The sequence below is a fragment of the Balaenoptera musculus genome, chromosome 12 (assembly GCF_009873245.2).
Source record: "Balaenoptera musculus isolate JJ_BM4_2016_0621 chromosome 12, mBalMus1.pri.v3, whole genome shotgun sequence".
Lineage (NCBI taxonomy): Eukaryota > Metazoa > Chordata > Mammalia > Artiodactyla > Balaenopteridae > Balaenoptera > Balaenoptera musculus.
The window spans coordinates 49,148,484-49,220,572 of record NC_045796.1 but is presented as its reverse complement, the minus strand read 5'-3'; the positions used below and the strand labels follow the sequence as shown (position 1 = coordinate 49,220,572).

General features: G+C 44.0%; 1 protein-coding gene across 1 annotated transcript; it reads right to left on the bottom strand.

The window, feature by feature from the left end:
- Window positions 1-24,793: 24,793 nt before the first annotated feature.
- TRAF3IP2 (TRAF3 interacting protein 2) lies at window positions 24,794-65,732 on the bottom strand. Its single transcript, XM_036871325.1, is given in 12 exon segments — window positions 24,794-24,940; window positions 27,377-27,451; window positions 31,217-31,333; window positions 32,417-32,485; window positions 36,188-36,276; window positions 38,328-38,506; window positions 42,157-42,349; window positions 52,279-52,347; window positions 52,350-52,482; window positions 52,484-52,581; window positions 52,584-53,114; window positions 65,323-65,732. Coding segments are annotated over 11 exon segments (1,692 nt in total). The 5' UTR covers window positions 53,107-53,114; window positions 65,323-65,732.
- Between the last annotated feature and the right edge of the window lie 6,357 nt (window positions 65,733-72,089).

The following is a 72,089-nucleotide window of genomic DNA, read 5'->3' as shown; positions in this document are numbered from 1 at the left end:
AAAAAACAATAAGAGTATCTTTGCTTAGAAATGTAAAAATAGTGTGCTTGCAAATGCTAATTAATTAGAACTGAGAGTAAATACTTTGTGAAGAGTAGATAAGAAACTAGAACAGTTAGACCTCAGTTGGCCTGGGCCAAGTGTGAAAATATAGAATCACAGAAGCTTGGAGCCAGAAGGATTTGATTAGGCTTCTATAAATCCCATCTTAGAGGCATGAATCCCCTTGGAAACATCCCAGTCAGGTGGTCATTCTGCCCTGGTTTTAAATACTTCTGTTGTAAAGATACTCATTACTTCCAATGCAACCAGCCTCAAGTTCTTATTTAGGGAAGATAAACTTATCTGTACCTATGTACATCCATTTGGTTCTTCTTCCCCTTCAACCCACAGAGACTAGATCTAATCCCTCCTTCAACCCTTCAAATATTTGAAGACAACCATGATGCCTTATAACTGCCCTGTAACTGAGCTGTCACTAACCTGGATTGTCTCCTAAACCGGTCAGCCAGGCACTTTATCCATCCACAAAGCTCTGCAGCTGAAAGATCTTCATTCCTGGAGCAGACTGGTGGTGGTGCTTCTCAGGTGACGGGCCTGTGATGTGACTGTACTGTGTTGATGAGTTACTGCTGAAGACACTGGAGCCAGAGAGGGGAGATCCTAAACCAAGAGAACCCAGGGAAGAGCTTGAGTCTTAATTAAGGTGATGGCAACAAAGGCAGGCACTGTGATGTTTCACCTGTGCCGAAAAAACAAAAACAAAAACTATTACTTCATGTCACTGACATTCAACCAAGCCTGTAACTTTGGAGTTAGCACCTTGAGCTCTAGTTGTACCATCAGTTCTGCCACTGGCCAGTTGCATGCCCTGGGGAAATATTCCCCACCTTTCCAGAGTTGCCTCTGTGATGTTCAAAGGTATATGCTGCTTTTCTGCCTAGAAATGGGGCTCCTCTCCCGGTCTCAGTTTAGATGTCATTTCTCCAGGAACCCTTCCCTGACTCCCACCCTTACCTCACCCTGAGACTGGCCTCTGTCTTCCATTGCACCCTATGTTCACCTCTATTGTAGCCTCACTCCATTGTGTTTTAATCACCTGTTCACTTGTCTGTGTCCACTGTACTGGAAGTTCTTTAAGGCTAAGAACTCAGTTTTGGTCTCCAGCACTTAGCTCAGTGCCTGGTGTATACCAGAACTCAGAAAATATTTGTTGAAAAAAGAAGAAAGGAAAGAAAAGACTAAGAGGGAGAAGATAAGATGAGGAAGTTGGGGTATATTATCTATCTAGCTTCTTACAGCTAAAGCTCTGCAATTCCTTGTTCTTAAGTTCCATCTTTAATGTCAACCACAGACTTTTAGAAATTCAGATTTTTCTCTAGTAAGAAGATAAGTTTCAAATGGTTACACCAATTAGAAAAGCTATAAATATTTATACATGTAATACAATTTTAGGACTGAGATTTAGAGTTCATTTAACGAACTCGAAGTTTATTTTATATGTGAGGAAACTGAGGCAAAATGAGTTTAAGTTATTTGCCCAAACCCCCCTGGTTAGTGGGAAAACCAGGTTTCAGACACTGATCTCTTTGTCCCTGTTGGGCTGTACCCCGCAACCCTTCAAGCTCTGTAGTTGCCCAGCCTCAGAGACTGAAGAAAGAGTCCGGAGATAGCAACAGAGCCATCAATGGTTTATTGGATAGGGGGAGCTTACACAAAGGATCCTGGAGGGAAACCCCACCATGTGCGGCAGACAACGGGCAGGATGTGACAGCAGTCTTCACTACCGGGGCGGCGGAGAAGGAGGCTACCATTTACAGGGGGAAGCCTGGTCAGGTGGGCTCACCAGTTACCAGGGACAAATTAAGCCCTATAATTAAGAGGATTGGATAGTCATGTGAGTGACGCAGGCACTGGTCAAGCAGGGGATGTATAGAGAGCAAGAAAACAGCCATCTTGAATGGCCTAACCATACAGTGCCCAAACCAGGATAGCTGGTCTCTAGTCTTCCTTTTTGAAAGAGCTGCTACAAACACGGCTACAAATGAAAGTGACAGATGTTTCTCCTTTTATGTGATGGTTATATCAATCCACAAGTTTCTGGCTGTAAATGCAACTTTGATAAACACCCTTCTCTGCTCCTAGAGAAACTAATGAAAATTACTTCTCTTTTCTCCCAGAAATGTGGGAGGGTGGTACCATGCTTCACCAGGTGACTTCCATAAGTTGTTTGCTAAACAGAGTTGCAGTCATGTGAATTGCTTTCAGCCAGGTTCGCTATCAAGGCTCAGTGTTCTGGTATTAAGCCATAGGGTAGTGCTGCCATGAGACCAGCTTCTTGGCGAGTAGCCCTGAGGTGCAGCTGTAAGGTGACCCTGTGCAGGCTTGAGGCCAGAGCTCAGTGCTCAGTGCCAGAAACCGGAGCCAAACATTGGAACTAATTCCCAGGGCACTGAATTGGTCTAAAGTAAAATTTTAGATGAAAAGATTTTTTTGTTTACTCTGAAGAACCACTTCATTTTTTTAAGCTCACAGGAAAGTTAGATGTTTTGCCACTATACTTGAAATATTCTCCAGAGGCCAAACCTTTAAAAAAGAAGACGAGGAAGGGGAAGAGGAAGAAGAAGAGGAGGAGGAGAATAAGAGGCTTTAGATTATTTGAGAAGTCACGAAAATATTTCCTGAAAGCAACATCTTTCATAAGATATGCTAACTGGAGAACCTTTATTTCTCTGTCTTGGAATATGCTGTGAAAGTTGTAAGGTGGTATTGGGGTGGAAATGGTAGAGTACTGGTCAAGGTGATGGTAATGACTGAACCAAACTCTGAACCCACGCAGATTTGAATTCAGCACACAGCCCCACCACTTCCTAGCAGCTGACCTTGGGTAGTATACTTAAGCATGTAGACTATGTTATATATTGGGGTTTTCAACCTGGCTGTGGTAGAATCCCCTGGATGCTTTCCAAAAGCATCCTTGCCTGGGCCCCAGCCCAGACCAATTAAGTCAGACTCTCTGGGGTGAGACCCAGACAAGGATAGTTTTGGAATGCTCTCTGGTGATTCTAATGTTGCAGACCAATGGCATAGTGATCATAACTTTGGTGCTGGAGTCAAATTGCTTGGGCTCAAATGACAGATATGCCCTTTCATGATATTTGACCTTGGCCAATTTACTTAACCTGTGTGACCCTCAATGTTCTCATCTGTAAAAATGGGTTAATAGGAGTTTAGAGTTATTAGAGGATTAAGTTAAGTAAGTCATGTAAAAGCACAGTGTTGTGCTTGTGTAAAAGCATGTGTTGTGGGGCTTCCCTGGTGGCGCAGTGGTTGAGAATCTGCCTGCCAATGCAGGGGACACAGGTTTGAGCCCTGGTCTGGGAAGATCCCACATGCCGTGGAGCAACTAGGCCCGTGAGCCACAACTACTGAGCCTGCGCGTCTGGAGCCTGTGCTCCGCAACAAGAGAGGCCGCGATAGTGAGAGGCCCGCGCACCGCGATGAAGAGTGGCCCCCGCTTGCCACAACTAGAGAAAGCCCACGCACAGAAACGAAGACCCAACACAGCCAAAAATAAATAAATAAATAAATAAATTAAAAAAAAAAAAAAGCGTGTGTTGTAAGCACAGTGCTTACAACATAGTAAGTATTCAATCATAGCTGCTATTGTAATTTTTATTATCCATAATTCCTTTAATTCACATTGGGTGTAAAGCCCAGTTAGATCCTGTTCACAGTCCCGCAGAGAACACTGAAAAATGAAAGATAGCTTACTAATGAACATGAAAATAAGTGGAAAATTTTTATAGGGATAAATATTTGTGTGCAACCTTCTTGTTAGATTTTGAGTGAAAGGATAAAGTTGAGTGAAAGGAGTCTGCACTGACTCAAGCACCCATGGGAACTTCATTTTATCATTTCTCCACCTCATGGTCCCATTTTTAAAAGCCTGAAAATATGTAAACACAGAGGGAATCAAGGGGATACTTTTTGGAAGGAGGGAAATAGAGGCTGGAGGCCTCTAGGCAGGAAGATATTTCTTAGTTCAACAGTGCATCTCAGTAGTTCTCAAACTTTAATAAACATCAGAGAATCATCTGGGTGCTTGTGAAAACACAGATTGTTGGGCTGTGCCCCTGGAGATTCTGGGAGTCGGTCTGGAATGGGACCTAAGAATTTGCATTTCTGACAAGTTCCCAGGTGATGCTGATACTGCTACTTTAGGAACCACACTTTGAGAACCACTAGTGGCTAGACATGGAGCACTTGGTAATCTGGATGTTCTTAGACCCTGTTGGCTGTTCAGGTTGCTTTCCCATCTGTGCCCATACAGAGGTGGTAGGCACCCCCAAAATCTCTCTCTCTTCTGATGACTTAGGTAGTGCCATCGAACAGTGTTGGTTTTCTATTCATTGGTCCTTTCTCAGCCTGGAGTCTCAAACTGCACTTGAAGTTTCCTTATTGTACAGTCTTAAGTTCCAACAGTAGAGTTTCATAGTTCATTCCAGAGAATGGTTGGGTATTCATTTTTGCCCACTGACCAACCATACACCACCTTATTCCCAATTCTGCCAGGGTTGTTGCATATCAAGACAGAGCCCAGATCCAACAGTGTCTTTCTACAGAGGCCTCTTCCTCCTACCTAGCATAGTTCAAACTCAAGAACCTGGGATTTTTGGTACAGTCTCAACCTCTTTGTTTAACGGACATCAGGGCACATAGGCAAATCCAGACTACCATTCCCCAAATCCAAGACCAAACTCTGTAACAATCCTGGGTCACATATGTTATTAGAAACTTGGGATGATAAAGGACTATCACTCAATACACCCACACTGAATCTTGCTTGAAGATCATCTTATCCTTCCAACTTCACAGTTTCTGTTAACATCACTTTTATCATAGCTACCCAGACTCAAAACTTAGGCATAATGATCCCTAATATTTGTTGAGTACTTAATCCTCACAACAGTATGAATGGATGTTATTCTTTCCATTTTATGCATGAGGAAACTGAGTCTTAGCAAGGTTAAGACATAGCTAGAACCCGGAATCTTTGTCAGTTTTATTCTCTGATATAGCCCAAGTGCCTAGAACAATGTCTGGCCCATACTGGTGTTCAATATATATTCACTGAATGAAGGGAGGAGGGTCATACAACAAACACGTGGAAACTGGGATTTGAAACCAGACCTGTGTTAACCACTACGCCACACTTGCTCTTGCTTCAGCTTTGGCTCTCTTTTTGTAATCCCATAAACTCATTCCCCCAAATCAGTTATGAGTCCTAGCAAGTCCATTATCATGATATTTCTTGAATTTGGCCCTTCCCCCCCACCATTTCTGCTGCCACCAACCTACTTAAAGTGTTTGCTATTTATTTCCTGAACTATTGCTATTTTTTCCCAACATGCAGTCTTTGCAGACCCCTGTGTTACCTGCACGACTTTTACCAGATGGTTTTTCACAAAGCACATTCAATACGCGTCATACCTCTCCTCAAAGACAAGGGAAGTCATGTGGTATAATGAAATATTAAGGAACTAAGGATAAGAAAACCAGGGTTCTGGTCTCAATTCTGTGACCTTGGACAAGTTGTGTGTCCTTCTTAGGCTTCAGTGGCCCATTAATAACATTAGGAAGTTGGACTGGGTGATCTCTTCCCACCCCAGCATTGTCTGGTGGTTAGATGCACCCTGCCTGTAGAATCCTACCTGGAATCCTACCTTGTGCCTCCAAGGGGTTTAGAATGAGATGAATACATACATTTTCATCAAACAAGGCAGAGCAGTGTAAGTGCCCTCAAAGAAGTAAAGTGAGGAGCTATAGCTGTTGGGGAAGGGAGAGATCACATCTGGTTACTAATGGAGAGTATGGATGGGGCACAGATGCTGCTCTTCCTGTCATGTCAGCCCATCCCTAGCGTGCAGGTCCTTACCTCACTGATGAGAAGAGGAGAAGCTGCTGAGATCCCAACAGTTTTAAGCTTTAAGCTGTGGCAGAAATCCATCATGAGCACTAACTCTCTAATTCAGAAGCTGTTGGCTCAAGACACACAAATTGGTCTAATGCTTAGGAGAGTGCTTATGGGGCAAAAAGGAAAGAGAAAACAAAAGTGGTTGACATGTTCCTGATAAACGCTCCGTGTCTTGCTCTGCCACTTAATAGTCAAGCGTCCTTGGACAGGCCACTTATCCTCTCCGAGCCTTGGTCTCACCTCAGTTCCCCATCTAGAGATTGGGGATGATAATATCGACCATGCAGGATGGCTGTGAGGAGATGTAGTATGTGAAGCCACACTGGGAACACAGTAGATGTTCAGGAACTTTTATCCTCCATGTTACCTCCTGCCCCTGTAACGTGTCCGTGTTGAGAAACGCCCTTTAAATAACCCCTGGGGGCAGAGAGAGAGAGAGAGAGAGAGAGAGAGAAGAGAGAGAGAGAGAGAGAGATCCTCCCACATTGGTAACTCAATAGTATTCTATATATTCTGCCCTTGCATACATTCAGGTATTGGAAATCATGTGCCATATTTACTTAAGAAGCTTCCCTACCCCTTTGTAGCTATTAAAAGAACAGGGTAGCAAGGGAAAATCAGAAGTTGTCCCTGATTTATCTGTGGCTGAAGAAGGAACTAGGGAGGTGCAGCGAGCAGCATTATTTCTTCCTCCAGGTGAACTAATGAAGGCTTAGAAGAAACAGCTGCATCATGGCCAGGGTGGCCTAACCTTGTCCTTTCACTTTCATTATATGCTTATCCGGCCTTCAAGCAGCTGTTGTTGCTGTTGACAGTCATCACTGCAACCAAGGAAAATGTATGTGACAAAAAAAACTACATTTCATTAAACTTTGGATTGAGGAAGTAAATGTATAGGATATAATTATTATTTTTTAGAAATTAAGGAAAATCATCCACTCATTCAGCCTTCAAATATTTATTGACAGCTACTATTGTAACGAACACCATTCTGGGCACTGAGGATACAACAGCAACTAAAACAAAAATCCCTGCCGTTTGCAATTTCTATTCTAGTGGAAGACGTAGAAAGTAAAAAAGATAAATTAGTAAGATATATAGTATGTTAGGAAGTAGTTAGTGCTAAGAGGAAAAATAAGGTAGAAAAGGGGACTATAAAATATCAAGAGGTATATCAGATGGTGATCCAGGGCAAGTCTCGTTGATAAGGTGCTTTTGAAGTAAAGAACTGATGGAAGTGACAAGCCAGCCTTGAGGATGTCTGAGGGACAGCTTTCAAGACAAGGGGTCCTGAGATGAGAGGGTGCCTGGTGTGTCTGAGGAGCAGCCTGGAGGCCAGCATGTGAGCTGAGCATGGAGGGAAAGCAGTCTGAGATCTGGTCAGAAAGAGGACATGATAAGGATGTCGGCTTTCACTGGTAGTAAGAGGAAAAGCTCCAGGGAGTTTGGGCAGAGGAAAGATATTATACAACCATTTTTATTGAGTGCTTGCTCTGTTAGATTCTATTTTAAATGCTTTATTTGTAATCCTCACAATTATCTTATGAGGTAGGACCCACTATCTTCTCCATTTTACAGCCGAGGAAACAGAGGCCCAGAGAGGTTAAGTAATAACTTGCATGAGGTCACACAGCTGATAGGGCCGTGGTGAAAATTTAGACCCAGGCCAACACTTAACCACCTCGTTGTCCTGACCCCAAATGCTTAAGAGATTGAGACTGAGGGGTGTATTTTCTTTCTTGATATCTGTATTTCCAGAGTACACTTACAATGAAATCACTTCATACTCATTCATAAATACAGAACTTCTTTGCTTAAACTGATAAATATTCCAAGTATTCTGCTTTATGATTTCAAGTTTAAAAAAAAAAAAAAAAGCCCTGAGGGACTTCCCTGGTGGTGCAGTGGTTAAGAATCGCCTGCCAATGCAAGGCACATGGGTTCGATCCCTGTTCCAGGAAGATGCCACATGCCGCGGAGCAACCAAGCCTGTGCGCCACAACTACTGAGCCCATGTGCTGCAACTACTGAAGCCCATGTGCCTAGAGCCGGTGCTCTGCAACAAGAGAAGCCACTGCAATGAGAAGCCCACGCACTGCAACGAAGAGTGCCCCCGCTCGCCACAACTAAAGAAAAGCCCTCAAGCAGCAGTGAAGACCCAAGCAGCCAAAAAAAAAAAAAAAAAAGCCCTCAGATTAGCATATTAACAAGCATCTTGACATGTTTCGCTTTAATTATGCAGACAGCGATTTCTTTTTTGCTTCTAATGTAGAGGTTGATCTGGAAATTTTTTATTTTATTGCTTACAATCTTACCCTAGCTACCTAAATCACTACTATAAGATTTGACATCTATAATTTATCATTTTCCTCTGTTAGTAGATGAAATGCCCTTTAAAACATTCCACAGCAAGGTGAACACAAGTCAAGCTTGCAAAGTTCTAGAAAAAAGAATTGCAAAGAATCATTAAAGAATAATGAAAGTTGATTTATATAGCATATGATATCAGGGCTGCCCAGTTTAACAAATATAATTATTCCAAGTCATTTTCAGAAGGCCTCTAAATTTCAGCACTTAATTTTCATCATCTTTCAAGGAATAACAACAAAAATATGTTACTTTTATAAAGACTCTAAAAGCAAACTCTTTAATTCATTTCTCTGGATTTCACTAAAGCGAAGCATGAAACAATAGACAATTTAAAATATAGGAAACCCAGCTTCCTTTTACTGTTGTGTGACTTTAACATTTTACTGCTATAGCCAAGAGTCCTTAGTTTCTGCGGCCAACAGCCTTTTACATGCTGATTTTGCAGAGAGAGTCTCTCAGGAGTTATTACTTTTGAGTACTATCTACGATGACTCCACTCTCTGCAGGAAGTGGGAGGTAGCAGAGTTTGGGAGTGAAAACACTGAGGGAAAAATCTCTCCAGATAGAACTGTCAACTCAATCTAATTTTAGGTTTCGGGCAGAACACATAGCTGTACCTTCAGCTACCTGCAAACATTTGCCTCTCAGGTGCCCATCATTGAAGGACTACAACCAGGACAAACAAAAATAATGAAGTTTTCTATCATAATATTTTTTAGTAAAATAGGTGATGTGTCAGAGTATGTGTGTGTATGCATGCACGCGGGCAAACCATGTGCGTGTACCCCTACATTCAAGGTTTCATAGCGTTCAGAATAAGGAAGATGGTCCAAAAGGATTTCTTTCTATTTTTCATAATCTCTATTTAATTTTTCCTTCCAGTCCCTCACAACCAAAAGGACTAATAGTCCCAGGCTCAAGACCTCAGAAACATATTATTGAGTTATGCGAAACAGGAATAGGAGACATTTTTAGTCATACTTTTTATGTGGTAGCTATTTTGGTATTGAAACAACTAAATCAAATCTAACAAAGGTTTTTGAGAGGAAATGGTTAAAAGGGCACGTCTTTCCTTTTCTAAAAGGAAAACCACAGCAAAGTATTCCGATTAGGAATAAATTAAAGAGCACTACACTTTTCTGTAAGGGTCAGGAAGCCAAACTCTTGGCCTTGAGCTGCTTCTCAGCCCCACCCCAGCTGACCCTGGGAACAAGGCACCCCCCATCTCTGTGTGAACTCAGCAGTTGCTGTCAAGTCCTGCCATTCCTCTGCAGAAAAGAGCCAGGGATTTTCTGGCTCTGGCCAGAAATCAGAGTCAGAAGGAGGTAGCTAAGGTGCTGGGGGCTTTCTAAAGTGTCCCAGGGCCAGCTTTCTGTCGCCAAAGGAAAATTCCCTAAACTCACTAAAGCCAAATCTCACATTTTGAAAAGTCTCCAAAAGAAGTTTCATAAGCTGTTTTGCTGCTAGAAGATTAAGCTCTCATTTCCCAGATTACATTTTTAAAATATAATTTCCTTAAATTCAGCAGCACTTTTAATCCATGACACTCGCTGGTAGACAAGAAAAACAATTCTGCTGTCTTCACAATCAATTTAAAGTTTACAGATGTGACGTCTCAGTACTTCATGTTGTGGTTAATTGCCTTATACTAACATCTGATGAATATATATATATATATAATGTTCTTTAGATAACCTGTGCAGCTGACATGTGATTAGCTGGGAAATTGGGGCTGTGAGGTGTCCCTAACAGCTGAATTTGATCAAGATGTCATGCACTCTTGACCTCTTTAATAGACTATTTTGCTCTTTTGACAGCATTCAAAATCTACTTGTCCTTCAAGGTCTAGCTCAGTTCCTGCCTCCGGCCCAAATCCTTGCCTGACCATTTAAGTTCTCACTGAGATCTTCCCCCTGGCACCACCTTAAGGCCCTATTACCCGTGCTGCTACTATGGCATTTGTATATGTCATCGTACACCCTATTTTATTCACTGACTTTCAAGGGCTGTGCGCTTTCTCTTTGGCTCCCCATAGTGCCCAGTCTGGTGCTGAGCACATGTGGATGCTCCGAGGTGGAAGTGAATCAAATGGACTTACAGCCTTTTTCATCATTTTCCCTATGATCATATCTAGGGCTAAAATTTGCATTATTGCTTTTTATTTCTCCAGTCACTGTTCCTTAGTGACCCAGGAGCATCTAGAATGAGCTGCAAGTTAGACCACTCCTGGAATAGGTTGGTCACCTGTGGTTTTTGGCTTGGATGTCACTGTCTGTACCACCCATGGAAATGGGAGACAAGTTACATCCCTTGTGACTGTAGTCATTAGGGAATTACCAGTGAATATAAAGAGAAAAAATAAGCTAATGGAACAGAGGAAGAAAATATAGAAAAGGATGAGGGGAAAAGAGATGGGGAAGAGGCAAAAAAAAAAAAAAAAAAACTCCCGCAATCCTACTCTCTGATGTACATACGTTTCCTTTTTAAATGACAAAACGTGAAGACTCCTCGCAAGTATATTTAATGGATGATTACTTGCACATCTTAATAATGTTTGCTCTCTGGGGAATCATATACAGAAACAACTGCCTTTCCAGTTTGAATTAGGAATAAAGTGGAAAGGCAGTTACTTTGGGAGGAAGTAAAAGCAAAGCCTAGTAACGCTGGCGCATTGTATGAGGCAGTGAGAAATGACAGTTCAGAATGAGGCAGACTTCTCCCTTCAGTGGTCAGCCTGCTCGGCCCTCAGTGAGTCCGTGAGATTCCGCATTTTATAGGTTGAGCTTCCCACTGGCAGCAGCTGAAGCAGTTTATTATGCACATCTGTCACGTGATCCACTTCATCAACCAAATGGAACTGGGAGAATAAGCCACCCTAACAAGATCCTCAGTACACTCTTAAAAACTACTTACAGATGTACTCTTCCTCTGAGGGGATACAATGCGTTTCCTTGTACGGTGCCACATGATACAGGAAATGCATTATCCCCATCCAAATTCAGGCATACCAGGAGGAAGCCCATGAAAAGAAAGCAGCTCAGAAAAGCACACATGGCTTTTGCAAAAGTCCTGAGAGGGGCTCCCACAACCAATTTGTGGTAACGGCAGATAAAATCCCAGGCCTCTGAAGCTCAGTTCATTATAAATGCTAATGTCCACACAGGGGAAAGGCAACCACATCAGCAGTCAGCATTGACGCAAGTGTCGCTAATGCTTTTTATTTATGGTTGTCGCTGAGTCCCCTCGGCAGTTTGCCAGATCTCTATTTGTGTTGTAGCTTTAACTACTTTATGTGCTTTCACAACTCGCTATGTTACGTACCCATAGGTGATTTGTGCTTTCAGACTGTGTCTGGTGAGATGAGCGGCCACACTTCTAATCTTGAGTCGGGAACCGTCTTGTTCCCATTCCGATAAGTTTGTAGATGCATCCAGGAATGGTAACACCTGCCATTGTTAAATCTTTCTGTTTCAGTTGGGGTGATCAATTTATCATTCAGTCCGTCGGCCAACAGATATTTATTGAATACCTGCCACGTGCCAGGCACTGTTCCAGGCATTGGAGATATAACAGTGAATAGAGCCCTACCATCAAAAAGATTACATTCTAGACGGGGGAATGGGGAGACAGCAAACAAATATGGAATATGTCAGAGTGTGTCAGTCAGGATAGGCTAGTTATTTTGTGGTAATAAACAACCCAATCTCAGTGGCTTAAAACAACCAAGTTTATCTCTGACTTACACTGGCTGTTCATTGCAGGTCAGCTGGGGGCTCAGCTCTGTGCAGCTACACTCTGGGACCCAGGCTGCCCGGAGAATCCCCATCTGGAGCATGGCCAGTCTCTGTGGGAGAGGGAGAAGATAGAGTGGTGAACGGCACACTGGCTTATGCCCGAAAGTGACACACGACCCTTCTCCTCACATGGCACTGGACAAAGTAAGTCAGGTGGCTGCACCCAACTTCAAAAGGTGAGGAAGTGCAATCGTATCATATGTTTAGGAAAATCAGACACACTTGGTGGGCAGAACTGTCCCAATGATGATGATTGCTATGAAGAAAAAAAGCAAGGTAAAGGAGATGGTGTCTGGGGAGGTGGTTTCCACTTACAGAGATGGTCAGGAAAGGTCTCTCTGATATGGTGACATTTGAGGAGAGATCCCAAGGGAGAGAGAGAGAGGGCCATTTGGATGGGGTGGGGACAGCATCCTGCAGAGGTTACAGCAAGGGCATAGTGTGCCTGGCATGTTTGAGGAACAGCAAGGAAGTCAAGATGGCTAGAGGGGAGCGAGCAAGGGGAGAGCTGTAGAAAAGTAGGTCAGAGACATAAGAGAGAGTTGTGGGACCCAAGTGGGCACCTTATTATAAGGGCTATGGCCATTGCAGATTTTTGGGTGAAGACATGATCTGAGTTAGGTTTTAAAATAATCCTGTAGCTGCTGTGAGGAAAATATACCAGGGGGCCAAGGGCTGAAGCAGGGAATAGTTGAGGGGCTCTTGCCATAATCCAAGTAAGATAAGAGAGTGGGTAGTAGTCAGACTCTGGAGAGAGTTTGAAGGTAGAACAAACAGAATTTACCAATGTATTGCTGTAAGAGAAAGAAAGGATTCAAGGATGACCAGAAAGGTTTGCTTCTTCTAGTAATCCCTGGATACACATAAGGACTACTTCACGTGACTTTTGAGAATCTTCAAATTTGGCAAAATCATATAGCACATAACCTCCCTCCAAAATGAGTTGAGAGTTGAAGAGCCAAGTGGAGAGATGGTTGCTGGGTGGTTGAAGGGTGGTCCTTTCATGGACCATCTAAGGGACATCTCTCCCACACTGGCCTAATATCCATTCTCTCTTAGGGTTTTGATCCATGTTACTTTATAAAACCAGAAAAATGAGCTTCATAATTACAAGCAAAACAGGAGCTTATGACTGAGTCATCCCAACCTCATCCCACTTCTCCACTCCTCTGTGAACCTCAGGTATCACTACCAAGAAACTCAGCTATACAACACAAGATCTGTCCTCAATATATGCTGGTATAGTGATGTGTCACCAATTCTCCTAAAAATAGGTTGAATAGAAATCTTAATAAATACAATAAAATAACATTATGGTGTTCTTCTGAATAGCTTCCCCTCTTTCTCCTCACCCTGTCTTCCCATCACATGGTTCTCCCCATTCGCCACCACCCATCAAATGGCCACTAGAGCTCCCTACTACACCTGGGCCTTCTCTTATGTCTTCTCCAGCTTAGGAGAGCACAGGTTGAATGCACAGTTTGCCAACTACCGTAATGGAATGAATAAGTAAAGGTCATTGCTGTTTTGTTGTTTTTTTTCCTTGGCTGCACTGCGCAGCTTGCGGGTTCTCAGTTCCCCCATCAGGGATTGAACCTGGCCCACTGCACTGAAAGCCCAGAATCCTAACCACCAGGCCACTAGGGAACTCCTTATTGATGTTTTTAAAAACTGTATATTTTTGGTATTTGTAATCAAAAGCATTCGTTCATTCAAAACATCTTCTTGAACTCCTACCATGTGCCATTTCCTCTTCTAAGCACTGGAGACACAGCCATGAATAGAATGTGGAAGTAATACATATTGTTGAAAACTGGGAGAGCATAGAAAAGTATTAAGAAAAGATAAACTTTCCACTAACTCACCACTGAAACATAACTGCTAGTAACATCTTGGTGCCCTGTCTTTTTCCAAGCGTACATATTGTTCCTCCCTGCTCTTTTGAATAAAATTTACAACTTTGGACTTATATAGTACATTTTTTTTCTTTAAAAATTCTTTCTTCTTATAAAAATAAATCATAGCAGATGCTCAGTAAGTATTTGTTGAATGAAAGAATTAATTATAGAAACAGTAAATTACAGAGAAGCAAAAAATTAAAAATGAAAGTCATCAATAATATCACTACTAAGAGATAGCATCACTACTAATAGTTTGGGTTGTTCAGCATGGTTTTGAATAATCAACATATTTTTATAACATCGCTCCACGATGATTATTTGTAAATGACAACTTTCTCTTTTTTCCTAATTACAAAAGCAACATGCCATTGTGGATATTTTGGAAAATACTGAAAACTACAAAAGGAAAAACCAAAAGTTATTTGTAGTCCCACTGCGCTGAGACTACTGCTATTAATATTCTCCAATCTTCTTGGAAATTTTTTTCCAATCTTTTTTTTTTGAGCAGTACAGTAGGTTAGTTAAGAGCCTGGGCAAGTTACTCAGCCTCTCTGAGCCTCAGATTCTTCATCTGTAAAATATACTAGTAGTACCCACTTTGTAAGATTGGTGTGAAATTTAAATGAGATAAGATACACAAACTGTTTAGTTTAACATCTGACTGACCCATTATAAGTGCTTAATATGGGAACTCTTACCACTTTGCAAGACATTTCTACATAGTTGGTCAGACTTTATACGTGAATTTTTTGTCCTCTTTTTCTTAAAGAAAGAAACAACATTCCTCAATCTCATTAAATTTAAAATTCTGAGACGATCTCAAATTTTCAGAAAAGTTGCAAGCAAAGTACAAAGATCTTTTCTCCCCTGAAATATTTGAAAGGAAGTTGTCAGTCCGATTCCTCCATCACCCCTGAATATCATAGCTCACATTCTACAACTCAGAGACATAGCTCAAACAGAGACATTCCCCTACAACTCCAGTGCAAACAGCAAAATTGAGAAATTAACATTGGTACACTGGGGTCTAATCCTCAGACTCCAGTCAAATTTCTCCATACATACCTTATAACAAAAGGAGTCCAGTTCCAAACCACACCATGCAATTATTCCCCATGTCTCTCCAGTCTCCTTCAATCTGGAATAGTTCCTCCGTCTTTCCTTGACTTTAATATTCTTGACACTTTGAAGGAATATGGGCCAGTCATTTTGTAGAATGTCCCTCATATGATGTTTTCTCATGATTAAGTTATGCCTATGTCTTTGTCAGGAGTACCACAGAAGTGATGCCGTGTTCTTATTGTATCTTATTAGGTAACATACCTGTTTTGGCTCTAACAACCTGTGCTGGACCACCTTCCTACACGGATACTCCTCTCACCCCACCTGGGCTCTGAAATATCCTCTTCACACTGCCTTGACGCCAACATCTCACACTAGGCGATGCCTTTGCAAGAACACTCCTCTTACCCCACGTGGGCTCTGAAACCTCCTGCCAGGCTGCCCCTCCGACCCTCAATCCTCAGCCCACCTGGGCCACCCTGCACTGAGCCATCCTCTCAGCCTGCTTTGGCTCTGACACTGAGCTAAGCCGACCCTCTGCAGGGGTGGCTCTCTTGAGCCGCTTGGGCCCAACACTGGCACCAGGTGTCCCACTTGCGGGATGCCCTCCTCACCCCACTTTTGCGGTGTTCTAATTCTTTAAAGATTTCTATTATCTATGTATATAGTATCAGTTTTTCCTCAAACTAGAGGTCTGTGTTTGTATTATTGATGATCCATCAGTAATAATGTGTTGTCATTTCAATGATGATCTAAAAAAAACTTACAATATAAAATATAAGCATATCTGGGATGTTCGTTTTATAACCACATACTTTTAGTGTTGGTGCTTTGTGTTTAAAATTGGGTTGGTACCGCGTGATTGTTAATGTGTCAATATTTAACTTTTAAATTGGTGGTAGTTTTAGATTGGCATTCCTGGCATCAAAATACAAAAACCATCTTGATTTCTGTTCAGTAAAAATTATATTGCGTTTTCTTACCAACTATAAATCTAAAACTGCTCAGTGATGAGATTTATGTCTTTATTTAATAAATTAATTTTGACTTTCCATCATAAAAATAACCATGCTACTTTAATTGTCACAGGCTGATGAAAAAAGAACTGAGCTGGCTGACTTAATACACAAATGATGCACTCATGCAAAGTGAAAGCCAAATGAATCATGGCACCGGTATAAATGAAGCTTTACAATAGTTCAAATAGAGGAAAGTAGAGAGAAAACTGAGTCATTACAGGTCTCTTGGTATCATAGGTTGAACTCAAAAGAAGCTAGGCAAAGCAGTCACTTTTTTCAGATTATTGACAGATGTGTTTGTGTGTGTGTGTTTATATGACATATCAGCTTGCAAATATTCTCCATGAAGGACTTTTGTTAGGAGCTTTTTAAAAAAATAATTATCAATATTATATTTTGGAGAAAACCATTTTTAGATGAGTTGGACCAATTAAAATAATCAACTGATGGTTTCAACTGAGTAACCTGATGGAAGGAAAAATTATGGTAATGATAATGATTGTGAATCAAAGGACTGTCCATCATGCTCAAAATCAAATATTTAGGTCAACAATTGAGACACACACTATTGTAAGGCAATTATACTTCAATAAAGATGTCTAAAGAAAAAAAAAAAAAAAAAAAAAACAATTGAGACATAAAATGCATTAAAGCATCTTATGCTTTTATAATTACATGTATAAATTGTAATTAAATCCAACATTGGCTACTTAGTTTCAGCAAAATTTTACCTTTTACACTAAATTAATGTTTCTTATTTGAATTTATCTGGTGATCTTGTTTTTATCTAGCTTGTTAAATTTGATTTCTTCTTATGGTTTGTTTTAATTGTGGTAAAAAAAACACATAACCTAAAACTTACTGTCTTAACCATTTTTAAGTGTACAGCTTGGTAGTATTGAGTATATTCACACTGTGTGCAACAGATGTCTAGAACTTTTTCATTTTGTGTACTTACAGTTTTTAATGAGCTATAAGTATAAAGCCTAATTATATATACCTAATTATACATTGGCACATATTTAAGGAAAAAGATGATGAAAATTATTTAAGTCAGCATGGAAGGTGGTCTCAAGAGAACTTTTTCCTTTTGGGAAAAAAGGAAGAGGTTTAAGAAACACTAATCAATATGGTAATTAATTTCCAATCTAAATGTTTGTTTAGGCCCACCCCCACTTTTCTCCCTGGCTGGATAGTTCACAGTGGGCTGTGAGGAGAAGGCAGTGATACCTCATTTCTTGGAAAAGCAGAGCCAGGGGAGAGCATAGCAGTTTCCCAACCTGAATTCAAAAACTTCCTTTTAAGTAATAGGATAATATGAAACAATACTTGCCTTTACCAATTACTTTTTCAAAACAGTTTCAAATCCATTATCCTATTTTTGAGGCCCCATTGTAAATCTCTAAAGTTAGTTCCTTTAAAGTCAAACTCATTGCCAAGTTGATATAACTCTATCATCCAAGCCCAGTGCTGCTGGAGTTTTGCTCCTTAGCAAGACGCTGGAGGGAAGAAGGCTGTCTCCAGGTGCTGTGATTGTTCTGAGTCCGCTATGGCCTCTTGCAGGCCTTATTAAGAAAACAAACCGTGCTGATTAGTTTCTCTGAAAAACTAGATGGAAGTTTTCAGCTTAAAAGCTCATATGCTGACCTCTCCTAAGGCTTCATTTTTAAAATGAAAGTTTTTTGTTGTTGTTAGGATTTGCTATTTGACTTTTTAGAAATAAGAAAATATCCAAAGTTCCCATAAATAATCATTAATTATGAGGTGGAAAGCAAGAAGGAAAGGGCAAGAAAGGAAGGAAAATTTATTATTTACTATGTGCCAGGCACTATTCTAGAAGCTTTATATCATCCATCTTACCTTATCCTGACAAGCCCCCTAGGAGTTGGTTCTGTTGTCCCCATTTCAATGGCTGAGACTCTGAGAGGTAAAGTAACTTGCCAAAGATCACACAGCTTGTTAGCGAACAGGGATTCAAACTCAGGTTTGTCTGATTACCACTCACTCAAGTACGAAACATGTCAAGACACATCACAGATCAGCTTGGTCAGTTTTCTGCCACAGATTTTGTCTGGGGAAACTGGACCATGCCGATACTCATTCATGGAGAAAGTCTCTCTGCCCATTCCAGCACATTATCATTCTCTGCTCTCTCGCTCAGTTACTTGTGTGTTTAGCTGACAGACTCAACTTCGAACACTCCCCAGACCCTACCCAACAGAGTGCAGAAATCCCTTTGCTCTCTCGCAGCTGATCCCAGCACCGGCTAGGTTTCTGCTCCCCCCGATGTGGAGGCTGCAGTGTAAAAAGCACTTCCTCACCTTGCCACTACAGTACTGTCTGCAGTATTGTCTGGCACTTCTTGAGGCACGGGTCTAAGCTGCTCTTTAGAGAGGCCTGATGTATGCCCTGTGGCCTGCACTGTCATTTACTGGTTTAATATGCACACTCTGTGATGCATTTTTATACTTCCCCATTTCTTAAATTCCACCTCCTAACTCAGATCTCATTTACATGGTGATTTATAGGGCCTGAATATTATAATCTAAAAGGTGTATGTGGAGAGGAGTGAGCACATCTTCTATTTATTAGGAAAAGTCTCCAATCATCTGCTTCTTTGAAAATCTGACCTTGAAACTGCATAAATGGGAGCTCAGTCCCCGATCATAGTGAGGAGCAGGGAAAAGGGACCAGCTGGCCCATTTGCTTAGCATCTACTGTACGCTGCCTTGGGTAATCTCTTTTCACATGATGGCCTCTCTCCCCAGTTAGATTTTAAATAATTGGAGGGCAAGAGCATGTATCACTGATCGTTGTGCCAAGCATAAGCCCCTTGCACATAGTAGGCATTTAGTAAATAACTGGATGTTGGTTGCTGATCTGTGACTCACTGCTGCTTAAACCTCCCCATTCCCCACCACACCCCTGACCTTTGTGGTTTAGCTTTTACATGACAGTTTCATTAGAAATGGTAGCAGGAGCTTCCCTGGCGGCGCAGTGGTTGAGAGTCTGCCTGCCAATGCAGGGGACACGGGTTCGAGCCCTGGTCTGGGAAGATCCCACATGCCGCGGAGCAAATGGGCCCGTGAGCCACAACTACTGAGCCTGCGCGTCTGGAGCCTGTGCTCCGCAACAACAGGCTGCGACAGTGAGAGGCCCGCGCACCGCGATGAAGAGTGACCCCCGCTTGCCACAACTAGAGAAAGCCCTCGCACAGAAATGAAGACCCAACACAGCCATAAATAAATAAATAAATAAATAAATTAAAAAAAAAAAAAAAGAAATGGTAGCAGGATGGAACCAGAACTTTCATGCTCACACTGGGGTATCAGAGACTTCTGCTTCACGTGTCTTTTCAAAGAATAAGTAGAGGTTGGTATCCAAAGACCTAGCTTAGAATCTTGAATTTTAAAAACTTGACTGTGGGAAGGCCCTGCCCACTCACTTTGGAATGCCGCCCCCCCCCTTAAGCATACTACACAGCATGGTTTAGTGCCTGGACTTGGTGACACCACTTTGCCTGGGAGGGCTAGTGCATGAGACCCTTTCCACACTGACACCACAGCTTAAATTCATTCTTCAGGCAGCCATTATTTTTTCTTATTAGGGTCAAAGATAAGGTGATGTGTGGAAGGGGAGCCGGGGCATCGTCTGGGGGGACAGGACTCTACAAGAGGGGCAGGAGCTGATGCTGGGCATCTCGTTGGAGGAAAGAAGGAGCCCATACGGAAGCAGGGGATGGGGTTCAGGTGCTGTGGAGCATTAACTGCTGCCTGAGAGTTCTGCACTCAGCCGGCTGGCCCTGACTGCACAGTTCTCCTCCGGCTGGCTGTTTTGCCCAAACCTAGTTTAGAATTGTCCGTGTTCTAGGAACCTCTTATGAATGAGCATCTTGCTTTGAAAATCAATTTGAAGCCAGAGTGAAAGTTTTCTTTTAGTCACAAAGTGAAAGCAAAGAAAATAGGACTATCCTGCTGTATTATTTTTGGCCTTGTAACAGTACAAAGTCAACTTTTCTTTCTGACTCAGGAACGTTTTATAAAATCTCTACATTTTGTGTACATTTCAGACACGAGAATCTGCCACCCCAGACCCCATTTGAGAGGGATGATTTAAAGCTCAGGGAAACAGCAGCTCTCTGCAAGTTTCTGAGTAACTGAACTTTGTTATAACAACAGATTGGAAGATAGAATCTGTTAATCTCTAAACTCAAGGAACCCTTGACCCCTATCCCGGATAACACAGGATGCTGAAAATTGGTCGGGTCCCTGACTCACCTTCTCACATTTCTCCTCCCCCTGGAAGAATGCAGCTTTTGACCACCGTGCCAGCATGAGAGCTGGGCCTCCCTGCCACGCCTCAATGAATGCGTGACCAGGTGGATTTCTGTGCCGGGCGTCGCCTGGAAGGTGGCAAAAGCCAGACAGGTACCTGTGGCCCAGCTGCTGCTCAGCTACGAGGCTGGCAGCCAAGCCGAGCGCCAGCTTTTCGAAAGCAGCCCTTTTGATAACACCGATTCCATTTCCGTCACCAGAGCCTTGGGCTGATTGAGCAACAGCCAGCTTCTCTGGGTAACAGAGGAGGGGAAAGTAATCCAAACACAGGTTTTATTATAAAAACCTGGGAGTGAGAGAAGTATATTTATTCTGTAAGATAACACACCTGCTCAGTGCCCGGGGAGGCTCATTTCCATCAGTTGCCATGGCAAACTCATTATACTTCAAGGCCATGTGGCTTTGTTTCCTTTTGAGAGCTGGTCCTTGTCCTACCTTTTCTAACAACTGCAACACAATGACATGGAGGCCTGCGACAGCATAATTGATTTCTCCTTCCCTCTATCAACGGTTCACATTTGTTCGGCACAGGACTGAGCCTGCCTCTTCCTTTGAACTCCTGGCTAACCATGAAGGCATGCTTCAGAGAGCCGTCCTCATTAACATTCCAGGTCTCCCTTCCCTGTCAGCGGTAAACAAGCCCCGCATCCACGGCCTCCTTCCTTCCAGCTTTACAAATGAGTGGCTCAGTTCCACGTTTCGCTGCAGATCCAGGTGCCCAGGCGCACAATGCGGGGCTAAGAAGCACGCGGGAGAGACTAAAAATAGAACAGCAGTTTTGGACGCATACCAGAGCAGCTACTTCATCTCAACTTGCTTTGCACACTAAGCCTAATGGGATCCATCAGGCATGAGTTCTCTCACTCTCGCCGCCCTCCCTCTCCCACTCCCTCTCCCTCCCCCCCCCCACCTGCCGTCTACCGTCGTCAGCACCTTCCTGGTGAAGGGAGCAAAGGAGGTCAGGCCAGGGACAAGAAGTGTGTGCCCTCCTGGTCTTAGTTTACGAGTCCTGGGAGATCTGGGGGCTGCAATTACTCCTTCCGTACAAGCGTTTCTAGAAAAGAGCAGGCAGGTCCAGAACATGGTCACCTTTGCCCAGGTACACTTCGCTCCTCCAAGACTTTCATTGTTTAGCAAAGGCTCAACTATCACTTCCTACACACTGCAGTAAGTGTGACCTAGCCCCAGACTCAGAAGTCTCTTGGGCAGTTAAATAGAGAACTAAACTACACTATAGCGTTCCTCTTACAGGTCCCACCTGCTTGGCTTGAGGCTAAAGATTTGGGAGCAAATGCACCATCACAGATGGTGGGGCTGTGGCTCACGTGGGCGGGTGGGCAGCACGTGACTGCCCAGGGTCTGCGAAAGCCTCCCACCAGCGATTCTATCTGAAAAGCCTTTTGCAATAGAAAATGGAACAAATCAGCATGAAGTTAGGAACATGCTGTCCTGCCTGGGCACCAGGCCTCCCCGGTGCCAGCTGTATTGAATGAGCGAGGCTCCTTTGTGTTGTTGATGTGTCTCCCTTCTTGCAGCCTCCCTCCACCCAGAGGAGAGTTAGCCAGACCCACACATTTCTCATGAAGGGTAATGCAGGTGTTCCAAACAGCTAAGTATTACTCCAAGGAGTACCACTCGTGTAGAATCAGGAGAGGGGGGGAGAAAAAACAGAAAAGAAGAAGAGAGAGGGAAAGATGACTATCACAGTGTTAAAAAATAAAAGCTTTTTCATTGTTGTTGTTTTGGAGATTGGCCAGATACAACGAAAAGAAATCAATCTACTGGCGGGCTTTGTCTGTAAGCTTCTGGAAGGTGTCAAGATCTTTTCAATTGTGCCTTGGTTTCATAGACTAGCAGGATAAAATAAACATGCCAAACTACTTCAAGAAAAGTCACCCTCTGGACAGCAATAATTAACCCCCCAAAGAATTTCCCACAGAACAAGCTGCAACGTGATCGTTTAATCCTCCAGTCGCCAGAGGACAGAGGTGCATCTTCCCTCAGCCTTCTCCTATGTTCATGAGGCTCAGTTTACCTCCAGGAGACACTGGGTCATTTGTTGAATAAATCTACCGTCAAAACCTAGAAAGTTTTCTAGGTTCACCGAATAAATGTCTGTAGACTGGAAGCCAGGGTGTTCTAGCCCAATGGTGAGCTCAGCAGAGCCACGGTGCCTCTGCACCTCACTTTTGTCATGCCTAAAGCAAAACTGCAGAGGTGCATGATTTCTAGGGTCCTTTCCAGACTGAAGATTCCCCAGCAGAAATAAATGATATGGGAATTAAATTTTTGTTGGTGATTTCATTCATCCTTTCTCGTTCTGGTGGTGGTTTATTTGGTTGGTGGGCCCTTATAGAACGATGTAGCTTGAAAAATATTGCATAATTCTTCAGGGGGAGAGGCATTTCTTCTTTGTGGCATTTTCCCACAGTCTAACCTTCCTTCTCTTTCATTTGCCACTAGGAGGTGGGTCTCACTGATTCTTCTTGGTTCATTAAGAAGAAACAGAAAGATCGTGTGTTTTGAGAGACTCTTTCTGGATCATTTCCCAGTGGTCACAGGACTTTGCAATTCATTTGGCAAAGGTGATGGTGACAATGGGGCATTTGGCAAAGTGGCTGAGGTGGCAGATGAAGTGACTGAGGTTAAGAAGGCTCCTGGCAAAACATCATGAAACAAGGTCCGGAATGTTCAAAACGGAGGACCTGCCTCCCTCGCAGACACGGCTCCGAGAAGAGCTCAGTCTTTAAACAGGTGATTTGTTTGATAGGAAGCAAAGAAAAAGGGTATCAACAACAATTCTGGGGGTCACTGAGCCGAGAAAGAGCTAGTCTAATACTTTGATTGTAGCCATGAGCTGAGATGCCTTTGAATAATACAGAAATTGAACTAACCAGGCAGATATTCTGAAACCAGTCACTGAAATTAAAAATCACGTTTTAAGTTTTCAGTTAGTCACTAAATATCAGACAAGACTCTAGCCTTGCACTCCACACATGTCACCCCTAACATCAGTTTAGGTCTGAATAAAGCTTTGAGGCCAAGAGGTTATTTTTACTGAGTCAGCCCTAGCCCACTTCCATCCCCTGCATACCTGCAGATGAACGCAAGAGGACCAGGGTAACTTCCCTCATCGTTCACCTCGGGGAGGAATAGTGGCTGAGGGCTCAGGACAGGCCTCCGAAGTGAGGAAGGAGTAATAACATCACATTATTAAACCTCCACACACTAGAAACATTTCAGAGTAATCATTGCTGATGCCATTTTTGTACAACTGTGTGTAGAATCTTTAATGATGGTGTCACCTCCAAAAAAAAAACAATAAAAAGAGAGGAGGAAGCCTTGATGTTTGTGTCTGGGGTGTTTTCCAGGCACTTTGAGTTAACTAAACAAGCACGTCGGTTTTACCAGGTCCCAAATGCTATGACACTAAAGGTACTCGTCATAGAGTCTTACAAATGAGGACTTCGGGTATACTAGCTTTTCTTTTCTTTTCCTAGTTTTAAAAACAAAGACATTCACTGTACCCAGTAGACATCTAGGTTATAATGTAAAGAAAACTAGTGTTCTTTGCAATTCATCAGCAAAGTTTCTTATTTATAGTTGATAAGTACTCGTCTTCCTAAGAACTATGATTTTATTTAGAATCATGGTTGTGTGTGGTACAAAGTTGTTTTGTTCAAAAAATTCTACTGCAGGAATAAAGCTTTCAAGATTAAGTTAAAAGGGATTGTTTAACTCTCTGGCCTCAATCCTTTAATACAAAGTAGTCTGTTACATTTGTCTAATATTCTATTTAAGCAGCTTTATTGATGTCCTTGGAAGCACCTGCCCAGATAAATTAATATCTATCTATGTCCTTTGAGATAAGTGAAACACAATTTTACAAAAGAGTAAATATTTTATTATTTGTACATGAATCAGTTTGGTCTGAAGACACACAGCATCTGGCTAACTCAGAAAGGTAGCCCAAAGCGATGGGAGACTGTTTGTGGTCGTTGACATTTATTGCAACGTCACTTGTATTGTCTACTTGCTAAGTGCTGAGAGCCCATTCTGGACACGTCAGACTCTTAGGAGGAACCTGCAGTGGGTTTAAGAAGCAGGGAATGCAGAGCATCCATGGCCTCTGTTTCAAAGACAAGGTCCTTTGAGGTCTGGGGTGGCCGGGAGGAAGAGGACCCTGCAGAACAGGTTTTCTGGGGGTGGGAGGGCCCCTCAGGGAGGGACTGAAAACAACAGCCCTGAACGCTGCCACACAGCCTCAGCCAGAAGAGTGCCCCTCAGAACAGGGGCCCAAACGTGGCACGGCCCCGAGATCTGAGGATGGAGGGAGTCACAAGGGAACCACCTGAAGTGTGGGCAATGGCCCTCGGGGGGGAGCCACATACTCTTCCTCTCTGAGCAGCCGCAGCAGGATATTTTTTTTATTCTTCGGCCAGCTGTAGATGTGAGTGTTCTGAAGCCAGGTGGGCACATGCTCCTTGGGGAGAGAGAGTGACAGAAGCAAAAGCCATTAGAGAAAAACCTGGACTCTAGATCCCAGATTCAGTTCCCAATTTTTCCTTCATGGGCGTCTCCTACTAAATTCTTCCGGGAGTTGTACTGTTTTGCTTTCGGAAGGGGTTCGAGTGTGAAATGTTCTTGGCTCCGGGTGCAAGCTGTGTAGCTTGTTATGGAAAGCACAGGTGTCCAGCATCTTCCTTCAGTCTCCCAGGCTACCTGCCCTTTGCATCTCAGTGTGCTTTTCACCACCCTCCCATAAAAGGGGTAGGACAGAAGTCATGCAGAGGGATGTGAATTCCCCTGTGGCTTCCGCAGAAGGGTGCCAAGGCTTTGGGCTTAATCTAATTCATTATCCTTTCACTCCAGCGACAGGGCTGGCTCACAGAAGAAGCAGCCCACCAGATCCCAGTTATCGGGCAAAAGCAGAACCTGTAAGCCAGGGATCGTGAGGGTGCAGTTTCAGAGTGCCCTCGGGGAGTGGACATTCTGTTGGGGAAAGAAAGACAATGAATAGGTAAAATTTATAGTGGGTTCAATGGTAATGCAGGCTGTGGAGAAAAATTAAAACAGAGAAAAGGGGTAGGGAGTGCTGGGCAGGGATGAAAGATCTGCAGTTTTAAATAGGGTGTGAGGGAGAGGTCTCACTGAGAAAACAAGCAAAGACGTGACAGAGTAGAGTGAGCAAGCTTTGTGGATGTCTGGGTCCAGGTGGATAGGAGATCCAGTGCAAAGGCCCTGTGGTGGAAGCATGCTTGCCAGTGCGGCCAGAGAAGAGTGAATGAAAGAGAGTAGGGGAGGGGTTTTGGAAGTAGACGGGGCTGTATCAGATAGGACCTCATAGATTTTTCACTGAGTAGATAGGACTCCTTTGGGGATTGCAGGATGAGCTTAGATGCAGCACCTGCTGTAGGTCAGGCGCTGTGCTGGGTATTGACGATGCCCAAATGTAAATGACACAATTACTGCCTTGAGGAGTTCACAGTCTTACGATGGAGTCAAAATGTAACTATTTTCTAGGCCATAGCATGCCAAGTGGAGCAGTCTGCCCTGAGAGCCGGTAACAAAGGGACTGTTTGAAGAAGTTTAAAAAACATTAACAAACCCAACTAAAAGCTGGTCTGCTTTTTTCTATCACCATAACGCTCCAGTAATTCTAAACAATTACTCCCAACAGCCACAGCCCCAGCCACGCACCACTGACTCAAGGTACTATAATTAAGAGCTCTCAAGAGAGGGACTGTTCAAGTACCTCGGCACGGGGGAGGAGCCGTCAGGAGAGGCTAGAGGGATTGGGTGCTATGGGGATAAGCGAGAGTTCGCCGGACAGACAACCAAGGAAGGGCACTGCAGAGCAGTGAGAGCACAAGTACAAAGGCACAGAAACATGAAAGAGTGGGGCGTGTGTGAGGGCAAGCTGACACAGGCCACCGTGCCCAGAGCGTAGTGTCATCTGTGCACACGGTGGCACGAGAGAAGGCCAGGCAAGCGGCACAGCCCTCTTCTGAAGGGCCAAGCACGTCATACTGAGGAAGACCGATGTGATCTTGTAGTCGGTAGGAAACCACCACAAAATTTCTAAGCTGGACAGAGACAGATCAGATCTACATTTCGGATATTCTTGTTTGATGGCAGGACAGAGGATGGCTTGTACCGGGTCAAAGCGGACACAGGGAGACCAGGAAGGACATGTTGCAGTGAAAGCAGTCAGAGCCGCCTGGGCGAGGGATGGAAAGCACACTGTTGGCAGGCTGTGAACTGCGCAACCCCAGGGGTCCCGTTCCCATAAATGGAACCCTCCCTCACCCAGGGCAGAAGTCTCAGTGCAGTCCTGACATCTAGGGATCCTCCACGGTGGGGCTGGGCCTGAGCTCAGGGTGCTGTGGTCTGGCTCCCAAGATGTTTACTACACTGCTGCCTTTGCTTCTCCAGGCCTGGCTTGGGGCCTCAGAATGGTTTTGCCCCCGTTCTCCAAATCTGCTGGCCTGCCCTTCCAGTGAAAAAACCCTCATATGACCCACAGCAAAGTTCCCTTCGGTAACTGTATGGGTTTAATTCCCGCATTCTACAGCTTTGAGAGCTGAACTATGTGCAACAAAACATTTCCTTGGAACAGCCTGCAAAAAATGCACACATCTTGACTTTTATGTGCAAGAGATAAGAAGTATCAGATGAACAGTCTCTTTTCGTCTCATGAGTTAAAACACAAGCTACTTCTTTGTGTGTGATGGCTGCTTGAACAATTAGGAGGGTCTATCAGGTTAAGCTCTGAAACCTTCCTGACTCATGCTGGTCAACTGAGTGCTACAACCTGTTGATCTTTCTGGCAACACTGCTATCTCGAAGGATGGATAAAGAGCTGACGAGCTTTTCCACTTAAAATCCCAGATAACAAACAAACCGTTTGTTTGTTTACCTTCTTAGCATTTGGGAAGAGCACAGGGATGAATCTGAAGTTCATACTTCCTTGTTTTATGAACTCAATCTGCATCTGGAAGAGAACACACTTGAAGGATTAATTTCAGGAATGAGGATGAGGAGTTAATGGTACCTACGATCATGCAGGCCCGCACAGGATTTTTATTCTGATTTCCTTCAGTGCCGCACACTCATAATCTTAAACTCTCCATCACACGTGTATGCCATTTGCTCATTCATCCGTCATGTATCGAAGGCCTATTGAAAGTCATGCTCTGTGGTCAGGGGGCCCGGCCGGCACCACCACCTTCCCCGCCATGCTGTGAAGGCAGGCCCCACACCCCGGTGCCCTGGTCGTGCTCGCACTGGACTCTCCATCTTGTGCATATCTTTAACAACAGCTTCTGTCTCTCCCCAATCTTCTAAAGACACTCTCTTTATCTTCTCATGCCATGGGTCCCTTTGATAGTCTGGTAAGGACCCCTTCTCCAAATAAAATACGTAAGAAAATAAAACACCTAAGAGAACAAGAAAGAATAGAATATCTAAGAAAATAAAGGAAATACTGTTACTGTTATTGAAAACCACTTGTCAAATATTTTTAAAATATGTAAAAAACCTCTTTGAGATTAAAAAAAAAAAAGTCATGCTCTGTGCTGGAATTGGGGTTTCAAGGACTAGGATACTTTACAGGGTGTGCTGAGCTGCCTCATAGCAGTTCACAGAAGCCACTCACGTGCATCTCTTCCCAATTCTGTGTTCAGTGACTTCACATTGGTAGCTTGAAATTGGCCATGTGAGAGTATTTGTACCATGGAAATGGGCAAATGCTACAAATCAGGATCCTTTTTTTTTTTTGAGAACCAGTTTACCAGACACCATGGATATAATTCCTATCCTCACAAAGCCAGCAGTTTAATAAGCAGGCAGAAAGGAAAACTACCGACCACAGTGCAGTGTGAAAGGTATGAACAAATCGCTGTGGAAGCCCAGTGGGGACCATCCTTTTCTACACCAGTGGCTTGAAGGAGTTACAAGGGAGTTGTCATTTGGATACTAAAAGAAAATAAGAATTTGGTCAGGCAGGGAAAATGGGGGAAGGGGAAGAACATTCTCAGCAGAGGAAACAGCATGAGCAAATGTCTGGAGGTGTGAAGGAATGTTTGTGGGGTTGGGACCAGCTAGTAATGCGTTGAGGCCGGAGCACAGGAGGGCAAGGGAGGCCGAGGGAGGCCGAGGGAGGCGAGGCTAGGAGGTCAATGAGAAAAGCTCCATCTGCCAAGCTTTAGGTTTCCCACACTACTTCCAATTTGCTCTGACACAGTGGTGGCCCCACAAGATTTAGCTGCCAAGAACTCTATCAAAACCAGAATTTTCAATGTGAGAGGAGTTAAGAGTCTTCCAAATCCTGTAACCAGAACAAAGCTTTCAGTCATCTGATGACAAAGGAGATGAGGAATTATGTGTTCCCAACTATCTCATCTTCCAACTGATTTTTATAACTGAGAAGTCTTCACCATGCATGGGAATAAAAACAGAACAGAGAAGAAAGTGACAGTGGTGATGACTGAAATCACCATAGAAACAGCCTCATAAACACTCACTCTTACACTCACACACACACACACACACACAGAGTCACAACACACACAAACCGTCCATGAGGTGTTTTCTCAGAGCCATCTCACATTAAAAATCAGAAGACGACACCAAAGGCATATTTTAAAATGGCCCGAGTGAGGTGCAACTAAAAGCACCAACCACATGAGTACAAACAAGTGAGAGGAAGGGTGTAGGGCTTGTAAGTTAAAAGTGAAGAACTGGATTTAGTCCCTGACTTCCAGGACACTGCATACTGTACAATTTTGCTTGTCCATTAGGCTACCCCGGTGGCGGTGCATTTTTATTGTCTCTTATGTTTCCAGAGATGGGCCTTCTGGGAGCCGTTGGCTCTATGATGCAGTTACTTATGGGTACCTCTTCGCTCCCTCTGTCCTGGAGTTTCCTGCTGCCTGGAGGGGACCAGGAAGTCAGCCAGGTGGGCAGGAAGGCACTTCTGCAGCTGGCCTCTTCGACCCCTCCAGTGATGAGGAAGGGCCCGAGACATCGTTGCCCCAAGAGACCAAGTCTGGGGACAATCTGGTTCATGGCTGGGCACCGTCAGAAAAGCCCTGAGGTTCAGCTGCCTATTACTGCCTGGCGTCACCACACACCAGCAGAGCTTGACAGGACCTGGAGCCCTTCACACACAAGAGCTGTCGGCCCCGGGACGGGCAGCTCCTAGAGATGAGAGCTTCGGGGCCATGCAGACAGCCAAGGGGTTGCAGCACCCAGAGCCAGCCATGACCTTTTAGGGCAGAAAGGGTGGCTCATCTGGGCCCCACCGGGGTCTGTCAGGCTGGGTAAGAATGGAATAGGAGGGATGCTTATCTCCTGACTCCCTGGCCTCACTCTCTGACCTCCCTACCTTGCCTCGGCTTTTGCTTTGGGTTGGTTCTGAGCTCAAGTAAGTGGTCGGCACTTGGTAGAAGAGGAGCCAGAGACCCTGAAGACCCAGATGGGGAACACCCACCCAGCCAGCCTGCCTTTTTCCGGTGCTCCCGACCCACAGGACAGACCTGTATTTCAGTCCGCCTCCCCTGAGGTGAAGCTGCATGTCCTTGACCGCCTGACTGCCTCCTGCCTGGTGCTGCTTACTTATTCCGTCTGGGCCATGTCTGCTTCCTGCCCCATCTTCCTGTCTTAATCAGTGACCTTTCATGCCCATTCCAGGTGCCTTCCCCCCTTGTGGAATGTTCGAGCTGAAATGGAGCTTACAAGTTCTAGTCCAGTGAGTTTCAAGCCTTTTTAAGTCTCAGAATCCTCGGTAAACCAGCCTGAGAAAGGCAGACAGCTCTGGGTGGGGTGGGAGGCCCAGAGCCCCCGGCACATATGGGCACCTGGAGGGACTCTACAGGAGAGTGTGACAGTCACAAGTCTAGTCCGGCGTCCTAGTCAAGCAGGCACCGTCTCCACAGGGTCTATACGGTCATGGAGAGCACGGAGGTTGCTTGCCCATAACACAGCCAGTTCCAAAGCTGGTGATACTTTCAGCCAGAATGTTCTGTCAGATGCTGCATAAGTCAAACTTCCTATAAATGTCTCCCCCTGGTTTTAGTTTGACCAGGCCCCCATAGTTCAGGTGTTGCTCATATATCATGAGCTAGAACCATCCCTTCCCTTGATCGAGCATCTGATCTGTGCCATATGCTCCACAGACATTAGTTCATCCAATCTTCACAACAACGCGGTGTTAGTGACCCATTTTTTGAATAGGGACATGGAGGCACAAAGAGGTTTAAGCCTTTGGCCGGTGGTCACACAGCCTGTACAGGAGGCAGCTGGATTTGAACAGTCTCTTTGACACAACAGGCGGTGTCCTTTTGGCTGTGCTACTCTGGCTCTCTGAAAAGGCAGGGGACAGAGCAGGACACAGATGCAGGCGCCCACTCCCCTCACAGCCCTGTCTCCCGCCACCCCACCGCACCCCCCCAGACTTCACATTTGTTGATAAACAACCAAGCCAGCGAAGCACTGCTTTCCAGAATCTTGGAACTTAGAGATCACAGATTAATCTCCCTGTTACTGAGATGTACACTGAGTCCCAGAGATGTGGGGACTTGTCCCAGGTTCCGAAGGTAAGCGGAGCGAGAACCAACACCCGCCTCTCCTGCGGGGGTTCTTCACCCATCAGCCGGCCTTCCTCAGTTGGTCTCTGGTGAAGGACAGGCCTTCACAGAAGAAAGAGCCCGACTCCGAGGGCCCAGGGCCGCCGAGGTGCTGTGGTTTCCTCACTCACCATTCGATGAATGTACTTAGTATGTAAGCCATGCTCATCCTCGTCCAGCTGCGACTCAGCACCTTCCACATCCTGTTTGTATTTGGGGCTGATTGCTACAATTATCATCACTGTCTTCTGTTAATGAGAGGGAGAAAGCATGTTTATGGAAGTGTGGAGTGTGGTCCATTCGGTGACGGCAGGCTGGAGACCGGCCAGCAGGATTGTGAGCATTCTCTGATACACTGCAGGATGGGGGGCCGGCCTCCATCCGCAGAAAGTGAAAGGCACGGCCCCAGCCCAGGCAGACTCCCGCCTCCTCTCCTCCCCTCTGTCTCCCTCCCCAGCTCCCTTCAAACACCAAGAGCGAATGGCTCCGGCTCCCCTAAATGGATGTGGTTCTGCACACCGATTTCTACAACCATCGCTAGTAAATGTCTAATGAAAACCGGAATCACTAAGTGACTCTGCATTGTGGCAAAATGGCTCTGCAACGGCAACGATGTAAACCCCCTCCCTCGGGCAGCAGGATCTAAGCTGTCAGTTACTGCACCCTTGACTGCCCTGCTTGCCGAGGAGCAGACCCTGCAGCACAAAGCAAACATCAGGCTGCAGACAAAAGGAAAAGCCTCAAAACCCCAGCCTGCCGAGACTCTGTCCCCCACCGCTCCCTCCGAAAGAGGCGGCCGACACGGACAGGCTGGCAGCAATCAATTTCTATCTTGTTAAAGCACAAAGTGTCCCAGTGGTCGGTATAGATTCTGTCAGTGGAAAACAAATCACAGGGCTGTGAGGGGGCGTCGGGGGCTGGGGGTGTGTGGGCAATGTGCTGCACGGCCTGTGAGGCTGCCCTGGAAACCTCTTCAGCCTGATCCCACAAAACATTTGGGGTGGCCTCAGATTCAATTGAATTCTGCCACTCCCACCCCACTCCCCGCCTTCATTTCCTCCTTTCCTATTCTGGTCAAAAAATTGTTTGCTGTGATTGTTATCAACCACCTGTGTCTGGTTCGACAGTTATTTCCTGCCTGTGCATGTCCAGGAGGGTGACCCCATCCTTCCTTTCCAAGTCTTTGCACGGCTGCCAACAAGGGAAGCTTTGTTGGGACTTGGTCAGCTTTGGCCTTGGTGGGTATGCCAGTGCTTCTTTCATAAAATAACTCCACAAGCTAATTGTCTTTCTCACCAGAAAACAAGTTCAGAATTTTGGAAAGTACTTACATCCCTAAGGTAGCGTTCCATCCACTTAATGATATCAATGCCTCGGATTCTATCCTCAAATATGTCAATCTACAAGAAAAAGATGTGGAAAGTGACTCTTAATGAGAAGCTCTGTCTAGATGCAAAGCAAGAGAAAGCACAGGAGGCTATATACATTTAAGACTGAAAAAGTCACTAATGCTTTTTGCAAGGAGGAGCCTGTAAATTTAAAAATCAAGATACAATTTTCTTAAAATGTTTCCTATTTCAAGATTAGTAGGCATTTGAGTATTTAGTATTTGTAATTATGTTTTAAAAATCTGAGAGACATAGTAGACCACCAGTTGCATGTAAGCCAGCAACATATGCATACATATATGTCTGTAATTTGGAAGGCAAACATGATTCTGGAGCATTTTAATGGATGTGTAGTATGTGCGTACTGAGATACGACATGGTACTTTGCTTGCATTAGCCAGGTCATTATTATGGTATTATGTCCAGTTTCGATCTATATATTTAGAAAGGATTGCATGAAACTTGAAACAAGTCCAAGAAACAGTCACAAAAACAATTACTGAGATGGTGGGGAAAAGGTTTATGATGAAAGTCAAGAAGTAGAACTCCTGGGCCTTGAAAAGACTGGTATTAAATATCAAGCCTTCGAAGGGGAGAAAAACCAGTTACTTTCTGTTTTACAGAAGACCAAATAAGAAGGCCTTTCTTGAGCTCAGCCTTGTTCTGCAGCCAGAGAGCAGTGTGTTTGTGCACAAGGCGCTCTTGATTGGAAGAGGGATTATATACGGGAATGGGTAATACAAGGAGAGTGTCCTTGAAGAGGGGTTATTTGATTCAGCCACACTGTTCCCAGATCAATTGTCCTAAATGTTTATGCCGCCATTAGGGCCAATCAAGTCAAGTCTCAGCCGGGCAGCAAGCTTCTGTGCCATCCGTGATCCAGGCTTACCTCTCTTTTCCACACATGTCCTGTCTACTTTACTCCCCACATTGGTGTCCCCTGCACCCTAAAAGCACAGTGCAAGCCCCCCTGCTCTGTGAATCCTCCTCACACACTGACTTCCTTCTCCTCACCTTAATGAACTCTACCCCTTTGTGACCACTGGTGGTACTGGACACTGAACACATTATTATAGCATTCTTTCATTTACTGAATGTCTCATTGATGTCTGTCTTATCTCTTCAACCTAGTTCTAAGCTTCCTATGGAACAAGATCCTGCCTTGTGTACACCAAACTCAGATACATATAGTACAAATATGAGTTCAGAATGCTTTTCTTTTTAACTGATGGAACATCAAAAATGGAAAGGCTTTCCTTTTGGTTTGGATGATTCCTGCTTTAAGATGTCCGATGGCCAGTGGCTACATTAGGTAATCTGGAGAGAGCTTCTGCAGCTCTCCGAGGTTGTGCCAATTATCCATTTCTGTTCTACGAGAGAGAAGCAATGTGATGTCAGGGCTGAGAAGAGACAGGCGGCTTGGCTTTCCTCTTGGCTCCTGCCCTTCCCACTTGCATGACTTTGGAAACGTTCCCAAAACTCTCTAAGTCTTAATATTTTCATTTGTAATATGTGGTTAATAAACCTACTTCCTAGGGTGGTTGTGAGGATTAAAATGAGTTAGCGTGGAAAAGGCACATCAAAATGCCAGACATGAAGTAAGTACTCAATAAATGGTCATTCTCATTATTACCCCAGCACCTAATTCCTTCCTTGCTATGGAGGTGGACATTCTGGGCGGCACAATGTGCTGGAGATCTTCCATGAGTCTCTCCAGATCTCTACTAAAATCCACAGCTCCTGTCAGGCCAACTTTTCCACCCAGCCACTATTATGAGCTGAATCGCCTCCCTCCAAATTCGTATGTCTCAACATATGTCTTAACGCCCAGTGCCTCAGACTGTGACTGTATTTGGAGATAGGGCCTTTAAAAAGGTGATTAAAGTAAAATGGGGTCTTATGGGTGGGCCCTGATCCAATATGACTGGTGTCCTTATAAGAGGAGATTATAAAGAAAGACCAGAGGAAAGACCGGGTGGAGACACAGGGAGAAGATGGCCATCTATAAGCCAAGGAAAACACCTCAGAATGAAAGCAACCCTGCTGACACCTTGATCTTACACTACTAGCCTCCACAACTGTGAGGAAATAAATGTCTGTTGTTTAAGCTCCCCCACCTGTGGTACTCTGTGGCGGCCCTGGCAAGCCAATACAGCACCCCCTTTAGGTTGCAGGCGTCACTGTTCCCTTGCCTCTTTAGACCTCAGGGTGGTAGGAACTCCTGCTTTTGCTAGTCCTGGGATATTGAACTATTTATTCCCTGTGGATTCCCTAAAACTCACCTAGAACTTTGAAAATTGTCCCTTTATTAAATTACCCATGAAGTTTATTTTTCTCCACTAAGGGGATCTTGATGTATCAATATAGTAACTTAGCTGTCCAGGATGGGGCTATGGGATTCTACCACAGGCTTCATAGTGATGAGGAGCAAGGACAAATTTAAACTCGGCCTAAGCAGCCCCTGATTGTTAAGGTCACAAAAACCTGTCCTCTTCTCCAGAGACAATCAGTATGCTTATTTGGAAAGGACCAAAAGTAAGATCTTTTCTGAAATGTTGACCTTATGTCTTGTAATTTGATTTTATATCATGGTTGCCACAGTGTTTCTTATCCCAGAAATGAGAAATTGAAATGTTGGTCTCTATATAGTCATATATTTATATAGTCATGAAGTCATGAAGTGTATAAAGTCATGAAGTGTATAAAGTGTATACTTTTAACAACTTTCATGTACTTCCATTTAAAAAGAATTATAGACTGAAGAAAAAATTTGAATAAAACTCTTGTTAGAAATGCTAAATAATCTTTAAAATTGACATTTAGCTACTCAATGTCAACATTTATCCTTTATCCTTCAACATTCCTATTTGTAGATATTTCCCTTAATTTTTCACCACTCTTTAGAATTGACTGTCCCTAAATACCCAGAGGAGGTCTCCGGGAAGGAAGAGAAGTGATCTCAGCGTGTTCGAGGAAAGCCAGTCCTCCAAGCAGCCTCCTGTGGTTCTCTATTTATCCTAAGGAAAACTTACATGGGTTTAAGCTGAGCTTTTTCAAAGCACTGCAGGGGACTTGAGGAGCATGTGCTTCCTGAGATTTCTTAGGCTAAGATCACAGTGAACTGCAGGGCTGGGGTGTCTACCTTCCTGAACTAGCCTAGACCAGCTGAGAACCTGGCCAGGTACCTCCCTGTCCAGAAGCATTGCTGCTGCAGCAAAGTGTGGTCCAGCAGCTTTGCACAGCGGGGCCCCAGGCTGCAGGGGCCTCCACTGCAAACCTCACAACCCAGTGCAGAACGAAAGGACCTTGTAAGATGAGTAGGTGACCTAGTGAAGCCTGCAGCCTCCTGTACCACAGGAAGCATAACCAAAGTGGGCATGACTGGTGAGGATGGGCAAAGATGCCAAGTGCAGCGAGAGCCTGGCGTTTTCTTCAGGCCGGGCGCCAGCTGCATACATGCTCAGCGTTTACGCCGTTCTGGCTGTTCGGAGGCACTCGGGGTCGCGCAAAAGGCATGCAGGAAAAACATGCTGGAGACTTTGGGTAGTTTAAACTCTAGAAAATAGTTACCTAAATCCATAAGCATTTAGTTCATAATCATGTAAATCAAATAACATAGCTTAAAACATCAACAGCTCTTTACAATTTTTCTTGTTTTTCTTTTCATTATACTCACTTTAACTGTTCAGTCTTCTCTTTGGATAAAATACTTACTGCAGTTTGGAAGCCATTTACCAACAAAAAGTTCACAAATTTCACCACCTCCATGGCCGTGTCCATAGAATAAGTGATAAAGACTTTCCCTAAGAGAGATTTTTCACATTTATTAGAAACTAGTCAAATAATTCTACTCTAAACCACACTTGAAAAGTGTACGCAATGTCTTTTGTCCTTCTAGAATAATGAAGGGAAGCCTCAGGATGGGAGTGGTCTAAGGGCTTATGGCTACAGCAGGGTGAATTGCTGTCCTCAGGACATAGATCTGCAGGCCCAAAGGGGCAGGGGGGGTCTGTCCAAGGGAATGCAGACTGCTCAGGGTGCATGGAAAGGAGAGAGAGTTCTGGCAGGCTGAGACAAGCAGAGGAGGTCTTCTGAAAAACCACATGATGCGTTAACAAAAAAATCCATCACCCAGAACCTGCAGGGCCTTAAGATCAGGCCACCCCTGGTATATTAGAGACACTTGGCTCTGTGCCCACAAAATACTCTCACAGCAGGCCAGGAAGTTGAGCCCTGCTAAGGGGCCACCCAGCAGCGTCCTCTTTTGATCTCATGATGCTCTCCACTGCCCTGAACTTGACAAGAGCAAGTGAGGAGAGGGAGAAAGTGGTTCTCCTCCCCCTCCTCCCCCTCCTCCCCCCATCCCCTCACTGGTGGGGGAAAGGCCAGGAAGTTGGAGTAGACTAAAGCGCAGCTCAGAAACGTTACTAAGAACTTCAGCAGCTTGAAGGAGAGAGCCCGCCTCTGGCAGGTCCAGCATCATTGACTCCCTTGCTTCTCCCTGAGTCAGCCTAGAGCAGCAGATGGGATTGTGCCCATAAGCCTAACCCAGTCAGGGTGGGAACCAGTGTTTTCCCAGGCAAAAGTCTTGGGTAAATTATCTGGCTAGCGTGTTAATGTGGTAGATGAATAATCTCTCTGTGTTGGCTTTTAGTCTGGAATCAACTGGCTACATCTCAGGAAGCCCTGGGGCAGAGGGTGGAGAAGAAAGCAGGGGCTGGAGAGAACCTACTTATCTACGCTTAGGCTCTTGTTTTTTGAAGCACACCTCTCAAATGGAAGTATGTTCAATGGTCATATTGACTCATTTAAGCAGCCAGGCATATTGATGGCACTCTATTTTCTTCTCGACACCTAGTATTCAACCAATTCCTCTGTAAGAATTTTAGGACTCCCTTTATAGGTTATGGTAGGATAAATATGGTCTATAAACTGACACCCAGACTATATCCTAACATCTTCCATTCTCCAGAAATGCTCGAAATTTAAATGTCTGAGACTTTAAGAAGATTAAAACAAAAATTTTTCATAAAAAACAACAATGGATCATTGTCACAGAAATCTTTCAGAGCCTTAAATGACCAAAGAGCATCGATTCCCCCAGTTGGAATTAACAAATGCAAAGGGCTTAATTTTAAGTTTGGTTCAAAGCAGTGCCTAGATTTGGAAAGGGCTTATTAGAATTCCAGCAAGCACAGCAGAATGTAACAATTTCACAAGTAGTGACTGTTTTCTTAAGATTTCTGGAACTTACTGTCCTGACAGACCTTAATATGAGAACATTTTGGTGATATTTCAACATTTCTGGTTCTGGCTGCAAAATGTGGAAAAAGCATCATCACCTGACACTTAGTCGAATGTTTCTTTAAATAAAAGGCTTAGTTTGCATTTGGTTGTAAAGCAGTATGGAGAATGTGAGACTGCTTTTTCCAAACAAGATTGCTTATTCCTACAGGAAATGACCTCGTTCTTGAAGGCTGCTGCTAATTTATGGTGAGACGCTAGATCCCTGGCCAATACCACATGGACATCTAATCAATCTATCCAGGGACAAATCCACTCAAGAGCATCATTTAGAAGAAGGAAAAAGCGTGGGGGTCATTTGTTGTTGGAGTACATGTTGAAGAAAATCTAGTTGTTAAGCACTTTGTGAGTATTGCAGGTAGTGTCAGAATCACTACAAACAGTCCTACAAAATGCTGGTTACTTTTCTAACAAAAAGCAAAAAAGGAAATTTCATTTCACTGTGTAGTATGTGAGAGATATCCAAGATTATGGCTGAATAATCATCAAGTACTCTTAAAGTATAAGACCTGACAAGAAGAAGGAAAAAACAACATCGCAAACAACTTACGCAGTTCTTCTGGCAAATTGCTTGTTTTCAGAGTTCCTCTGGCTGGAGGGTTACTTGGGGGTCTAGGGATAGCAGCTGCGGATGGAGTCTGGGGACCCTGCGGTCTCAACTCTGCAGGACACTCCAAGGACTCCTCAGGAACACCAGCTCTGTGAGGTGGCTGGTTATAAAGCCGGTCCCTGGAAAGGAATACATTCACAGTAAATGTTCATGTTTTATAAACACAAACCTAGGGGGACAGAAAGCCTTTAATGACTATGGGAAATACCAGTGAGCTATCTCTCTCCTCTGCCTCCATTTCTTTCCTGACCCAGAAGGACAAGGTTTTTTTCTGCAGAGATTTTGGTCCATGAGCAATTTGGCTGGCTGCCATTTGTAAGGGCCTGTGCTAGGGGTCAAAGACGGAAGAAGGATTTGACTTCTCGATTTAAGGACTGTCTAATGGGGAAGATAAGTCTCACGTACAGATCAGACAAGATCACCAACAAAACAAAGTAATACAATGGGTGACATACAAGGTTTGGTGTTTAGGCATTCTGATAAAAAGACAACTTTTAGCTCACGATACATAACATTTAACTATATCTCAAAAGATAGAAAAGACCATGTAGGTTTAAAAGTATCTATGTTAATATACGAATGAAAATCTGATTTTGAAGACCCTTTAAAGAGGTTTGTACCATATTATTATATGGCATCTTTATTATTATTTTGGTCATCAAAATATTCCCATGAACAGTCTGCTGAGAGGAACAACCAGATGCACTCGTGTGAGATTTGGAAGGTAGACGGAAATGGAGGCCATGCTTCTGCCACTTCTGTGGTTTCTGTTGTTAAGGGCTGTCTGTCATGAGGTGCCGAGTTCATCAGGAGGCATCCCAGTGTCCCGTTACAGCTTCACAGTGTCAAGGGCAGGGCATGGGCATCCGTTTTTTGCCAGTGCAGACCTAGCAGGAACAAAATGTTTCCAGTAGCTGAGGTGGTGGCAGCTTCCAGACTCTGGATAGTGCTGTGGCAGCATGGCCTAGAATGGAGAGCTCCGTGGTGGCTTTCTGACCCTCCGCCTCTCTGACCATGCCAGAGGAAGCAGCCTCTTTGGTCTCCTGTTCTGTGACGTTGCTCTGGGATCATTCCTGGAAGCCCAGCCTAAAACTTGTTCCTCCAACCTCCAACAATGTCGTAAGTACCCAATTCCCTATATTAAATCCCTTCTGTTTACAATAGCTAGAGTTGTTTCTGTTTTCTGTAACTGAATTCTAACTGATATGGAGACTAAAACTGTGTCTGTAATGTTTTATTTCTTCAAAAAAATATGAAGTAAATGTGGCATTGTTAACATTTTAAAAAACCTAGGTAGTGGGAACAGGAATGTTTGTTATTTGTTATGTTTGAAATTGTTTTATATTCTAAATTTTACAAAAGTTTTGAATATAAAAATCTGTGTGTATATGCTAGATTGTTGCTTATGATTTCATATTTTTACCCAAAAGAGTATTAAAAAAATTCTGAAAGTCCTATGTAACAAGATTTAAAATAAAATTATACAGAATCTCAACTATATTATATTTCTTTTTTTTTTTTAATTAATTAATTTATTTATTTATTTTTGGCTCTGTTGGGTCTTCGCTTTCTGTGCGAGGGCTTTCTCTAGTTGCGGTGAATGGGGGCCACTCTTCATCGCGGTGCGCGGGCCTCTCGCTATCGCGGCCTCTCTTGTTGCGGAGCACAGGCTCCAGACGCGCAGGCTCAGTAATTGTGGCTCACGGGCCTAGTTGCTCCGTGGAATGTGGGACCTTCCCAGACCAGGGCTCGAACCCGTGTCCCCTGCATTGGCAGGCAGATTCTCAACCACTGCGCCACCAGGGAAGCCCATCAACTGTATTATATTTCTAATTGTGAATGCTTGAGGAAGTTATTTTTATTTTATATTAATATAGAAAAAAAATTTTACGACATATGCCTTCATCTAATGGGGATCCAGTTCCATATTCTTTTTGGATTAAATGCCTTTGTACCCAAAGTTGCTTAGTTGTTATAAAAGACGGTTACTCATTTGACAAAGCAATGTTAAGGCCTTGATAATATTCAAAAACTTTCATATAAAACAATATCATGGAGAGTAATGACAAAGTAAATTTTCTGTATTAAGGTTCTCTTTCAAAAGACCAGTAAGAGGAGAATTAGCTTCATTACCTGTACTTATTTTTCATTATCTTAAAATGATAAAATAAATCCAAGGAGACCATAGCAGGCTTAAATTGATGTTACAAAAGCAATTACTCTGTACTACATTTGCTATTCTTCTGTATATCTAAAATTATTTCAAAATAAACATTTATTTTAAAAATTACTATTGCCTCTCCTATTCAACACTAAACATAAAGATGCTTAAATTTTGTTTGTTTTCTTGGAATTTTAGATATTTTTTCTGCAAGAGTGCTTATCTGGCTGTGAATCATTACTTAATTCCATTATATAAATTCCATGCAATTTTGTTTTTAAAAAAATAAGGCATCTGTCTGCAAAGAAAATCTGAGGGCTTGTCGGCTTTTGAGTGAAGAGGAAAGGCAGATGTGCCTTATCTGCCATTGTAAATAGAGTGGGCTTTTTTCTTTCAATAAAGTTTTTGAGCTGATTACCGATTTCTCTATTTCTGAAAAAAACTGCTTTAATAGGACCTTCATATCTCATTCCGTTCTCAAAACAGGATATAGATTTACTCTGAGTGGTATATAAAAGTCATGCTTGAGCAAGAGCAAACATTTTATCTACTCTCTTTCCAATTTTGTCATAAATTAGGAAGCTCCATTTACATGAGTTGTTCCTGTATATTTTAGATCTATAAATTAAGAGAAAAAGAAAACTTGAAAAGTCAAAAGAAAACAATGGGGCTTCCCTGGTGGTACAGTGGTTAAGAATCTGCCTGCCTATGCAGGGGACACGGGTTCGAGCCCTGGTCCGGGAAGATCCCACATGTCGCGGAGCAACTAGGCCTGTGTGCCACAACTACTGAGCCAGCGCTCTAGAGCCCGCGAGTCACAACTACTGAAGCCCGCGCGCCTAGAGCCTGTGCTCCGCAACAAGAGAAGCCACCGCAATGAGAAGCCCACACACCACAAGGAAGAGTAGCCCCCGCTCGCCGCAACTAGAGAAAGCCCGCACGCAGCAACGAAGACCCAACACAGCCAAAAATAAATAAATAAATGTATTAAAAAAAGAGAGAACAATGAAGAGAAATATGATTAAAGGATTAGACAATTAAATTAGACAATTAAACAATTAAAGTCAAGAAAAACCAAAATTGTTTTTCTGGAAGAAGTATCGGAAAGACCTAATAATGGTGTTCAACATGTGTGAATTCTTTTATTACAAAAGAAAATAACAGGTTATTTTAAATTTCTATTAAAAGCGAATTGAATTTAAAATTTCAAAGTAAGAAATGGGCTTAAAACAGGTTTTGTAGAAATAGGGATATAAAAAAGAACTTCATAGCTTGGAAGTCAGTCATAGTAAAACTAAAAACCTTATTTCGTGGGCTAAAAGGCCAGGGGATCTGAAAGTAAAAGAAGCAGGTGTGACTTAGCATCTTAAGAGCCTTTCCTTCAAGAGCATTTTGACTAGTCACCAGTGGCTTTATGTGTCTGGTAAAGAGATTCTTATCAACCACCTTCCCTTTCTCCTGACCTGAAAAGTATGTGGGCGTTCCAGTGTGTGACTTGGTCAGCAGCCTGGGGGTAGCAAACCAACAGAGAGTTAGATACTTTTGATTGCATTGGCATCATTCTTTTTCATGTTAGAACTGTTTGAAATTTGGCCCCATCGTACTTACTGATACCTCAGGAGCCCTAGGGAGGAGTAGTCTCTTTGTGGAGGCCTCTCCTCTTGGTCCCAGGGGCTGGGATAGTTCAGGACGACCTTCTGCACAGGGTGCAGGCCTCTCACACTGGGTCCAGGTGGGGCCTGCCCAGGTAGAGCCGGCCGGATCACTTGCTGGTAGGCTGCTCGAGGGTAGTCGTGGTCATCTGCAGGTAAAGACAGCAAAGAAAACAGGGAAGGCTGACCCTAGCTCCTTTGTGTGAAAGGAGAGGTAAGCTCAGTGCAAATTTTTGTCCTGATACCAACTGAGGGTTCCAGATAATGTTTACCACCTCTAAGATGTTTGCCATATTTCTGTACTATTATTTACTTGATTGCTTTCATGAAATTGAGTCATTGTTTTTATTTTTTTCCTAAATAAAAATGTCTGTGAAATCATGAGTTTGGTGTTCTAATTGGAAAGCACAAAGCTCCACATAGGCCCCTATTTAAATAAGATGCTTAAACTAATCCAAACTGAGCCTATTCCAGCTGCCTGGCTGATAAAGACCAGGACTTGGAGGGCATCTCTAAGAATGGGGAGGTAGGACCACAGAGACCCCTTTGGTCTAGGACAAGATATACTGCCCAGGTTTTGCTGTTACAGCCTTCCTGGGGCAGGTGAGATACATCCCAAGGGGTCCAGATCACCACTATTCCTACCATAATTCCCCAAGTTTTTAGAACCCAAGGCTAGGAGAAATTATCCTAAGGGTAGATACAGAATCACTACTTGCTCTTTTCCTTCCCTGGACACACACACACACACACACCAATCCCTCAAGAAGAAGTCAATGAATGAAAACTTGGCTCATACCTCTGGGAAGTAGCCAACCAGTTGGCAACACCTCCCAACTTTCTCAGTCCTCTGTTGCTAAAGGCTATGTGCACCTGGGGCCAGGGCAGTTAGAAGAGGGCAGTCTCAGAGCAAAGCCAGGCCTGGCAGTGATTTATATGAATTTGTAACCTAGGAGAAAGTTGGTCCCAGCCAGACCCAGGAGTAGCAAAGTCCCAAAGGAAGAAGGGCAACCTGCCTGACCAGGTGAGAGAAGAGAAGCGAAGGTCAGAGGAGGCATGCAAGGGAACCCAGGAAGGGTGGGAGAGGAAGGCTCTGGGGGAACTGTCCAGGCCCAAAGGGGCTCAGGTGTGGGAAATCTGAGAGCTTTGATATATCTTAGGGGTAGGCCTAGCTTGGAGAGGGACTGGAGAGAGTCAGGTGGACAACCCTGCAAAATGAACCATGAGCATGTCCTGGTAATCCAAGCATTGCCACCTCTGCCCAAGCAAGAACTTGGATGATCGAGGAGGCATAGCTAGTTAGGGCAAGAAAGAACCTTGGTTTTCAAAAGATATTTATTGGTCTTTATTCTTTTTCTGATTATATAAATAATAACCAATTTGCCTGCTGTGTAGGTAGGATACATGCCGGGATGTAAAGTGAAATAAAACTAGGAAGTGAGCAAGAAAGTAACAGATAGAGAAGGTTAGAACCAGAATGTGGAGAGCGAGAATGTGGTTAAGAACTTTATTCTAGTTTGGTAAGTAGTCAGCAACCACTGAAGTTTTCATGGGAATATCTAGGGGACTATGGCCTCAAGTACAGAAGACAAATAATATGTGTATTCACTAGTGTGGCCCCACTGTCTGGACTCAGGAAACTTGGCTGGGTGACCCTGGAAATGTGCACAAGCCAGTCTCTCAAGCATGGTCAGAATCCCTGGATTTAGTCTATTGTCTGCTCTGACCTGTGACACCAGCTAGGTCCTTCCTGTCCTGCTTCCTTTGGCAAAACTGACCACACCCCTCTTAACCCAGGTTGTCTCCCGGCCCTGACCGTGACCCTTGCCCTGCTATTGCTTAAGCCTGGTCATGATATTAGGGGCTTAAGGAAAGGGAGGAGGATAAAAGGATCTGACTGGGTCTATCCCAGCCCCTTGGCTGATAAAGACCAGGACATGGAAGGCATCTCTAAGAATGGGGAGACAGGACCACAGAGCCCCCTATGGTCTAGAACAAGATAGACCACCGAGGTTTTGTTTTTACAGCCTTCCTGGGGCAGGTCAGACACATTCCAAGGGGTCCAGCTCACCAGTTGGAGTTTCAGGGCTACAGGGCTGGTCTCTCCTGCTGCTCTTTTCCGCAGCTAGAACAGGGTACAAAGTGCCACTGCTATCAGGTAACTAGGCCAGCCATGTTTTTAGGTGTCTTGTATGAGTGGACCATTTACAAAACCAGCTATAGATACAACCCTCCAGAGATTTCCCATTGCATTTAAAATCCACCTTGCATGATCGGGTCTCTGCCCTTCTTGATTTTATCTCCTACTATACTCTGCTCATCAAGCCCCAGCTATCCTGGCTGTCTTTCTTCTTCTTGAACGCCCCAAGCTAGTCCCCACCTCTGGGACCCTGAGTCTGCCATCCCCTCTGCTCAGAATATTTTGCCCTGTGTCTTTACAGATCAACATCTCGACATTCAGGGCTCAGCTCAGATATCACCTGTTCACCAGTGGATTCACCTGTTCAAATCCCATCTCCCTATTTTATTTTCTTCCTAACGCTTATCATGTTTGTGTAAGTAAGCATGACTCTTACTTGTCACCTTCTTACCTGCCTTCCGTACGAGACTCTAAGCTCTGTGAAAGCATGAACTGTGTCTGTTTGCCACCACATCTCCAGGCACAGTGCCGACACCCAGGGGATGCTCAATAAATGAATGAATGAAGACTGAAGAGTTACAAAGCCAACTTCACACACGCACACAAGCGAAGCCATGGAGCACTGCACAATCTGCCTGGTAGGTCTTGGGTCTTCTAGACTGTCTATGTCTCATCTGCTATCCATTTGCGGTATTTTCAGTGTGCATCCTCTTCCTACTTCTCTGGAAGTAGGAAGAAGGAAGACAAGGAGAAGAGGAGCAACGTTGCCAGTGGCCTTGAAAGTTTTTAATGCTTAGAGCCATTCTTGTTTCCCATATCCACTAAAAAGTGGCTAATAAGGTTTTATTTGCTTTAAAAGGACTACCAAGCTCTAATCATAGGGTTTGTTTCTTTTCCAGAAGGTGGATGTTAGTGCTGTTAATCAAAAGCCTTTGAATCAAGGACATATGATTTCTAACAGATTATTCCTCACACAACAGGTTTTTGTCTCATAGCAACCAATCATATCATTAAAATCACTAAGGCATGTGGGCTAAGTGTTTGATTAGCTGTAACTCTCATTTCTGAAATGGCCACCTGTAATAAAAACTTACACTGGTTTGTGTGAGCAGATGAAAATGATCCACCTCATCTATTTTTGAAATTAGGGTACTGACAATATAGTTCTCTATGCTGTCCTTTGATTGTTAAAGCAAAGAAATATTGAATATCAGAGGGTCAATCAAAACTAAGATTTCCTTTTTTAAAAAATACATTTATTTTATTTATTTATTTTTGGCTGCATTGGATCTTCATTGCTGCACGCGGGCTTTCTCTAGTTGCACCGAGTGGGACTACTCTTCGATGCGGTGCGTGGGCTTCTCATTGCGGTGGCTTCTCTTGTTGTGGAGCACGGGCTCTAGGCTTGCGGGCTTCTCTGGTTGTGGCACGTGGGCTCAGTAGTTGTGGTGCATGGGCTTAGTTGCTCCGCGGGATGTGGGATCTTCCTGGTCCAGGGCTTGAACCCGTGTCCCCTGCATTGGCAGGCAGATTCTTAACCACTGTGCCACCAGGGAAGCCCAAGGTTTCCTTTTTGTAAGTGGAACTTGACTGGTTTTGTCTGGAATTTGGTTTGTTGTGTGGAAAAGTTGTGAAATAAAATCTGTATTTGTCAGGTAAATGAATGTCTTTTCATCGCTCAAATTTTGATAGTTTTGTTCCACTATTTTGACCAAGGCTTGCTAGTTTAGCTGGGTACTATATATATAATGGCTAACATTTATCGAGTACTTGTTACATGCCAAGTACTGTTCTAAGTTCCTTATTCAGGATTATAGAGTTCAATTTTTTGTTTTCCTAAAGAAGAAGTTTAACTTAGAAAAAAAATCCAAATTCCTTACCACAGTCCTTGCCTCCTTCATTTTCTAGCATATCATTCTCTCCCTGCTAACCCTGCTCCAGCCCCACTCGCTTGCTTTTGGTACATTAACTACACCAAACTCCTTGCTTCCCGGACCTTCTTTTCCTTTAGATTTCAGCTCACACGTGTCCTACTCAAAGAGGTCTCCTCTCAGCATCCTGTCTATTAATGTCTGTTCTAACACCTGGCTATTTCCTTTATAACACGTACACTTTGTTATTTTGTCTGCCGATTTCTTCTTATCTATAGACTTATCTCCAGTAGACTGTGAACTCCGCAAAGACAGGACCATGTGTGTTGTATTCACCCCTGCACACCCAGTGCCTAGCAGAGAACTGGGCAAATATTTGTTGAATAAGTTGATAAATGAATGAACAAGGTCTGTTTCCAAATCTCATTGACCTCCTTTCTTTCCTCTGCTCTCCCATTTGACAAGTAAAGGTGGCCTTTCCAAGGCTTGATATCACAAAGTCTCTACTCACGATTAGGGAATCACTCCTTTCCCCAGGAAGTAGGGAACAGATTTCTTTTTGTTCATTCAACAAATATTATTGAACCTCTATGGCTAGGCAGGCGGTGAATAGAAATAAATAGGTTATAGTTCTCCTGAGTAGCTCAAAACAAATGGAGAGAGAAAGAGGAAATCTGTGTGTCTATGGATGTGTTTGGAAACACAAACCCACACTCAGTGCGTAAGAGAGGTGTGCGAGCCAGCAGCCACCTACATGGTAGACTTAAGAATCACTGCCTAAAATATCTCCCCCAATGACTTGTCCTCATGCTTAAAATTCCATAAAGAGAGTGCATTCTGTAGAATGTGATAGACAAGTGATTTGTTAGCACAGTAACTCCTAGATTCTGATGCAGTGTTAATCACAAAATAAAAATACAAATCTTGCACAATCATGAATAGGTGCCCAGAACTGTATGTTACTTGTCAATCTTATGATCCTCTTGGCCTGGGTACACACGGTCTTCGTGTTACTGGGCTTTGACCACTTGGAATTTGTAAACCAAATCCTAAACGAGGTTTTCCACTTATCAGTCAAAACATTCAACATTTTTCTTCCTTATTAAGAATGGTATTAAAAGAATTTATGAGAGAGAAAATAAAATCTGATTTTCAAGTTGTCAAAAGACATGATGATATAACGCAATCACTTTAGCCAGGAAAAAAAAATGGCCAGCATAAACTATTACAGGAACTCCCACAGCTGTAAACAGCTGTAGTTCCTGAAAGGCAACGCCTTTCTTTATCATCTCTTCCATCTGGTTTGTTTTTTCCTTACTTTTAATTCTGCATGCATTCTAGCATACAAATAATCACTCTTTGGGGTCCATACGAGCAATAGTAGGCATGTGTCCACAGGTTTATTTTATTCAGTCTCCTTGGTAGAGAAAGCAAGAATTTTACAGTAAAATAAGAGTCTTTTAGACTTAATACATTCTTTTCTCCCAATTTATTTGCGTCATGGGTTTTATTTGATTGCATAGCTATGATCTCCAGTCTGGTGACCTTCAGTGGAAGGATTTTGAGGCAGTAAGAGGCTGACTTCTCCCGGGGGTGGGGGGGAGGAAAGAAACAGTCTTTTCCCACTTCTTGTTTTCACATGCTTTGATAACTTTTTTTTTTTTTTGACATGAAAGGGGTGACCTGTAACCATTTTTGCTTTAACTTGCAAAGGCTAAGGTATGCCATTTGCATGGTGATCATTATTTATTTATATTTTCATTAATGGATGAGGAAGTAATACTCTTCTAAAGCCGAGTAGAACCACGTAGCCATGGTTTCCAACTGCACAAGCATCACTTAGGTGAACAGCTCTTTTGAAGTGGTTTTGTTGGCAATTATATGCAGTTACAGCCCTGACATGAAACTAAGGATTTATACACCTGCTTTGAATGCTTAAAATCTGTGCCAGCGAGGGGGATCTAGAAGTAGAGGGGTACTTTACAGGGCTGGCTACAGGATCCATTTAGATAATAGCAATAATAACTAAGAGCTGCTAGTTATTGAGGGCTTACTACAAGCCAGCCACTTTCCTAGTGTCTTTAATACATTATCTCATTTAATCCTCAGAGCAACCTTCCTGGGAGCCATTGCTATCGGAGGCTTCATAAATATTTTGGGCTTGCAGTGCCCTGAAGAAAAACTGTAAGCACTGAATTTCCCTGACAAACCCAGCCCGACCCTGACCCTCTTCCCTGTGATTAGATGCCCCTGGGAACCAGGACCAAGGCACATGCAAGGTGGATTAGGCTGAGCCCACCTGTACACTCTCATGTCCCCTTACTTTTCTTTTTCCTTTTTAACTTTTATTTATTTTTAAAATTTATTTATTTATTTATTTTTGGCTGTGTTGGGTCTTCGTTGCTGTGCACTGGCTTTCTCTAGTTGCAGCTAGCGGGGCTACTCTTCGTTGCGGTGTGTGGGCTTCTCATTGCTGTGGCTTCTCTTGTTGCGGAGCACGGGCTCTAGGCATGCAGGCTTCAGTAGTTGTGGCTCGCAGGCTCTAGAGCGCAGGTTCAGTAGTTGTGGCACATGGGCTTAGCTGCTCCGTGGCATGTGGGATCTTCCCGGACCAGGGCTCAAACCCGTGTCCCCTGCCTAGGCAGGCAGATTCTTAACCACTGCACCACCAGGGAAGTCCCTTTACTTATTTTTTAAATTATAAAAGTAATGCCTGTTTGCTCTAACAAATTCAACAAAATTATGTAGAGTTAGAAGAAAAATCTCCCTGTCTCTTCCTAATTCCTTGTTCCCCTTCCCCCATGATCACAGTTAACAGTTGGGGCCATCTTACACACTTTTTAATGGAGTTTTTAACATATATAATAAAAAAAAATAACATGTATGGGATCAACACTTCATGCTTCTCCCTTAATCTTTTTTATGTCAGAGTGTGTATTTTAGTCTACGTAACAGGGGCCTAGTAGTCTATGGTATAAATAAATCACAACTTATTTACAATAATGTATATTCTTTATAACATAATTTGATAATTATTTATAATTTACTAATTTATAATTATTTACGATAATCTGTCCCCTTATTGATAGGCATTTTAGTGTTTTTATTCTTACTCTAATACAAGCATCCTCATTCAGGTATTTCTATATGTTCATTTAATGTGTCTATAGGACAGATTCCTACAAGTGAGACTGCTGGACCAAAGAGGACACATTTAAAATTTTGATAGTGAAATTGTCTCTTGGAAGACTGTACCAGTTTATATTCCTATCAAGGGTAGATGGGAAAGTTCATTTCCCCATAAACCCACTAACACTAGATGTTGTCCCAGGGTTCTTTTCTTTTTGTGCACCTGATTGGGAAAAATACATCTTTAAAAATTTTGCATTTCTCAAATTCAGTAACAGTAAGCTTGGTTTCATATGCTTATTGGCTGCTTATAAGTCTTCTGTGAATTATTCCCTTCTCCTGTCCAAGTTCTCTCCTCTCTGCCTTTCATCACTTATCTTCACTCCCAGGATCCTAGGCCTCCCTTTCCTCCCCAACTTCAATAGAAGGAAATAATATAGAGAGCAAGGGGAGGGGATCTGATGAGAGAAAGCAAGTGTTAGAGACTAAAAGTATTCCCAGTGGGAGTGTTTGCATTTTAACAGAGCCTGCCCAAAGAGGGCAATGCTTACCTCCAAAGACTAGATTGCTAACGATGCCATTTCAGGGTTCAACAGGAAAAATATTTTCAAGTGAGAAGATCTTCCTGGAACCCTCAAATTATGAGTCCATGCTTTCTCTGTCTATCACAATGGGCCTTTCTCCTGTTAGTGGTTAAAGGCAACTGCTTGGGACTTAGTATCACAAAGCCCTTGATGAAGTATTCACACTTCTACATATTAATCTAAGAAACTAATCAGAAATGCAGGTAAAAACTTATGTACATGATGTATCATATCATTGCTTATTGGATCAGAAATTGGAAACTATTTAAAATGTCCAACAACAGAGAATAGCTTAAAAACAACTTGATAGATCCATCTGATGAAATAATATGCAGCATTTTTAGGTGATGCTGGAAGAATTACACTGAAATTATTTTAGTTTTATATTAAATATATATGCAAAAACCCAGTAAATATGTCAAACCCCAATAAGGAATTATTTTTGGGTGATGGAAACATGGCTTTTGGGCATATTTCAACTTTGAGAGTGAACAAACATTAGTATTATGATCAGAAAAATTATCTTTAAATGCAGATAGTAGAATGTTAAAAAAAAGTATTTTGTGGTATTATTTCCACAAAATTATTCCTTTTTAACCTAGAAATCCTTGAGAAAAAAATGCAAATCCTGACCCTGCCAAGGTTCAGTTTTCAGTAAGTGATTCATGCTCAAGGAACTCTGCCACCACACCCATCCTATCCCTGGGTGCTCAAAGTACAAGGGACGTCCTTGCTTCCCAATCAGCTAACTTCCCAACATCCCACACCAACACCAGAGTCCCACTTGTAGACCTTAGGGGCTCTTTCTCCCAAAGCTCCGCTGCTTCCTTATCTCTTAGCCTCACTCTTAACTCACATTCATTCTTGCCTGTTTTCTTCCAAGCATCTTCTAAGTTAAATTCCTTTACCTCACTTTTTTTTTTTTTTATATTATGAATTACTCTGTTGCTCCATTCGCTTTAGGAAGCTTTATATTAAATGCACATGTATAAATACATAAATTGTGATTGATTATAGGATGTGTAATTATTTCTATAATTTATTTTAAAGCTAGGCACCAGATTTGGTCAGACTCTTTGGTCAGACCATTTGAACTGCTTTCGATACGGTGTTTTTTTTGCTAAGAAAATTATTGCATCTCCCAGCCCCATGTTTCATCTGTAAAGCCCTATTGTTATTTTCCAGCAGCCTCTTAGAGAGTTGACATCAAGAATTGTGATGAACTTTTTATCTCAGTCTAAGACTTTATCACTTTCAGAGATGCTTACTGCACTGATACATATTATTCATTCATTCATTCATTCATTCATTCAGAAATAATTTTTTGAGAATCTAGTATATGCTGGTCACTGTGTTAAATGCTGGGGAATTATGGATTGAAAATACACCTTTGCTGAATGTGCAAAAACTTACAGTCTGGAAAGAGAAGTAAACAATTCCGTAAGTAAATGCCATACTGGCATTAGGTGCCCCAACAGGCAGAGTATAAGGAAACAGAGAGCCCAAAGGAGGGACTGATCTGGGGAGACTGCCAGAGGGACACTTGAGCTAAGTCTTAAGAGAGGTATATAGTGATGGTTGTATAACTCTAAATTGCATTGTACACCTAAATGGGGGCAGGGTGAACTTCATAGTATATAAATTAGATCTCAAAAAAGCAGTTAAAGAAAAAAAGGTATAGAACTGGTTCAAATGTACAAGAAGGGGAAAAACATCCTGGGTAGAGAGAAGAGTGTGAGCAAATGCAGGGGGATGTGAAACAGCTCGACAAGTTAGGGGGACTGCCACTCCTCAAGTGTGGCTAGATGGTAGGGTAGATGTTGGTGGTTCCATCTCCAAAGGCCTTTAAGCAATATAATCACAGGAGCAACTGGATCTTCATGTAATGCATGAATTCAGAGTCCCCATGACATTCTGGGCACCTTCTGAGTTTTTTGACAGAAGGCCCCTTTCTCTGAAAACTCTAAGGTGGAGAAGAAGCATGTAAAGAAGGAAAACCCCAGATGCCCAAGAATTTGGATAACAAACAAGTTTTCTAGAAGTTATTTGCGTCGTCTCCCTGCCTCTCGGCAAGTTTCACTTAACACTACCCTGGAGAGGAATCTGTTTTAGACTTACAGTTTCCTAGAGAAGCAGGTTCCAAGCGGAACGAACGGGCTTTGGGCCAAGATAAAGCATTATTCTAAAGCCCCTTGCAAATCCAATCACGTGCGGAAGGCCCCATAGGAAGCAAATGTCCTCCCCTGCCTTCTGACCTGTCTGTGCTGGTCTAACCATGCAAGACATTGACGGTGAGATTCCCGTTTACTCAGTTACCCAGCCCAGAATGTCCAGAGGAGGTAAAGCTCACTTACATGGCACCCAGGTGATCGGGCCTCCAGGACAATAGTAGTGATAGTTCCACTGAGCCTGTGGGGAAGAGCTGGAGGCAGCATCTGTGCACATGCTGGATATCTCTGAGGTTCAAACTGATGGAACTCCCAGGATCTGAGAGGCCTGGGGAGGTCCTGGGGGTCACACACGGACGTGAGGGGCAGGGGCCTTTCCAGCTGCCTGACGGCCCAGGACGTCCTGGGGCTGTGAATCATATCCCGTGTCTATCGTACGCAGGTCTGGGGCTGCTCGGTTCCTGTGGGTCCGGGCCTGTGGCACCATCTCTGGCTACTGCCCGGGAGGTCTGCTGAGGCATTAGGTAAACTTTGGTCTGATTTGTCTGAGTCATGGCCAGGGTCAGGAGAAGCTGCTGAAAGCTGAGATCCCAGCCATTGATTACGTTTTTCCATAAGTGAAAACTGATGCTCCGGGGGGAGGGCTCCAGCCACAGACTCAGCCTCAGGCTCGCTGGTTGCAGAGCAGCCCAAGGGAAAATCTTTGCCCGGGTCTGGGTGTCTCCTCCAGAAGCTGTCTTCACTCTCTGCCAGGACTTTAGTGCGCAGGCAGGTGGCCTGCTGGGACACAGGCTGCTGGTGATTTGAAAGCTTCAGGGTTGGGTGAGCGTGAGAAAAGTCTCCTGAGGAAGAGTGAGGGGTTTGAGGTGCAGATAAGCTGTTGGGTGCCATGTTCCTTGTATCTAGAGCAGGTAGTTCGGATTCTTCTTCCAGGGAATATTCTGAGAGAGGTTTCAGCAACTGACTTGGGTATGGTTCTGATTCATCAACCTCCACAGGAATGCTTCGGCTCATCCTAGTTTCTGGAACAAGAGAAAACATGCCACAGCCTCAGAAGTCAGATCATTTCTTGGAGTCCCCCGCCTTATGACCTTAAGGGACCTCATTCAAGATGTGGTTTAAATTAACAGTAGAGTGACACCAACGCGCTGGCAGAGCCCTGATCACGTAAAATTGTTCACTTATCCTCCAGGCAAAGGCACTAAGGCTTATTAAGATATTTTTATCTGGAAGGCGATTCAAAGAATGTGACTGGACCATTATGTGGTAGAAGTCATACACCAGCAAGGGAAAGACATGGATGAAAATCAACAGCCAAGTTTTGAGGAAGGAGAAGTAATCAGCATGTGGGTTGTTTCATGTGTATTTGGAATCCATGATGAAAGAAATCTCAGTAACGAATGTGGAATGATCTCTAAAATATACTGTTAAGTGATTAAAAAAAAGCAAGGTGCAGACCAATGTGTATACGATGCTGCTATTTTGTGTGAAAAAATAAAGAGAGGGGAATGTGTGTGTGTGTGTGAGCACAACTGCTTGCACACATATAAAACGTGTATGGAGGACACACAAGACATTGGTGCATTGGGTGCCTTTGAGAAGGTAGCTAAGCTGAGGGAGACGGGGGAGGGGGAGAGTTTTTACCTTCTGAAGTTTTAAACTTTTGCCCCTGTGACTATTGCCCAATTAAAAAAAAAAAGATTTTTTAAAGCCTGAGTTTAAAAGCACTGGAAAAAAGGTCATAGTGACATTTTCCACTTACAACTATAGGTTATTTGGAGGGCTTAATTCTCTCTCTCTTGCACGATGCCTGCATGAACATCTGGTCTGGTGATGTAGTAGCTGCACGGACAAAACCTCGCTAAACCAGCCTTTAGCCCACAGAGCAGTTAGCCCACAGTCCAGGTAATATTGGCTTTACCTATAAAAATAGAACTCTCAATCAACATAACAGAATGAGAAAGAAAATTCGCCTCCCCTTATCAGAAGATTGGTTGAGATGATGTCCCAGGATGCTTAGGCTCCAGGGGAAAGAAGGAGGCAGGTCACGGAAAAAGATGTCACAGGGTGATGACGGGAGGCCTGCAGAAGTCTCCGGAGCAGGGATAGTGGGAGCGAGGAAGTGAAAAGAAAAAATCCTGGCCGTCTGTTCCGTGCAGGCCTCGTACATAGCATACCTCAAGTGCCATACAGGGAGAAGGGGTGGTGCCGGGGGTGGTGGATTTTTTAATTCCTATTTTATCCATGTAGAATTTCAAACACAAACACTCACTGAGGGCTTACTGTGCCCAAAGGCACGATGCCCATCAGTTATTGTGCTAAGACAAGTTGGAAAATTATGAATTCCCCTTCTCTTGTGCCCGGTACCCAACCCAATGGCAACAAGACAGCACGCATTTTAAAATGCTGCCCCAAAGAGCAGAAATAGGATAAGTAGTTTCCCACCAAATGTATCTTCCCGGCCTGTAGAAAGAGACCTCAATCTGCCCTGCACTCCCTGCCAAACGAATGCCCTCTAACACTTCTCTGACTCTCACTTGGTATCAGACTTACCCATCTGCTGCAAACAACCTTTGTACCATTTTCTGGCACAACAGAGAATTCCCTCAGGCTCCAAGTCCCTGCCAGCCCTCCCTCCTTGCCTTGGTGTCCCCTGCCCCGGGCTGGCTCTTTTCTAGGCTGCTGTCTAGGCTGGGTGTACTTCCTGCCCCTTGACTCTGCAGAGGATAGACTTCATCACCTAAATTGCTTAGACCCTGTAAAAACACACAAATTTCAACGGATTTCAGTTGATGAGACCTACCCAAAACACACGTATTTCAACTACTGAGTATTTTAAAATGTTCACCATTGTTTTCCTTTCTTTCTTACAATTTTTCTACAGCTATGAAATTGGATATGCCATACAACATGCTCTTCAGCTGGTCAGGAAACAGAAGTATTTTCCGAAGGGCTGGCTGAGTGTTGCGTCATCTCCTGCAAGCATCTGTGGGCCCACAGCTGAAAGGGGGGGGGTGTCGGGGGGGGGATGTCGGGGTAAGAGGGGCAACCAGCAAGCCAGCCCGCAAGAGAACTAAATGCTGTCAGCTATTTCTTGGTATGCAATTCATTTTCATTTTCTACACTTCAGGTACAATTGTTTATATTCTCCCTGGGTCTTCAAATGTGAATACCTTAGAAGTGCTTCCCTAAAAAAATTAAATTAAATTTAAAAAGTTGCAAATTCTCTTCTAGCTGAGGAACCTTCAAGGACTTGGAGGAAGCTAATAAAAAGGGTGACAAATGGGGTCATCTCTGGAGTGCGGTCACTGCCTGGGAATCTGAGGTCCCATCCTAGGGTGGGAATTCTAGAGTTGAAACTGGTCTGAAAATGAACAGATGGTTCCTCGGATGATAGTGAATAAACCTGGTATGGCAGTAAACAACCTTTCAGGAAAGCTATGGGATTAGTAATCTTTAAAAAACAAAATGAACTCTGATGTTTTAAATTTGTCATTACAAATATTCAAACAGCAAATGATGACTGAACCTTACTATGTGTCCAGCTCTGTGCTGTGTACCCCCTCTTCTGAGGCATAAGCTCAGTTAAAATTTTTTTACAAATGGTAATACCTACAAGTGACACAAAACTCAAAAGGTACAAGAGGGTATATTGTGAAAGGTAAACAAAATTATTTCTGAAGTCATAAAACATTATTCCTACCTTCAAGTTGCTTGCGATCCAGCTAAAGGAAGACAACTAATACAGGAAATCAAAGGTCCTACCTCAGGGCCTTTGCACTTGTTGTGCCTTCTTCTTGGAACACTCTTCCCCTACATATCTGCATGGCTTGATCCCTTTCTCTTTTAGGTGTTTACTCAGCTCTCGCTTTCTCAGTGAGGGCTCCCTGGTCACCCTCTAAAATTTTTACATGCTCCTTGCACTCTCTGTCTCCCTTCCCTGCTTTATCATTCTCTCTAGCAGTTATCACCACTGTATATACTATAAAACATATGTTATAAATACAAATATCTAGTACATTCCTTGTTTATTGTCTCCCCCCTTCCCCAGAATGTAAATTTCATGAGGGCGTGATTTTTGACTCTTCTGTTCACAGCTGTATTCCCAGCATCTAGAACTATACCTGGTACATAGTAGGTGCTCAATAAATATTTGTTGAATGAATGAATGATTGATGCCTGTTTCAGAGAGGAGACAGATCCATGTAGCTGGAAGGATCCCGGACAGTGAGGATGTCAGGCTCATGAAAGGTGGCAGGGAGGATTTCAGAGTTCTTGAAATTATACCCTTCCCTCTTCCTCTCTTCCTCTCAAATATGTATTAAGTTCCCCTAAGTGTCAGGCCCCGAGGCGGGCCTGGGCCGTGCCTGAAGAGGTCCCACCCACCCACAGCAGGGTTGACCTGAACCCTCGCTGGCAGAATAACAGTGAGTCCACCACCCAGCGTGCTGGGACATCTGCTCTTCTGCTCCAGACAGGAAGGCAGCTGGTCTCCTCTTGCATCCTCAGAGCCTCTCGAAGAACAGCAGAGGGTGGGGCAGGCCTGCAGTCACCACGAGGGCCCCTCCAGCCCTAGACACCGGCCAGAACTGACAGAAAAACCCTGCCACCCTCCTGAGGGTGTCACAGAGAGAAACTACACGCCGACACCACATCAGAAGGCCTTGGGCAGATCAGTGGGTTGGGTCGGAAATGACAGTTTTACTTTTTGGTCTTTAATGTCAATATTGTAAAAAAAAAAAAAAATAAATAATGCACATTGAAAAAAATTAACTCAGTGTCTCATCGCTCCTAACCATTTCTAATTTCCCTGTTTTATTCCAGACCCTTCTCTATATGATGTCCAGGCGGTTGTAACCCTGGCACAGCCTGTGCTCCCATCCTTAACAGCGGGTGGCAATTGGTTTTAAGTGGAAAAGCCCTGTTTTCTAGCCATGACCTAGAGGAGAAGTCTATGACCCCTGAGGGGGACAGAAGACCTGCCAGCCAGGCCCTGGTGAGCCCCAGGGCTGGCGGTGCTCTAGACAGTCTCAGCTTATCAGCATGATGCTGAGCTTGGAAGCCGGAAGCCAGGGAGAGGCTGGAGCAGACAGCCATGTCTAGCTCATTGCTTCAAGCCCCTGGGGGAAGGGAGAGGCTGGCTGGCCAGGGACCCCAGGAGAGTTTCTGTTTCAGAAGCGCTTTCTGAGGCTCACAATACAGGTGTCCAGGCCTCACACCTAGAGATTCTGAGGCGGGGCCAGGGCTCCCTTTTTCTTCTGTTTAAGTCCCACAGGTAAATAGGTTCTCTCATATTTTGCCAAGGGGAGTGTAATCTGTACAATTTGGCCATAACTATCAGAATTTTAAAATCTTATGTCCTTTGACTTAGTAATTTCATTTCCAAGAATTTCCTCTACAGAGATATGCAAGTATCATGTAAAACGAAGAGGCTATGAGGATAGGCAATGCAGCAATGTTTGTAACAGCAAAGACTACAAACAACCCACGCGTCCAGAAAGGTTCTGCTTTTTAAAACTATGGTCCAGCCTTACAACGAACACTCTGCATCTTTTTGAAAAGACTGAGGAAGTGCTGTGTGAACTGATGTGGAACCGTCTCTAAGATTTACTGTGAAGTTAAAAAAGGAAAGAGCAGAACAGTGTGTAGAGTGCACTACCCTTTGTACGATCTGAGATGGTATATGCCCACACCGTCACGTCCGAAAGCTGCAACACAGGATGCCTCTGGGAAGGGAACTGGGTGACTGGGAACAGGGGCAGGAGAGGGACTTGCTTTTCAGAGCATTTTTTACCTTTTAAGTTTTGTACCAAGTGCCTGTATATCTACTTAAAAGATAAAAAAAGGAAAAGGAGAAGCTCCACCAGTGATTCTGATGTTCACAAAGATTAAGAACCAATGTGAGGGGGCTTCCCTGGTGGCGCAGTGGTTGAGAATCTGCCTGCCAACGCAGGGGACACGGGTTCGAGCCCTGGTCTGGGAAGATCCCACATGCCGCGGAGCAACTGGGCCCGTGAGCCACAACTACTGAGCCTGAGCGTCTGGAGCCTGTGCTCCGCAACAAGAGAGGCCGCGATAGTGAGAGGCCCATGCACCGCGATGAAGAGTGGCCCCCACTCGCCGCAACTGGAGAAAGCCCTCACACAGAAACGAAGACCCAACACAGCCAAAAATAAAAATAATAAATAAATAATAAATAAAAAATTAAAAAAAAAAAAAAAAAAAGAACCAATGTGAGAGAGGCACTGCTGAGACCACCCAGGAGAGAGTGAACCGTCCCATAAAAATACAAAAGACCGGGGCTTCCCTGGTGGCGCAGTGGTTGAGACTCTGCCTGCCAATGCAGGGGACACGGGTTCGAGCCCTGGTCTGGGAGGATCCCACATGCCGCAGAGTGGCTAGGCCCATGAGCCACAATCACTGAGTCTGCGTGTCTGGAGCCTGTGCTCCGCAACAAGAGAGGCCGCGATAGTGAGAGGCCCGCGCACCGCGATGAAGAGTGGCCCCCGCTTGCCGCAACTGGAGAAAGCCCTCGCACAGAAACGAAGACCCAACACAGCCATAAATAAATAAATAAATAATTAATTAAAAAAAAAAAACAAAACTCAGTGGATCTCAAAAAAAAAAAAAAAATACAAAAGACCGTTCAGCAGAGGGTGGGGACATTTGTCCATGGTGGGAGTGGGTGGGACCGGGGTGGGACTGGGGTGGCACAAGCTAGGAATGGAGGGCTAGTCCCAGGGCCACACAACCAGGTGAAACCATGGTGTATGTGAGCCTGGTTCTTACTCTGATCTGACCCAAGAGACAGCAGTTTTCCTTCTCTGGAATCTCACTGCCCTTTGGACGGTGAGCTGTGGTTCCAGCTCTTAGATTCTGACCAGCATCTTTCTTCAAATCCCTCTGTTAGTTTTTCTGTCCCAGCCTCTCTCGCTTCCTTTCTGCCCCCTACCCTTCCTGCGTAGCCTGGTTTTGCAGATAAGACCTTATCCAGACATCAGCAGTTTTGACATCCCCTGTGACAATGCTCCCTGGTGTTCCATTCACAGAATTTCCCATTCATTCTCTCTTTCTCTCTCTTTTGCTGCCTCCAAGTCTTTGCTCATGTCTGTTCCCAGCAACCTTTCTCTCCTCCAGCACATTCTGCCTTCAATTATTAGTTTCTCGAAACAGAGCCTATCAGTCTTCGCAGCACTACCTTTCTTATCTCATGGTTCATCCAAAAGCTTCTTTTCCTCCCATCATGCCCGCCTCGCTTTCTGCAGGTCTCTTAGACCCCAGCCTGGTGTGCATAGGACGCAAGTCTCTCTTAGGGCACATATTCACAGATATGATGTCCACGTTCACAGTTAACTGTGGCTTCTGCCATCCAGATGGGCTTACCCTGAATCAGTACATATTTCTAGGATGTGGAAAATATGCAGGACTTAAATGCACAGGCTCTAGATTCAAGCTCCCCATGATTAAATTCTTTCTCTGCTAGCTGCACGATTAGATGTGTGACCTTGAGAAAATTACTTAACTTCTCTGGGCCTCATTTTTCTCATCTGTAAAGTGGGGAAAATAACAGCATTTGCCCCATAGGAGGGTATTGTGAGAGTAAAAGAAGAAGGTGTAAATAAAGTGCTGGCTGTAGGGCCTGGCCCATATTAAGCTCTCCAAAAACAATGGCTATTTTGTTATTTTTACAACAACAAGTGATTTGGCTTTAGAACTGTTTTCTAGACAATGTTCACTTGTTTTATACCTGGACGCTAAACCTATTATATGAACCTAATGTATGGAGACCATATCTTTTTAACCAACATGTGTATTTCTGGCAGATTTGATATACATCATCTCATCTGGTCCTTAAAACAGCTGGGTCACAGGCGGGGTATGTGGTTTCACTTCACCATTCCTATTGCACAGAGCCTTGGGCACATTAAGTAGCTTTTCCAAAGTCACCGCCAATTCTAGCCTATAGATCTCCTACCTCTTTCCATTAAACCACATAGATCAGGCACTGGCAAACCTTTTCTGTAAAGAACCAGATAGTAGTAAATAGTTCACATTTGTGGACCACATACCGTCTCTGTCTCATACTCTGCTTTTCAGTTAGTTTGTTTGTTCTTAAACAACCCTTTAAAAATATAAATTCTTAGCAACAGGCAGGTACAGAGACAGACCATAGGCCACCTTTGGCTCGAGTTGTAGTTTATCAAGCTCTGATACAGATTATGCTGATAAGTCAATATAAACCTAATGAAATGGATATACTTAAGAAACCTTACCCTTTGTTAACAATAATTGTTAATATTTGTTAAATGTTTACTATGTGTCAAATACTGTTCCAAGTGTTTTACATGTATTAACTTATCCTCTCAGCCACCCTATTTGTAGGTACTGTTGTCAGCCCCATTTTAGGAATGGGGAAACTGAACACAGTGAGGGTAAGTAACTTTTGCAACATCACAGGGCTAGTAAGTAGCCGAGCTAGGGTTCAAATCCAAGCAGTTCAGCACCAGAGCCTGGGCACTGAACCCACTTGATTCTCGGCTGGGAGCACTGACTTGTACAGCAATGTGGGGCGAGGGGAGAAAGGGAGTGGCAGGAGCTGAGTAAACCCTAGAAGCTCCTGGAATAGATAGGTTTCAGAACCATTCACCCTGAAGCTAAGGAGGCGTGGATACATGCCACCTGTGTTTTATGAAGAATGGCCAGGCTGGAAACCTGTGATGGCTCTCCTTCATGCCACTACGACAGAGGATATGGATGAGACTGCAGAGGCATCTTGATTTGAGAAAAGCACTTGATTGGATCTCATTACATTTTAATCATAAACTGAATTCAAAGTAAATTGAAAACTTGTTGACAGAGCACAAACAAAGGGTGACGATAAATGGCGATGCATCTCGAGAGGGGATATCTTCCAGGGGACGCCTCGGAGGCAAGGATGGATGGGATTTAATGGAGGTGTTATGTCCCTGGAAGAAGACAAATAGCAGAGCAAGAAACAGAGGAAGGGCAGGAGTGAGCAGCCTGAGTAATTAATAAACCACATTACCAGCTCCTAAATGATCAAAGCTTGCTGCTACCAACTGCTTGGATTTTTTTAAAAAAGCATTCTTTGGGTCAACAATAGGGTTGAAGGGTACTAGAGACACACAGCATGAATATTTCAGGTGGACATATTAATAAATATATAAATTTACAGCTAGGAAGATCCTCAGATGCAATTTGGACCAGATCCTTGCAGCCACAGATTCTCAAGGTCTCACTTCATTCTCCAGAGAGTAATTTTTTTTCAGAACTGTCCAAAAATTTCAGATTTTAAAAAGATCTTTAAACTCATTAATGTTCTTTGTTTACTGCCCCAACGCATGCAAACTCTCCCAACATCGGTTTGCTTAGTGGAAGTTGGTTTTGAGTGAACCGTGTGGCTCAGGTTCAAATTCCAGTGAAGAAATATTTCCAAGTTTACTTGCAGAATTTCCCAGACAGAGAAGTTCTTCCATTTGGTTTGCCAGAGGATTGGAAGCAGTGGTGAGCCCTGGAGACAAGGGAACATTTACTGGCCCTTGTTCATACCCTGCACAGTACAGCTCACAGCAGGCTGAAGGCGGTGCAGCGTGACCCGACCTGATGTGCAGAAGTTCGCTCTGCAACTCCTCTGAGCTGCTGAACTCAGTGACGGGGCTAATGGGAAAGGACGGACTCCACCACGCTGGAAGCTGGTAAAAACCGTTTAGAGAACAACCTCAAACCAGCCCATGGGTTCTCTTGTTTGTTTGTTTTGTTTCAGATAAGGTTTCTCTAAACACACGTTCGTGATTCTTAATTCAGTCCAGACCCCCGAGTGAGGAAAAGAAGGGGCAGAAAGGAAAAAATCGGCAGAGGGAGGAGAAGGGATAGAAAGGAAGAAAGGAAAATGGAAGAGAAGCAAGGAGTGTGGGAAACCTTGAAGGAAAAGTTTAAAAAACTTGTCCTTTATTGGTGGAGGAGAGAGGCTTGCTTAAACTGTGATTTTTACATATTGCTTAAACTGTGATTTTTACGTATTACAGTTGGAAGGGAAGGGAAAGAATGAATGCAGGCAAAAGGCAAGAGTGTTAGAGGTAAGCTGCTGAGCTGGGAGGAGTCTGGGCAGACAGCACAGAGGAGGAGGAAGGGAAATCGGAGGTGGGAGGGAGACTTGGGGACCCCGCCTGGGAGAGGAAGAAGGAAAAACACTGGAACCATGAGTGCAGGAAAACAGTGAGGTGGGGAAGAGCCAAGTTTCCATCATCGCTCAGGGAGCTGCCCAGACCCCAGCCAGCCTGCGTCTTCAGGATGAAGGAAGGGGGTCAAGCAGGCTGGGGGCTCCAGTCAGTCCTGAATAGCTTGATCTCAGCTGCTTTATCAGGGAACCACGCCAAACTGGCTCAGCTCTGGGAATCACGAGGGGATGAAAGCCCACCTCCCTCCCTCAGCCAATTTACAACTTCTGGTCCCCAGGAAGGTCTGTGTACACATCTATACACATGCACACACACACACACACACACACACACACACACACACACACACAGAGGCACAGAGTGAGCTTAACACTCAGGCATCGAAGCACATGTGGGCGAGTAGGAGGCCTGCTGGGCAAGAGACGCAAAGAATGGCAAAGAATGTCAAATGTCGGAGGGAGAAGGACAGCCTGGGCTTCAGGAACTAAAAATATCTCGGTGACAATGCACTAGGAAGAAACAGGAGAGGCCCAGGGGGAGAGCTTCTTGATTCTAATCCTCAGATGCTTTCTCAAGGAAGGCCTGCAGGGTTGTTTTGATAAGGAACTGTGATCAAACATTAGGGGTCATTTCGTTGGATCTGAAAGGAATTTAAAGTTTAATATGGCTCAATCTGCGTGCTCTTTTTTGTTTTCCCTGCAGCAGTTGCCTGCTATTCATATGTGTTTTGAAAGGCTAATCTAAATTTTCCTGTAGCAGAAAAATGATTAGAATTCAGGATATTTCCGAGATTTCGATTCTTCGAAACATAGATTTAATTTAGACAAACTACCCGCATAATCGATCTTTCTGAGTGCCTGCAACTATGATTCTGAATTCGTGCAACTATGTCTGCCTTCTTCTCTTCTTATTCTCAGAGCATTTGAAAATCACTAACACCTTAATCTTGAGAGAAGCAGGCTTAAATATTTTCCATCTTTGCACCCTCCCAAAGTGAGTACCCCCAAGTTAAAAGTCTTCTCCCCAACACGCTTTCACCCCTAGTCAGCCCACCCCAGGCACGGAGCAGAGCAGGGGGCTTCTGTCTAGTGCCACCCCATCACAAATGACACCAGATGAAGAATGACTGTGGGCGGCCTTTCTGGATCAAAGCTAGGCTGGCAGCAAATAACAGCCTGATTTCAGATAGTGGTGCATGTTATTTGAAAAAAAAAAAAAAAAAAAAAAAATCAGTAACTCATCACAGGTGAAACATCTTGAAATTCCTGTCCTCCCATCCCAGGGTGATAGAGAGAGCCATCTAAAAACATGACAAGGACCATACCAGGGCCTTGATGTTCCACAGAAACAGCTGAGCAATACCAAAAGCCGTGAGTCAGTCCATCCCACAGAGTCAGGGCCTGTTGGAACTGTATGGAGGGAGAGTAACAGCTCGAAAGAAACAATCAGGATCTTTTAAAAAGTAGTGGTTTGGAAAAGGTTAAGGATTCTGTGTGTCGGTCATCTAATAATGCGTCTGATCCTAGTCATCACCCTTACATGGTATCAGGAGGTGCTTCACAGCTTCCCTTCACCCCCCCCCCCATTAAAGGCCCCCCACACAGTGACTGGTCTAGCCAAGGAGTGGTTTCCAGCTCCTGCTAAGTCAGCCAGGCTCGTCTGCCAGCTCTCGGGCCTGCCTTGACTTTGTGGGCAAGTGCACGGACTGGTTTTTCCTGGGTAACCCAAATGGGACATAAACTAATTCAAGAAACCCCCTGCTTTCTCCTATTTAACTAGAGCCAATAATACCACCTAAATTCCAGGCAGTCTCCTGCAGAGCCACGAGGCACGCCGCCACTCTCAGCCTTTTACCCAGACTACGGCTTCACCTTTTGCCTCCAGAGCAGATGAGTGAAACAAATCAGAGCAGCTTATATGGAAGAAACCTGAGTGCCTACAAGGTGTTTGATAGTATACTGAGTGCTCGAGGGTAGAGAAGGATTAAGAAAGGAGTCCTTTTCCTCCAGGGACTAACTATCTCTTAGTAGCGAGAGGTAAGATGAACGTATTTGAGTAATCAGTAAACAAAACGCACTCTTCTAAGACCACCCATTATGGCTACCCCTCTGGGATTCCCATCACCCCAGCCTTATTTCGTTAGAAGGGAATTTCGACATAATCTTGTTAGTTCACCACCCCACACATATTTTATTGATGAAGAAATCCAGGCCTAGGGAAACCAAAGTAATATTGCATAAGTCACAGGGCCAGCAAGGAGTGGAGTGAGAACTTGAAACCAAGTTTCTTGTCCTCTGCTTTTATTATTTATTTGGTCTCTTTTTTTCCCCGTTCATTGAAAAATATCCCCCTATGCTAAGAAATCATCTTGAACTTGAAAGTCACAGGAAGCTCGATTAGCTTCTAAGATCAAATAATAGCCCTTCTCCCCGGGTTTTCCCTAAAGGCTCAGGCCTACTGTCCGTGCCAGCAAATGTCTGGGTCATTTGGGAGGGTGGAGGGCTGTGGGAGAGGAGCTGAGAAGGCACCACAGCCAGCACAGAGCGGAGATGAACTTACTGGCCCAAGAACACGGTGTTGATTTTTTTTCCCCCCGAGTGTAACAGGGATCAAGAAAACTTGGGAGTTCTCCTTCCATCTCTGCCACTGATGTGTCTGAGGCTGGAAGCCAATTCCTTAATCTGTGCCATCCCCGGCTCCCTCCCCGGAGAATGGCGCTTGTCTTCTTAATCGAAACTTGTGGGGACACTAAGTACTCAAACACAGGCGTGTGTGTGTCTCCACTCCTCAAAGAGTTAATCTTCGCTCGCCCGTCTGAAATACTAAACCACCAGCATTTTCTCACAGCAGAAATGTAGCTGTCATTTTCTCAGCCCAAGCTGGCCTCTCTGTACACAAACAAACGAAAGGTGGGGAGAGGCGGGTGGAGGAAAGTAAGGCAGCACATTTCAGTAAAGGAGAAAACTGTTTTGGGAAACGGGTCAAAAGTTAAGAAGTAAGGCGAGGCAGGTGACAACTCTGAACAACTTACCTTAGAGCCACCACGGACAGACAGACCGGGCCACGGGGTGATCACGCTCTCTCCTTCTTGGGTCACTCCACCTTGGGTCGCTCCGGGCCTCCCTCCACCCTCTCCCGGCCCAGGTAAGCAGGAACAGGCTCCGAAGCAGGAAGTGGAAGTTGTATGCAAATTTCTACCGAGGCTAGGAAGCCTCGGCTCAAAAATCTCCCTGTGGGCAGTGAATCAACAGCCGCGGAGAAGTCACTTTATTTCTTAAAACAGAAACCTCCTTCATTCACTAGAAAAGGCCACTGGCCAATTAGGCTGCATTTTTTTTTTTCACCACCCAGCTAAGTAACTGCTGAGGAATGTTCCCACTGCCCCGGACCTCAGCGTTGTCGTCGTAGTACCCTGGCCTGAGGTGGTGCCTGGGGACCGGATTGAACTTGGGTGTTAAGATCGGTTATTCATTAGCAGCTCCAGAGGAGGAAACTGGGGGCAGATCATGGGGAGGAGTATGAAGCAAAAACTTCTTACTGTCTCTAACTGCATTTGCTGCTCTTAATCACAAAGGGAGGACTCACTGCCCATCCCCCTACACACACGCGCGCACACACACGCACACACACACACCCCCTGCCCCATCCACAGGCATGAAAAAGTGGCTAGTTTTGAGAACCACCCCCCCCCAACACACACACAGTCCTCCTCTGGCTGCATTTTTCATGTCCTCAAGTTTATTTCCTCGCCTTTCCTTCTCCTTGCTTAATCAGTGCCTACGGAGTTTATGGCCAAAGGAGATGCTAGAAACAGGACGACCAGGACGGCAGACTGTAATGGGAGCTGTGTTGGCCGCAGCTCTGGAGTCAGAGGGACCCGGGTGTGAACTCAGTTACCCACTGGCCAGCTGGGTGCTGGGCAGGCGCACCGTGCTCCTGGATGCCCTGCCTGCCTGCTGAGTCCCGAGGGTCAGCCCACTAGGCTGGCCACCCCTCTACCCTCGAGCAGGGGACGGGCCCCAGAGCATCCCCATCCAGACCTCCGGGGTCTGCTCAAGTGAGCCATGTGGAGCAGGTTGCTCTATGTTCTGCAAGCAGAGGGAATGCTGCTTGTTTTTAAAACAACATATGCAGGGTGTATCCTTACAGTGGAATACTACACAGCTGTTAAAAACCATAAATATTTATTTATGTATATATTTATTTCTACATACAAGGAAAAGTGGCTCTGAGATATTATTTATTGAGAAACATAATCTCATTTTTGCCAAGAGATATGACAAATACATGTGTGTGTGTGTGTGTGTGTATATATATATATATATATATTTATTTATTTATTTATGTTTACTCACCATTGGTTCCAACACCTATCACTCTGCCCAGAACGTAGTTGGCAAGTACTACGTATCTGCTAAATGACCAAAAATGACAGAAATGTCTGGAAGAATGCATACTAGACTGTTAAGTGGTGGTCACCTCTAGGGAGAAGGATTGAGGGGAATGGGTCAGAACGGAGGGCTTTTATCCTATTTATAGTATTGATATAAAATATGTATACTATACATATGTATATGTATAGTATACATATGTTGGATTCCTTTTCCCACAAGTGTGTAGTACTTCATTCATTAAAAAAAAAGATTTAAGGGCTTCCCTGGTGGTGCAGTGGTTGAGAATCTGCCTGCCAATGCAGGGGACACGGGTTTGGGCCCTGGTCTGGGAGGATCCCACATGGCGCGGAGCGACTAGGCCCATGAGCCACAACTACTGAGCCTGCGCGTCTGGAGCCGGTGCTCCGCAACAAGAGAGGCCGCGATAGGGAGAGGCCCGCGCACCGCGATGAAGAGTGGCCCCCACTCACTGCAACTAGAGAAAGCCCTCGCACAGAAACGAAGACCCAACACAGCCAAAAATAAATAAATAAATAAATAAATAAACCCAAAAAGTTAAAAAAAAAAAAAAAGATTTAAAAATTGTATTTATTACCTTGGCCTTGAGCTTTCTGCCTCAAAATTATTATTATAATAATTTTTTTTAGTTTAGGGGAAAATAGCATTGTTTTGCATATGGAGCAGTTGATACCAGGATACTTTGAAAAAGCTATCAGTATTAGGAGATGAGAATAGAAAAGACACGAAGAATGACAAGAGGAGGAAAAAAGAGGGAGATCAAAGAAAGGGCAGGGTGAAGATAATTTTCATTTCTCTTAGATGCCCTTAAATGGATTGGGAAAAGCCTGAAAGATGCTTCTGTCAAGTACTGCCTTTGGAATACAACCCATCAGCAAGAACAAGAGGAATCTTTTTTTCCAATTCTCCCACCAACTGTTTCCCCAGATGTGAGCCTAAGGGCTCTGTGGGGAGATACCAAGTGTTGCAGTGCTGCTTTTAATTGCTGGTAGCTGGGCCTTCCTCCCATCTCAGTTTATCCCGAGCAGAAAGGCAGCACTTGGGGGAAGGAGTTAATGGTTCCTACCTAGGAGCCCTTGCTGGGGCCCCACTGAAAAGCGGCCTGAGGATGTAAACTGTTTAGAGAGGGTATCCTGAACACAAGAAACTTCCATCTGAACATGCCTGAGGCAGTTACAGTGAAATATGGATGACAGGGAAAGTGTCAGAGAGCCTAGGAAATGAACACCTCCGGCCCCCAGGAGTACCCCCTGCTGTTCTCAGGCTAATACACACACCCTTTTAGCTGGCATCACAGGACACGAACTCTTTTTTAAAGTTTTTTTTTTTTTAACACACTTTCTTCTAAAGTTTTTTTTTTTTTTAATTTATTTAATTTATTTATTTATGGCTGTGTTGGGTCTTCGTTTCTGTGCGAGGGCTTTCTCTTGTTGCGGCAAGTGGGGGCCACTCTTCATCGCGGTGCGCGGGCCTCTCACTATCGCAGCCTCTCTTGTTGCGGAGCACCGGCTCCAGACGCGCAGGCTCAGTAGTTGTGGCTCATGGGCCTAGTTGCTCCGCGGCATGTGGGATCTTCCCAGACCAGGGCTCGAACCCGTGTCCCCTGCATTGGCAGGCAGACTCTCAACCACTGCGCCACCAGGGAAGCCCACGAACTCTTTTTTAAAAAAATATTTCTTATTTATTTATTTATTCATTTATTAATTTATTTTGGTTGCACCGGGTCTTAGATGCAGCATGCGGGATCTTCAGTTGCGGTGTGCGTGCAGGATCTAGTTCCCCGACCAGGGATCGAACCCTCGCCCCCTGCACTGGGAGCATGCAGTCTCACCCACTGGACCACCAGGGTAGTCCCAGGAGAGGAACTCTTCACTGAGGACCTACCATATACTACTTGTTAGTGCATTTTATCCTGCAAAGGGTCCTGTGAGATGCATTTACTACTGTCATTCCCACTTTACCTTTGAGGTATCTGAGGCTCAAGACTTGGAGTAACCTCTCCAGGGTCACCCAGCTAGTCTGTGGAGGATTCCTGAACTGTCACTTCTAGGTGGATGTTACCTCCCCTTCCTTTGTTGCCCTGCTGTAGTCTGTCCTTCCTATGTGCTTGGATGGAGCCCACATAACTTGCTTTCTTTGCACAATTCTTGACAACGCTTAATGTGGGTGGGGAAAGGTGTAGGCAATAAAAGGGTGGGGCTGAGACTGTGCCAGTTACCATGCTGCAGTGTTTATATGGTGATGGCTGCTGTGTACATAATAGGTAGAGTAGTCAAGAGGTGGGCCAGCCCTCTCCCTCTAGTTAAAAGTCTAGGAGGGGAGGATTTGTGTTTGCCAGATTCTAGAGTTGCTCAGTGTTCTTGCAAAAGGCATAATTCCATAAAGGTCAGCTTTCCCCACCTTTGTAAACAAAACCGTTTGGACCTAATGCCCAGAACTTGCCATTCTACAGCTTTAATAGTTGGAAAGAAAGGAAGAAAGAAAAAAGGAAAAGATCCATTCCTTGGACAAACCTTGATTTTCCATTTTTAAATGCTATGATTTTAAGTGCTGAAATGGCAGAGTGAAACTATGACACACCATGAGGAAGAGAAGGAAACTCCTGTCCTGCATTTCTCTGAGGATGGTCCTCACCCAAAGTGTCCCTAGCATTGGCTAACTCTCCCCATAGCTCAGTTCTGGCGTCACTGCTGGAACCGAGGCAGGAAGAGGAGAAACGCCCAGGCTCCCAGTGCCTGGTCCTGCCCTTCTGGCTGACTCCAGTCCCACAACCTTTAGTGAGCCTTGCCTTATTCCAGATGTGCACTGGGTGCTAGGCACGCAAACTGTAAGATTCTCAACATGTTCTTGTGTCTCTTTCGGAAGCAAAAACTGTGGAGATACAGGCAGTTCGAAATAAACTAGCCACTGGACAAAGCCGTAGAGCCACTGGTTACTTCTCCACTGCTTTGGTGGGATGTTTCTAGTCCAGAGGGTCAGCCAGACGCAGGCAGAAGCCGGAGCCCATCACCACCCTTCTCACCCACCCCCACTGAGCCCCGGGATCCTGCCCCTCCGTCCAGGTGGCCCTCCTTCTCAGTGAGTTGCCCTCTAGAACTGTTTCCTGTTCTGTCAGCTGATTCAGTCAGGACCTCACAAATCTAGCAGAGAGGTCCTGGAAACACAGACTCTCACGTGGAAAGGATTACCTCTCAATCTTTTTCTTTTCGAGAGGTTCCTTGAGCCCCGTACAGATTTATTCATCTCCTTCCCCTACAAAGGGTATATTGGGAACAGCACCTTCTGTCAAGCTACAAAAGCTCTGTCATTCCATTACCCCAGGGCAATGGCGTCTATTCACCTTACATTTGCATACTTAAAGGGGAACACTTGAAAGTTCTGGAAAAGCCAAAGATTATCTGCTCCAAGGTGACTTTCCTCAGAGTGGTCAACTGGACCTGAAGTGGTTGGCAGCATCTCTTGCTAAAAAGTGATTAAATCCTAACAAACTGAGCTCCCCATTACTACCAGTACAGTAATAACAGCTAACCTCAGCACTTAAGCGTTCTAAGAACTTTGTGTGCATTTATTTACTCACTTAACTGTTCACAGTACCCCTGTGAGATAGGTACCAGAAGATTAGCTAGCATTTATTATCTACTATATGTCAAGTGATTTTCATTATCTGTATAATGAAGTGGAAAATTTTATTCACCAGAATTCCAGACAGCTGCTTTCCAAGAGAGAAAAGCACATAGAGACCAGATTCTACTTCCTGTGGAGGCTGAACACAGCAGGGCAAGTCAGATGAGAGAGGAACGTTTGGAAAGGGATGATGAGAAAGTAGCACGAGCCCCACAGAGGAGGTGGAGGAGACACAGCGTAGTAGTGAGAGAGCAGGAGGGATCCTCTGCCCTTCAAGAAAGTCTGTGATAAATAATCCCATGTTATTCTCCAAGTCTTCTCTGTACTCATTTGTTTGACTTTTGGACATGTACATGGGCAGCTTTATTCAGGTTATATTTAAAAATTAGGATGGTTAGGGCAGAAGAACTAAATAAACATTTCTCCAAAGGAGACATACAGATGGCCAACAGGCACATGAAAAGATGCTCAAATCGCTAATTATTAGAAAAATGCAAATCAAAACTACAATGAGGTGTCACCTCACATGGGTCAGAATGGCCATCCTTAAAAAGTCTATAAACAATAAATGCTGAAGAGGGTGTGGAGAAAAGGGAACCCTCCTACACTGTTGGTGGGAATGTAAATTGGTACAGTCACTATGGAGAACAGTATGGAGGTTCCTTAAAAAAACTAAAAATAGGGACTTCCCTGGTGGTGCAGTGGTTAAGAATCCGCCTGCCAATGCAGGGGACACAGGTTCAAGCCCTGGTCCGGGAAGATCCCACATGCTGCAGAGCAACTAAGCCCATGCGCTACAACTACTGAGCCTGTGCTCTAAAGCCCGCGCACCACAACTACTGAGCCCGCGAGCCACAACTACTGAAGCCCATGCGCCTAGAGCCCATGCTCCGCAACAAGAGAAGCCACTGCAATGAGAAGCCCACGCACCACAATGAAGAGTAGCCCCCACTCACTGCAACTAGAGAAAGCCCGCGCGCAGCAACGAAGACCCAATGTAGCCATAAATAAATAAATAAATAAACAAACAAACAAACAAACAAACAAACAAACAAAAACTAAAAGGAGAGTTACCATATGATCCAGCAATCTCACTCCTGGGCATATATCTGGAAAAGACGAAAACTAATTTGAAAAGATACATGCACCCCAATGTTCATAGCAGCACTAGTGCTTACAATAGCCAAGACATGGAAGCAAGATAAGTGTCCATTGACAGATGAATGGATAAAGAAGATGTGGTACATATATACAATGGAATATTACTCAGCCATAAAAAAGAATAAACTAATGCCATTTGCAACAACATGGATGGACCTAGAGATTATCATACTAAGTGAAGTAAGTCAAAGACAAATATCATGTGATATCACTTATATGTGGAATCTAAAATATGATACAGAAGAACTTATTTACAAAACAGTAACAGACTCACGGACATCGAGACAAGACTTATGGTTACTGAAGGGGAAGGGTGGGGAAGGATAAATTGGGAGTATGGGATTAACGGATGCACACTACCATATATAAAATAGATAAACAACAAGGACTTACTGTATAGCACAGGGAACTATATTGAATATCTTGTAATAAACTATAATGGAAAAGAATAGAAAAAAGAATATATGTATACATATACATGCATAACCAAATCACTTTGCTGTACACCTGAAACTAACACAATATTGTAAATCAACTATACTTCAATTAAAAAAAATTAGGCTAGTTACTATAAAAAAAGAGAAAATAACAAGTGTCAGGG